Source organism: Salmo trutta, unplaced genomic scaffold, assembly GCF_901001165.1.
Source record: "Salmo trutta unplaced genomic scaffold, fSalTru1.1, whole genome shotgun sequence".
Lineage (NCBI taxonomy): Eukaryota > Metazoa > Chordata > Actinopteri > Salmoniformes > Salmonidae > Salmo > Salmo trutta.
Genome location: NW_021822766.1, coordinates 117616 through 179221, shown reverse-complemented (window position 1 = coordinate 179221; position 61606 = coordinate 117616). Strand labels below are relative to the sequence as shown.

Here is a 61606-nt window from a genome sequence, read left to right as displayed (position 1 = left end):
ACTAGATCTACCAGACCTCCGCTCCCAACGATCTGAGCTACTAGACCCTCGCCTTAACCAACTAGATCTACCAGACCTCCGCTCCCAACGATCTGAGCTACTAGACCCTCGCCTTCACCAGCTAGATCTACCAGACCTCCGCTCCCAACGATCTGAGCTACTAGACCCTCGCCTTCACCAACTAGATCTACCAGACCTCCACTCCCGACGATCTGAGTTACTAGACCCTCGCCTTCACCAACTAGATCTACCAGACCTCCACTCCCGACGATCTGAGCTACTAGACCCTCGCCTTCACCAACTAGATCTACCAGACCTCCACTCCCGACGATCTGAGCTACTAGACCCTCGCCTTCACCAACTAGATCTACCAGACCTCCACTCCCGACGATCTGAGTTACTAGACCCTCGCCTTCACCAACTAGATCTACCAGACCTCCACTCCCGACGATCTGAGCTACTAGACCCTCGCCTTCACCAACTAGATCTACCAGACCTCCACTCCCGACGATCTGAGCTACTAGACCCTCGCCTTCACCAACTAGATCTACCAGACCTCCACTCCCGACGATCTGAGCTACTAGACCCTCGCCTTCACCAACTAGATCTACCAGACCTCCACTCCCGACGATCTGAGCTACTAGACCCTCGCCTTCACCAACTAGATCTACCAGACCTCCACTCCCGACGATCTGAGCTACTAGACCCTCGCCTTCACCAACTAGATCTACCAGACCTCCACTCCCAACGATCTGAGCTACTAGACCCTCGCCTTCACCAGCTAGATCTACCAGACCTCCACTCCCAATGATCTGAGTTACTAGACCCTCGCCTTCACCAACTAGATCTTCCAGACCTCCACCCCCACTAACACTACACCTGCACCACACACACCTTTTTCCAGTCCGGAACGGGTAGCTCCCCTGTACCGACTAGGTGCACCTTTTTGAACACTTTTTACTTCCTTTTTCTCCCTGCCGCCTGAAGAAGCCCAGCAGGCAGAAACGAGTTGTGGCTGGGAACCTCCTAGATCCGTTGTGCAGCTGTAAGGAAGGCAGGATCCGCAATGGACTTCGGGAGGGCCTCTTTTTGGCTACTTTTTTCTTAATTTGTACTTTATTCTCTCCTTAATTTGAATTTTACACAGCTCCCCCACACACACTACACAAGACGGCGATAGACGAGACCCAAAGGAGGAAGACTTCCAGCACTCCAGCGACCTCCACCCCCAACATGAAGAACACAGACACCCCCACACCTACGGCGGACTTCCAGCAACGCTACGAGGGACAACCAGAGGCCCCACCCGGCCCACAATGATCTTTCCTACCCTCCACATCCTACAAGAGAAGACGGACCGAAGGGCCACCCAAAAAAAATAATTGGCGGGCGGCCCCGTCTCACCACCGGAACGTCACATCTTCAACGTCACCACCACGCTCACAGACCATCTGAGACCACTTCACTCCAACAGCCCGACATCACTACCAGATCTTTGGACGGCACAAGCAGAACAAAAGGACCACAGGGCACACTCTCCAGCTGACCCTCTGAGACCACCTCTACCAGACCCAGCACCCACAGAGGGACCAGGCCTACACCAATCTCCCCCTCCGTTCAACACACCAACCAGCAGAACACCACCGCTCTCCACGAGACTGACCCAGCCCAGACACCTCCCGTCTGAGACACCACGACTACTACACGGGCCATCAGTCCCCCCTTGGTACAGGAAGATACCACCACAAGACATCCTACAGCAGGCACTCCCACTATACAGGGAGGCAGAGCAGACCAACAGAACAGGACTGAACAGCTCCTGCACCTCTACGTAGCACCTCCAACCCAGAGGACCACTACCACACCGAGAAGATTGAACACCACCACGCCCTGGGACCTCCGCCACGCTACACAACGGCTTTCAGACACTCCAGGGAATCAAGAAACCCACCTACAGTGGGGAGAACAAGTATTTGATACACTGCCGATTTTGCAGGTTTTCCTACTTACAAAGCATGTAGAGGTCTGTCATTTTTATCATAGGTACACTTCAACTGTGAGAGACAGAATCTAAAACAAAAATCCAGAAAATCACATTGTATGATTTTTAAGTAATTCATTTGCATTTTATTGCATGATATAAGTATTTGATCACCTACCAACCAGTAAGAATTCCGGCTCTCACAGACCTGTTAGTTTTTCTTTAAGAAGCCCTCCTGTTCTCCACTCATTACCTGTATTAACTGCACCTGTTTGAACTCGTTACCTGTATAAAAGACACCTGTCCACACACTCAATCAGACTCCAACCTCTCCACAATGGCCAAGACCAGAGAGCTGTGTAAGGACATCAGGGATAAAATTGTAGACCTGCACAAGGCTGGGAGGGCTACAGGACAATAGGCAAGCAGCTTGGTGAGAAGGCAACAACTGTTGGTGCAATTATTAGAAAATGGAAGAAGTTCAAGATGACGGTCAATCACCCTCGGTCTGGGGCTCCATGCAAGATCTCACCTCGTGGGGCATCAATGATTATGAGGAAGGTGAGGGATCAGCCCAGAACTACACGGCAGGACCTGGTCAATGACCTGAAGAGAGCTGGGACCACAGTCTCAAAGAAAACCATTAGTAACACATTACGCCGTCATGGATTAAAATCCTGCAGCGCACGCAAGGTCCCCCTGCTCAAGCCAGCGCATGTCCAGGCCCGTCTGAAGTTTGCCAATGACCATCTGGATGATCCAGAGGAGGAATGGGAGAAGGTCATGTGGTCTGATGAGACAAAAATATAGCTTTTTGGTCTAAACTCCACTCGCCGTGTTTGGAGGAAGAAGAAGGATGAGTACAACCCCAAGAACACCATCCCAACTGTGAAGCATGGAGGTGGAAACATCATTCTTTAGGGATGCTTTTCTGCAAAGGGGACAGGACGACTGCACCGTATTGAGGGGAGGGTGGATGGGGCCATGTACCGCGAGATCTTGGCCAACAACCTCCTTCCCTCAGTAAGAGCATTGAAGATGGGTCGTGGCTGGGTCTTCCAGCATGACAACAACCGAAACACACAGCCAGGGCAACTAAGGAGTGGCTCCGTAAGAAGCATCTCAAGGTCCTGGAGTGGCCTAGCCAGTCTCCAGACCTGAACCCAATAGAAAGTCTTTGGAGGGAGCTGAAAGTCCGTATTGCCCAGCGACAGCCCCGAAACCTGAAGGATCTGGAGAAGGTCTGTATGGAGGAGTGGGCCAAAATCCCTGCTGCAGTGTGTGCAAACCTGGTCAAGAACTACAGGAAACGTATGATCTCTGTAATTGCAAAGGTTTCTGTACCAAATATTAAGTTCTGCTTTTCTGATGTATCAAATACTTTGTCATGCAATAAAATGCAAATGAATTACTTAAAAATCATACAATGTGATTTTCTGGATTTTTGTTTTAGATTCCGTCTCTCACAGTTGAAGTGTCACAAGTCAAGTCCCAAGTGTCAAATTTTGAAAAAGTGAAAAAAAAATCAAACTTATCACCCCCTTAAAGTGCTTTCTGGACTGTTTTTTGAAATTCTTTTGATTTTTTTTTTGTCAATTACACATGTATAAGAACTGTATGAACATACTTTTGTCATATTTTATTGACATTTTTTTTGCTTGTACATAAGGCATATCAAGTTCATTTGCAATATGATTTCATAGAAAGTCAAAAGTCACCTTTTTTTCTTTTTTTTGCCAAATGCCATAAGAAATGTCAAACTGCAACATGAAAGTATTGAATGTGCCAAATCAGGATGTTTGTCCATTTGCCGTGTACGATCATAGGAAGTCGGTTTCCAAACCCAAAAGTCAGTGAACCATGTCCAAATGGCATTATACTGGCCAAATGATATATATAGCCCTATGTTAAGCCATGGATCAACCTAGATGGTCTATTTGTCATGTATGATGAGGGAGAAGTCGGACTCTGTTGTTTTTGAACGATTTTTTGAAAAACATCCAAAATGACCATTACCATCACGAATTTGACATGCTCAAAAATACTGCAGAAATACAAAATTGACTGGCCCGATGAACTCTGGATGGCCGGGCAGTGACTGTGGTTCCTCTCCATCGCTCGTTGTGGTCACCTGTACTAACCCTTCCTGGTCACCTGTACTAACCCGTCCTGGTCAGCTGTACGAACCCGTCCTGGTCACCTGTACTAACCCGTCCTGGTCACCTGTACTAACCCGTCCTGGTCAGCTGTACTAACCCTTCCTGGTCAGCTGTACTAACCCTTCCTGGTCATCTGTACTAACCCGTCCTGGTCACCTGTACTAACCCGTCCTGGTCACCTGTACTAACCCTTCCTGGTCACCTGTACTAACCCTTCCTGGTCACCTGTACTAACCCTTCCTGGTCACCTGTACTAACCCTTCCTGGTCACCTGTACTAACCCGTCCTGGTCACCTGTACTAACCCGTCCTGGTCACCTGTACTAACCCGTCCTGGTCACCTGTACTAACCCTTCCTGGTCACCTGTTCTAACCCTTCCTGGTCACCTGTACTAACCCTTCCTGGTCAGCTGTACAAACCCGTCCTGGTCACCTGTACTAACCCGTCCTGGTCACCTGTACTAACCCGTCCTGGTCACCTGTACTAACCCTTCCTGGTCAGCTGTACTAACCCGTCCTGGTCAGCTGTACGAACCCGTCCTGGTCAGCTGTACTAACCCTTCCTGGTCACCAGTACTAACCCGTCCTGGTCACCTGTACTAACCCGTCCTGGTCACCTGTACTAACCCGTCCTGGTCACCTGTACTAACCCTTCCTGGTCACCTGTACTAACCCTTCCTGGTCACCTGTACTAACCCGTCCTGGTCACCTGTACTACCTATATACACACGTTACTAGTGACCCATGACCCCAACATATAGTGTACAAAACAAGTAAAAAATAACCCTTGACAGACAACATACACACAACACATAAACAGGCCAAAATGGCTCCATCAAAGCAAATAGAGCTTCTCTGAGTTCTCTCTCAGAACCAAAGAAGTTAGTCCCATGATCAGATCTTATGTGTTGTACTGTCCTCTTCTGCACATAAATCTTCTTATGGCGTTGACACACGAGTCCATGTTAAGAGAGTAAGCAATTCCAATGTGTATTGTTCTAGTGGACAGTAAATATCACTCCATATCTTTAACCTTTCCTCTTCATCTTCTGATATCTGTAGGACCAAAGTAATCCACACCTACAATGATAAATGTTGGGATGTCAGGGAAGATCCTTTCAAGTAGCATATCGGGCATCTTCTGCTCACCAATCTGGCCTCTTTGCCTTCTGCTCACCAATCTGGCCTCTTTGCCTTCTGCTCACCAATCTGGCCTCTGTGCCTTCTGCTCACCAATCTGGCCTCTGTGCCTTCTGCTCAACAATCTGCCTCTTTGCCTTCTGCTCACCAATCTGGCCTCTGTGCCTTCTGCTCACCAATCTGGCCTCTGTGCCTTCTGCTCACCAATCTGGTCTCTTTGCCTTCTGCTCACCAATCTGGCCTCTGTGCCTTCTGCTCAACAATCTGGCCTCTTTGCCTTCTGCTCACCAATCTGGCCTCTTTGCCTTCTGCTCACCAATCTGGCCTCTGTGCCTTCTGCTCACCAATCTGGCCTCTGTGCCTTCTGCTCACCAATCTGGCCTCTTTGCCTTCTGCTCACCAATCTGGCCTCTGTGCCTTCTGCTCACCAATCTGGCCTCTGTGCCTTCTGCTCACCAATCTGGCCTCTTTGCCTTCTGCTCACAACACTCTGAGATGATGTTCCTTGCTGCAGAGTTTACATTGATGATCCAATACCTTTGACGGACAAGTGAGAGCGTGTGATTCCTTCCACCATGTCCTGTTTGTTGATGTGTGGTGGAGGATGAGTGTAGATATGTGAAGGTCTTTGGAGAGAATGACAGGGTGCATAGCTGCCTTACACAGCCGTCCTCCCACTGAGAACTCCATCCACCAACACTGGATCCAACTTAAAAGTGCTACTACCGTTCTTGACTGTAGATGGCGTCCTTGACAAAATCAAGATCTCCTCTGGAAACCTTTGTCTTTGGGTGAAGCGAATGATTGCCTCCTCTGCATTCAACAGTTCGCCCAGACTTACAGCTTGACCACTGCATGTTGTCGTGTAGGCTGGAATCTTGTCTTTCACCATCTGGTTCTGTGAGCGTGTGTTGTCTTGTAGGCTGGAATCTTGTCTTTCATCATCTGGTTCTGTGAGCGTGTGTTGTCGTGTAGGCTGGAATCTTGTCCTTCACCATCTGGTTCTGTGAGCGTGTGTGGTCTTGTAGGATGGAATCTTGTCCTTCACCATCTGGTTCTGTGAGCGTGTGTGGTCTTGTAGGATGGAATCTTGTCCTTCACCCATCTGGTTCTGTGAGTGTGTGTTGTCTTGTAGGATGGAATCTTGTCTTTCACCATCTGGTTCTGTGAGTGTGTTGTCTTGTAGGATGGAATCTTGTCCTTCACCATCTGGTTCTGTGAGTGTGTGTTGTCTTGTAGGGTGGAATCTTGTCTTTCACCATCTGGTTCTGTGAGTGTGTTGTCTTGTAGGATGGAATCTTGTCCTTCACCATCTGGTTCTGTGAGTGTGTGGTCTTGTAGGATGGAATCTTGTCCTTCACCATCTGGTTCTGTGAGTGTGTGTTGTCTTGTAGGATGGAATCTTGTCTTTCATCATCTGGTTCTGTGAGTGTGTGGTCTTGTAGGATGGAATCTTGTCCTTCACCATCTGGTTCTGTGAGTGTGTGTTGTCTTGTAGGATGGAATCTTGTCTTTCATCATCTGGTTCTGTTTGCTGGTGAGATTGAGCTTTAACTGGATTTCTTTCTTTCCTGTACAAGTGACTGGAACACGTTTCACCTTCAGGAACTTCGTGGTCTAATGGTTATGACAACAGGCATGAAACAAGACAAAGCGCGCCAGGTATGACCAACCAGACCACAACATTTACAAGTTTCTCACCACTGAACTGACATATAATAATATAAATATGTAATGCTGTAGTCTCAGCCATTCCCACTGTATGTTGTCAAAGAGCGATCTGGGTTAGAAATCTGTATGACGTCTTTAACCTGAGGTAGGTCCTCTCCACCTGCTCCACTCTGCCACCTAACACTTCAATAAAATCACAAGCGACGAACATTTAGATTTAGTTTTCCCATTTTATTTAAGTCGAAGTGCAACTGTTTAGTGCAATTGTAACATCACATTTGTTGTGGGCTGAGAAACATTGTCCTGACATACAGTACCAGTCAAAAGTTTGGACACCAACTCATTCAAGGATTTTTCTTTATTTTTACTATTTTCTACATTGTAGAATAATAGTGAAGACATCAGAACTATGAAATAAGACATATGGAATCATGTAGTAACCAACAAAATGTTAAACAGATCAAAATATATTTCATATTTGAGATTCTTCAAAGTAGCCACCCTTTGCCTTGATGACAGCTTTGCACACTGTTGGCATTCTCTCAACCGGCTTCACCTGGAATGCTTTCCCACCAGTCTTGAAGGAGTTCCCACATATGCTGAGCACTTTGTGGAATTTCTTTCCTTCTTAATGCATTTTAGCCAATCAGTTGTGTTTTGACAAAGTAGGGGTGGTATACAGAATATAGCCCTATTTGGTAAAAGACCCAGTCCAAATAGTAAAAATAAAAATAAACCCTGGAATGAGTAGGTGGGTCCAAACTTGACTGGTAGTGTACTTCTACACATTACCCTTAAAAAACTAGCTTTTATTTCCTTATATCCCGCTCAATGTCCAGAGCATTTCTTTATTAAACTAGCTTTTATTTCCTTATAATACATATATATTTTTCTAACTGTCCAATAGTTTAAATGATTTGAGCAAGTGGACATCTTCTGCACAGGTAAATCATATACAGTGTGAGGGTTAGAAACAATCTGTATAGAGTCTGGGGGTGGCTATTCTCTTCCTGCTCTGAGCAGTAACATCCCAGTCCAGCCTGAGGAAAACAGGCTGTTTGCTGTCAGTGTGAGGGTTAGAAACAGTCTGTATAGAGTCTGGGGGTGGCTATTCTCTTCCTGCTCTGAGCAGTAACATCACAGTCCAGCCTGAGGAAAAGAGGCTGTTTGCTGAACATAGGTTGAATTGGTATCTGGAACAAACCTAGAAACAGTCCAATCCCAAAAACACTGAAACTCATCAGCCCCCTTTCCCAAAACATTTCCATTCCCTCCATCATTACGTCTGAGGGAGGAGAAGAGAGAGGAGCAAGAACATCTCCATCATTACGTCTGAGGGAGGAGAGAGGAGGAGGGGGGAGGAGAGGAGAAGAGAGGAGGGAGGAGAGAGGAGGAAGGGCGGCGTTGTGAGCAACAACGTTCCAAAAAGCGAACACTGCTTCTTCTAAAGTTCTGTTACCCCACATCACCCCTCATATGGAAGACAGCTGTGAGAATAGTGATTCTTCTATTGCAGTGCATTCTGAAAGTATTCAGACCCCTCAACTTTTTTCACATTTTGTTATGTTACAGCCTTATCCTAAAATGGATAAAATAAAATGAAAAAAATCCTCAAGCTACACACAATACCCCATAATGACAAAGCGAAAACAGGTTTTTGAAATTTTAGCAAATGTATTACAAAACAAAAACAGCTTATTTACATAAAGTATTCAGACCCTTTGCTATGAGACATGAAATTGCGCTCAGGTGCATTCTGTTTCCATTGATCATCCTTGAGATGTTTCCACAACTTGATTGGAGTCCACCTGTGGTAAATTCAATTGATTGGACATGATTTGGAAAGACACACACCTGTTTATATAAGGACCCACAGTTGACAGTGCATGTCAGAGCAAAAACCAAGCCATGAGGTCGAAGGAATTGTCCGTAGAGCTTTGAAACAGGATTGTGTCGAGGCACAGATCTGGGGAAGGGCACCAAAACATTTCTGCAGCATTGAAGGTCCCCAAGAACACAGTGGCCTCCATCATTCTTAAATGGAAGAAGTTTGGAACCACCAACACTCTTCCTAGAGCTGGCCGCCCGACCAAACTGAGCAATCAGGGGAGAAAGACCTTGGTCAGGATGATGACCAAGAACCCAATGGTCACTGACAGAGCTCTAGAGTTCCTCTGTTGAGATGAGAGAACATTCCAGAAGGACAACCATCTCTGCAGCACTCCACCAATCAGGCCTTTATGGTAGAGTGGGAGACGAAATCCACTCAGTAAAAGGCACATGGGGCGGCAGGTAGCCTAGTGGTTAGAGTGTTGGACTAGTAACCCAAAGGTTGCATGATCAAATCCCCGAGCTGACAAAGTAAAAATATGTCGTTTTGCCCCTGAACAAGACAGTTAACCCATTGTTCCTAGGCCGTCATTGAAAATAAGAATTTGTTCTTAATTAACTGACTTGCCAAGTTAAATAAAGGTAAAATAAAAAATAAACCTGACAGTTTGCCAAAAGGCCCCTAAAGGACTCTCAGACCATGAGAAACAAGATTCTCTGGTCTAATGAAACCAAGATTTAACTCTTTGGCCTGAATGCCAAGCGTCACGTCTGGAGGAAACCTGGCACCATCCCTACGGTGAAGCATGGTGGTGGCAGCATCATGCTGTGGGATGTTTTTCAGCGGCAGGGACTGGGAGACTAGTCAGGATCGAGGAAAAGATGAACGGAGCAAAGTACAATGAGATCCTTGATGAAAACCTGCTTCAGAGCACTCAGGACCTCAGACTGGGGGCGAAGGTTCACCTTCCAACAGGACAACGACCCTAAGCACACAGCCAAGACAATGCAGGAGAGTCTTCGGGACAAGTCTCTGAATGTCCTTGTGTGGCCCGGACTTGAACCCGATCGAACATCTCTGGAGATACCTGAAAATAGTTGTGCAGCGACGCTCCCCCTCCAACCTGACAGAGCTTGCGAGGATCTGCAAAGAATGGGAGAAACTCCCCAAATACAGGTGTGCCAAGCTTGTAGCATCAAACCCAAGAAGACTAGAGGCTGTAATCGCTGGCAGAGGTGCTTCAACAAAGTACTGAGTAAAGGGTCTGAATACTTATCTAAATGTGCTATTTCCATTTTTTATATTACAAAATAAAACTGTTTTTGTTTAGTCATTATGGGGTATTGTGTGTAGATTGATGTGGAAAAAACCGATTTAATCAATTTTAGAATGGACTGTACTGCAACAAAATGTGGAAGAACTAAAGTGGTGTGACTTTATTTCTGAATGCCCTGTATGTTCCACTCTGCACCCCATACCAGATGGGTCTGGTTTCCTCTTTAATGGTCCCTACAGATAATGCACCTCATTTCTGTTTCTTTGATTCAATTCACAGCTAGGTAATAATCCAACACTGACAACAAAATGAAAAAATGTAAAGAAATGGCTGCAACGGCACAATTCAACAGTCACTGTAGAGATCTGAAGACGGTGTACCGGTTGTGGGTTGTTGTCTGTTTCATCTCCATGACAACTGTCCCTCTGTTCCCTGGTCTCCATGGCGATCGTCTGAAGCATTCCAAGCTAAGAGATCACCTGATACACAAGTGTCCATCATCGTCTTTGGTCAGTTAAATAAATGTGCAAAACATGATTTTTATTTTTGTAGCGGTCTCTCCTTGTTTGAGCCATAGTGGTTCTTGTTGCTTTGCATGAGGTCAGATCACAGTACAGTGAGGATTCCCTCCTCCCTGCGTACGTCTCTCCGAGGAGGGGGGCTATGTAGAGGTCCCAGAGCTCTGTGAGGACGGCAGGGGCTGAGGGTTAGAGGAGCCTGTCCCTGTCGGGGAGCCAGAGCTGGGCTGGACCTGAGCCTGGAACTGAGCCATCTGCTCTGGGCTGGCCAGGGTTTTCAGGAGGCTGTTCTCCTGCTCCAACTGGGAGTTCCTCTCTACCAGCTCCTTAATCTGTTCCTTCAACACATCTACCTCCTCTCTCACAGCATACATCAGGTGGCTCTTTACCAGGTCCTGAGAGCGAGAGAGCGAGAGAGAGAAAAATGTACAGTTGAAATCGAAGGTTTACATACACCTTACTCAAATACATTTCAACTCAGTTTTTCACAATTCCTGACATTTAATCCCAGTAAAAATTCCCTGTCTTAGGTCAGTTAGGATCACTTTATTTTAAGAATGGGAAATGTCAGAATAATAGTAGAGAGAATGATTTATTTCAGCTTTTATTTCTTTCATCACATTCCCAGTGGGTCAGAAGTTTACATACACTCAATTAGTATTTGGTAGCATTGCCTTTAAATTGTTTAACTTGGGTCAAGCGTTTCGGGTAGCCTTCCACAAGCTTCCCACAATAAATTGGGTGAATTTTGGCCCATTCCTCCTGACAGAGCTGGTGTAACTGAGTCAGGTTTGTAGGCTTTCTTGCTCGCACACACTATTTCAGTTCTGCCCACAAATTTTCTATAGGATTGAGGTCAGGGCTTTGTGATGGCCACTCCAATACCTTGACTATGTTGCCATTTTGCCACAACTGATTTCTTTAGATTTTCCCATGATGTCAAGCAAAGAGGCACTCAGTTTGAAGGTAGGCCTTGAAATACATCCACAGGTACACCTCCAATTGACTTAAATTATGTCAACTAGCCTATCAGAAGCTTCTAAAGCCATAACATAATGTTCTGGAATTTTCTAAGCTGTTTAAAGACACAGTCAACTTAGTTTATGTCAACTTCTGACTTCAACTGTACGTGTTACCTGTCCTTTAGGAGCTCACTGTGTGTGTGTGTTACCTGTCCTTTAGGAGCTCACTGTGTATGAGTGTTACCTGTCCTTTAGGAGCTCACTGTGTGTGTGTATTGTGTTACCTGTCCTTTAGGAGCTCACTGTGTGTGTATTGTGTTACCTGTCCTTTAGGAGCTCACTGTGTGTGTGTGTTACCTGTCCTTTAGGAGCTCACTGTGTATGAGTGTTACCTGTCCTTTAGGAGCTCACTGTGTGTGTGTATTGTGTTACCTGTCCTTTAGGAGCTCACTGTGTGTGTGTGTTACCTGTCCTTTAGGAGCTCACTGTGTGTGGATTGTGTTACCTGTCCTTTAGGAGCTCACTGTGTGTGTGTGTGTGTGTGTTACCTGTCCTTTAGGAGCTCACTGTGTGTGTGTGTGTGTTACCTGTCCTTTAGGAGCTCACTGTGTGTGTGTGTGTGTTACCTGTCCTTTAGGAGCTCACTGTGTGTGTGTGTGTGTGTTACCTGTCCTTTAGGAGCTCACTGTGTGTGTGTGTGTGTGTGTGTTACCTGTCCTTTAGGAGCTCACTGTGTGTGTGTATTGTGTTACCTGTCCTTTAGGAGCTCACTGTGTGTGTATTGTGTTACCTGTCCTTTAGGAGCTCACTGTGTGTGTGTGTACCTGTCCTTTAGGAGCTCACTGTGTGTGTATTGTGTTACCTGTCCTTTAGGAGCTCACTGTGTGTGTATTGTGTTACCTGTCCTTTAGGAGCTCACTGTGTGTGTATTGTGTTACCTGTCCTTTAGGAGCTCACTGTGTGTGTGTGTGTGTTACCTGTCCTTTAGGAGCTCACTGTGTGTGTGTACCTGTCCTTTAGGAGCTCACTGTGTGTGTATTGTGTTACCTGTCCTTTAGGAGCTCACTGTGTGTGTATTGTGTTACCTGTCCTTTCCACCGTATTCAACAGTTCAGAGTCAGAAAGGATGCAGCAGATCTACAGAAAAGTCCCAAAGTCCCAACTTCAGCTGTGATGATAGAATTCCCTGCTATCACAATGCTATTGTTGTGTGCAGGCAGTCCCATAGCAGTTAGTTAGTGGTCTATTGTTGTGACCAGAATGTCCCATAGCAGTTAGTTAGTGGTCTATTGTGTCCAGGATGTCCCATAGCAGTTAGTTAGTGGTCAATTGTGTCCAGGATGTCCCATAGCAGTTCGTTAGTGGTCTATTGTTGTGTCCAGGATGTCCCATAGCAGTTAGTTAGTGGTCTATTGTTGTGTGCAGGCAGTCCCATAGCAGTTAGTTAGTGGTCTATTGTTCTATGCAGGCAGTCCCATAGCAGTTAGTTAGTGGTCTATTGTTCTGTGCAGGCAGTCCCATAGCAGTTAGTTAGTGGTCTATTGTTGTGTGCAGGCAGTCCCATAGCAGTTAGTGGTCTATTGTTGTGTGCAGGCAGTCCCATAGCAGTTAGTTAGTGGTCTATTGTTGTGTACAGGCAGTCCCATAGCAGTTCGTTAGTGGTCTATTGTTGTGTACAGGCAGTCCCATAGCAGTTCGTTAGTGGTCTATTGTTGTGTACAGGCAGTCCCATAGCAGTTAGTTAGTGGTCTATTGTTGTGTCCAGGATGTCCCATAGCAGTTCGTTAGTGGTCTATTGTTGTGTCCAGGATGTCCCATAGCAGTTAGTTAGTGGTCTATTGTTGTGTGCAGGCAGTCCCATAGCAGTTAGTTAGTGGTCTATTGTTGTGTACAGGCAGTCCCATAGCAGTTAGTTAGTGGTCTATTGTTGTGTAGAGGCAGTCCCATAGCAGTTAGTTAGTGGTCTATTGTTGTGTACAGGCAGTCCCATAGCAGTTAGTTAGTGGTCTATTGTTGTGTACAGGCAGTCCCAAAGCAGTTAGTTAGTGGTCTATTGTTGTGTAGAGGCAGTCCCAAAGCAGTTAGTTAGTGGTCTATCCAGTTCCTGCCTTCTAACTGACAAGCTAGAGAACAAAATGTTCTGCATCTGGAGGGAGGAGCTAACAGACAAGTCATTTATACCGGGGCATCTGAGAGCAGACCCCCAGCTGGTCTAGCAACACCTGACAGGGAGCAGACAGGGAGCAGACCCCCGGCTGGCCTAGCAACACCTGACAGGGAGCAGACAGAGAGCAGACCCCCAGCTGGTCTAGCAACACCTGACAGAGAACAGACCCCCAGCTGGTCTAGCAACACCTGACAGGGAGCAGACCCCCAGCTGGTCTAGCAACACCTGACAGGGAACAGACCCCCAGCTGGTCTAGCAACACCTGACAGGGAACAGAGAGCAGACCCCCAGCTGGTCTAGCAACACCTGACAGGGAACAGACCCCCGGCTGGTCTAGCAACACCTGACAGGGAGCAGACCCCCAGCTGGTCTAGCAACACCTGACAGGGAGCAGACCCCCAGCTGGTCTAGCAACACCTGACAGGGAACAGACCCCCGGCTGGCCTAGCAACACCTGACAGGGAGCAGACCCCCAGCTGGTCTAGCAACACCTGACAGGGAACAGACCCCCAGCTGGTCTAGCAACACCTGACAGGGAGCAGACCCCCAGCTGGTCTAGCAACACCTGACAGGGAACAGACCCCCAGCTGGTCTAGCAACACCTGACAGGGAGCAGACCCCCAGCTGGTCTAGCAACACCTGACAGGGAACAGACAGAACCGAATACCAACCGGATCACAGAAAATACAGACGGTTGCAGTCATTCAATCAAAGTGTTTTTATTGAACCGTTTTATTAACACGTTCTCTCTCCCAGAACAGTCAGATGTTCCAAAACTGTAATCAGACCCCAGTCCTCTGAACACCTGTCCTACGCCGTTTAAATAAAGTTGACATTTACATTTCACATTTGAGTCATTTAGATTTGATTATATACATATTAACAATGAGGATATTAACTTACCATTGCTTGTTCGATTTTATTGTCGATGGCCACCAAACTGGCACCAGAAGAGCTGAAACACAAACATTAATTTCCAGCTTTAACAATAAAACATGGATGAATTGAAACATTATGATGCATCATCGCCTGTAAAGATACCACTGGGGTTGACAGATGTTGACCTGGTGGGTATTAATGAAGGAGCATTCTGAACTCTTAATAAACTGATTTCTGCCACGGACGCTTTTCCATCACATTAACGGACTGAATGAAGGAATGGACCACTATTACACTTTAATATATAGCCAGAAGATTATTATTGTTGTGGGGCTTTAGCTACAAGGTTGGGGTTTACTATCAGGTTATTGTTGTGGGGCTTTAGCTACAAGGTTGGGGTTTAACTATCAGGTTATTGTTGTGGGGCTTTAGCTACAAGGTTGGGGTTTAACTATCAGGTTATTGTTGTGGGGCTTTAGCTACAAGGTTGGGGTTTAACTATCAGGTTATTGTTGTGGGGCTTTAGCTACAAGGTTGGGGTTTAACTATCAGGTTATTGTTGTGGGGCTTTAGCTACAAGGTTGGGGTTCACTATCAGGTTATTGTTGTGGGGCTTTAGCTACAAGGTTGGGGTTTAACTATCAGGTTATTGTTGTGGGGCTTTAGCTACAAGGTTGGGGTTTACTATCAGGTTATTGTTGTGGGGCTTTAGCTACAAGGTTGGGGTTTAACTATCAGGTTATTGTTGTGGGGCTTTAGCTACAAGGTTGGGGTTTAACTATCAGGTTATTGTTGTGGGGCTTTAGCTACAAGGTTGGGGTTCACTATCAGGTTATTGTTGTGGGGCTTTAGCTACAAGGTTGGGGTTTAACTATCAGGTTATTGTTGTGGGGCTTTAGCTACAAGGTTGGGGTTTAACTATCAGGTTATTGTTGTGGGGCTTTAGCTACAAGGTTGGGGTTTACTATCAGGTTATTGTTGTGGGGCTTTATCTATAAGGTTGGGGTTTACTATCAGGTTATTGTCGTGGGGCTTTAGCTACAAGGTTGGGGTCTAACTATCAGGTTATTGTCGTGGGGCTTTAGCTACAAGGTTGGGGTTTAACTATCAGGTTATTGTCGTGGGGCTTTAGCTACAAGGTTGGGGTTTAACTATCAGGTTATTGTCGTGGGGCTTTAGCTACAAGGTTGGGGTTTAACTATCAGGTTATTGTTGTGGGGCTTTAGCTACAAGGTTGGGGTTCACTATCAGGTTATTGTTGTGGGGCTTTAGCTACAAGGTTGGGGTTTAACTATCAGGTTATTGTTGTGGGGCTTTAGCTACAAGGTTGGAGTTTACTATCAGGTTATTGTTGTGGGGCTTTAGCTACAAGGTTGGGGTTTACTATCAGGTTATTGTTGTGGGGCTTTAGCTACAAGGTTGGGGTTTACTATCAGGTTATTGTTGTGGGGCTTTAGCTACAAGGTTGGGGTTTAACTATCAGGTTATTGTTGTGGGGCTTTAGCTACAAGGTTGGGGTTTAACTATCAGGTTATTGTTGTGGGGCTTTAGCTACAAGGTTGGGGTTTACTATCAGGTTATTGTTGTGGGGCTTTAGCTACAAGGTTGGGGTTTACTATCAGGTTATTGTTGTGGGGCTTTAGCTACAAGGTTGGGGTTTACTATCAGGTTATTGTTGTGGGGCTTTAGCTACAAGGTTGGGGTTTACTATCAGGTTATTGTTGTGGGGCTTTAGCTACAAGGTTGGGGTTTACTATCAGGTTATTGTTGTGGGGCTTTAGCTACAAGGTTGGGGTTTAACTATCAGGTTATTGTTGTGGGGCTTTAGCTACAAGGTTGGGGTTTACTATCAGGTTATTGTTGTGGGGCTTTAGCTACAAGGTTGGGGTTTAACTATCAGGTTATTGTTGTGGGGCTTTAGCTACAAGGTTGGGGTTTACTATCAGGTTATTGTTGTGGGGCTTTAGCTACAAGGTTTATATAATGTTATGGTTGTAAATGATTTATAGTCAACACGATGCAGAAAGGTTTAACACTGCAGAGCTCATCAAGTTATGAACTCCTCAATACTGCAGGGCAGCCTCAAGACCGCACCACATAAAAGCATATAAACATCCTCATCTCCATACATTGAAATCCAATTCAAACTGCCACGGTCCCATTCAGTCAATGAATATCCATATTCTATTGTCTTTGAGAACGAATGAATGAATGAATAGTTTGATAAATAAGCTAGGAAAACATTTTACCTATTGTCAAGCCTGACTGGAGTTGTCTCTTTTGCAAACACAGATGACAGAAAAGAGATAGATAAATTCCTCAGTTGACAAACACCAACGTCCATCTCCACTGTATAAAACTGGGAATTCATTATTTTTTGTCCATTAACACCAAAAGGTAATACTTCAAATGTAGAAAATGTCCAGTTTAATAAAAGTAAAAAATATCCAAACAGAATTGTCAGAAATTCTGTTGTCTGGACGATACAAGGTGGCAACCTGCTCATGTACCGACGCGGAACAAACAATAAGCACAGAGAGACTGACTAGCTCTGCTAAGCTGGGAATCTGCAGCTCCTGTCCCAACTGCAGAAATGATGCCATTGGCGGAGAGAGCTCATTTTAATAATTTAAGCGGCAACGGCCCCACCTGTGGCCCAGCTTCGTATGTACCTGTCCCGAACACTGCCATTCAAAACACACAGAGAACATAGGAAGCAGCCCGGGACGACGAGTTCTCACTGGGAAACCGTTAGGAAACCGTTGTCCAATACCTCTTGTTTCTTCATTAAAAAGGTTGTCAGCTTCAACATGTCATCTTCATTGTAACTAAACTGCTAAAACAACTGTAGACCATGTATGAGCAGAATGAATGACTAATACAAGGGAAAGTCAGACCTGTTCAGGTACAGTAGACCAGAATGTGAAAATATATGTTTTAAATAATATGGCAGCCGACAGGACCCCTATTGGGTTAGGGTTATAGGGGATCCACTGCAGCGGCAGGTGGGAGTTGTGACTGTACTCTATAGGTGGAACCATAAACAGTCTCCTGTTTGAAAACACTTTTGCATCTTTGCGTAGAAATGCTGACCGTCGTCACAGAACAGATGGATCAGAAATAGAGCAGGGTGAAACGAGGCTAAGGAGTTAGTCACTAACCTACATGTAGCCTTATCAAATGAGACAGTAACAACCTAGATCCAAATATAAAGGGCAGGTCCTGAACAACTGACATGTCCTCACCTTTAACAGACACAATCAATGTTCATCCTCACCTCTATTAAAACAACGGTCAATGTTCATCCTCACCTCTATTAAAACAACGGTCAATGTTCATCCTAACCTCTATTAAAACAACGGTCAATGTTCATCCTAACCTCTATTAAAACAACAATCAATGTTCAGGTACTGATCTATCCTATAGACAGGTCTCTACAGAGCTAGCAGCGACTGATCTATCCTATATAAAAGGTCTCTACAGAGCTAGCAGCGACTGATCTATCCTATATAAAAGGTCTCTACAGAGCTAGCAGTGACTGATCTATCCTATAGACAGGTCTCTACAGAGCTAGCAGTGACTGATCTATCCTATAGACAGGGCTCTACAGAGCTAGCAGCGACTGATCTATCCTATAGACAGGTCTCTACAGAGCTAGCAGCGACTGATCTATCCTATATAAAAGGTCTCTACAGAGCTAGCAGCGACTGATCTATCCTATAGACAGGTCTCTACAGAGCTAGCAGTGACTGATCTATCCTATATAAAAGGTCTCTACAGAGCTAGCAGCGACTGATCTATCCTATAGACAGGTCTCTACAGAGCTAGCAGTGACTGATCTATCCTATAGACAGGTCTCTACAGAGCTAGCAGCGACTGATCTATCCTATAGACAGGTCTCTACAGAGCTAGCAGCTCTTAAAACAACAGCCAATGTTCAGCGACTGATCTATCCTATATAGACAGGTCTCTACAGAGCTAGCAGCGACTGATCTATCCTATAGACAGGTCTCTACAGAGCTAGCAGCTCTTAAAACAGTCAATGTTCAGCGACTGATCTATCCTATAGACAGGTCTCTACAGAGCTAGCAGTGACTGATCTATCCTATATAAAAGGTCTCTATAGAGCTAGCAGTGACTGATCTATCCTATAGAAAGGTCTCTACAGAGCTAGCAGTGACTGATCTATCCTATAGACAGGTCTCTACAGAGCTAGCAGTGACTGATCTATCCTATAGACAGGTCTCTACAGAGCTAGCAGTGACTGATCTATCCTATAGACAGGGCTCTACAGAGCTAGCAGCTCTTAAAACAGTCAATGTTCAGCGACTGATCTATCCTATAGACAGGTCTCTACATAGCTAGCAGTGACTGATCTATCCTATAGACAGGTCTCTACAGAGCTAGCAGTGACTGATCTATCCTATAGACAGGTCTCTACAGAGCTAGCAGTGACTGATCTATCCTATATAAAAGGTCTCTACAGAGCTAGCAGCGACTGATCTATCCTATAGACAGGTCTCTACAGAGCTAGCAGTGACTGATCTATCCTATAGACAGGTCTCTACAGAGCTAGCAGCTCTGTACTCTAACTGGCAGCTCCTTTGTAACTCTGGATCAGCTTCTGTGCTGTTGGTTCAGCTGGCGATCTGATTGGTTGAGTGAATTCATGGGAACATTTTGTACTCAGTTGTACAATCAGAAGAGGATCCCTCCATGGTTTGATCTCATGCAAATATGAACACTTGTGCTGAGCGATGAACCAACATTTCAGTCATTATCGGCCGACGTCGGCTCAATTATTTTAATTGCATTTCTTAGTTTATTTTCTTCTGTGAACTCGATAGAGATAAATCAGATCCAGCATGAACTGTGTGATGATTCTCTCTGTCTGTCTCTCTGTCTCTGTTCTACCAGGTCTGTCTCTCTGTCTGTCTCTGTCTCTCTGTCTGTCGAGGTACGTCAGACCAATCCCTGCCTGCGCCTGCAGCCACCCTGTCTCTTCTCATCAGCTCTCTCGAATGCGTGCACACACACACGCACCTGAGAGCACGACACACAAGAGCACACACACACACCTCCCTGAGAGCACGACACACAAGAGCACACACACCTACCTGACAGCACGACACACAAGAGCACACACACACCTCCCTGAGAGCACGACACACAAGAGCACACACACACCTCCCTGAGAGCACGACACACAAGAGCACACACACACCTCCCTGAGAGCACGACACACAAGAGCACACACACACCTACCTGAGAGCACGACACACCTGAGTAAGACACACACACCAAAAAAATCACAGCACAGAGCACAGAGCACGGTCTCAGCTCACGTATACAATGTACTGACCCTGATGTACTGTTATGCTACTGCTCCCACACGATGCCCCCATACCTAACCCCCATACCTAAACCCAATACCTAACCCCCCCATACCTAACACCCCCATACCTAACCCCCCCATACCTAAACCCCCCATACCTAAACCCCCCATACCTAAACCCCATCTCCCCCATACCTAACCCCCATACCTAACCCCCCCATACCTAAACCCCATCTCCCCCATACCTAACCCCCCCATACCTAACCCCCATACCGAACACCCCCATACCTAACCCCCCCACACCTAACCCCCATACCTAAACCCCATCTCCCCCATACCTAACCCCCCCATACCTATCCCCATCTCCCCCATACCTAACCCCACATACCTAACCCCCCCATACCTAAACCCCATCTCCCCATACCTAACCCCCATACCTAACCCCCCCATACCTAAACCCCATCTCCCCCCATACCTAAACCCCATCTCCCCATACCTAACCCCCATACCTAACCCCCCATACCTAACCCCCCCATACCTAACCCTCTCCCCATACCTAACCCCCCTACCTAACCCCCCATCTCCCCCATACCTAACCCCCATCTCCCCCATACCTAACCCCCATCTCCCCCATACCTAACCCCCATCTCCCCATACCTAACCCCCCCATACCTAACCCCCCCACACCTAACCCCCATCTCCCCCATACCTAACCCCATCTCCCCCATACCTAACCCCCCCATACCTAACCCTCTCCCCCATACCTAACCCCCATACCTAACCCCCATCTCCCCATACCTAACCCCATCTCCCCCATACCTAACCCCCCCCATACCTAACCCCCATACCTAACCCCCCCTACCTAACCCCATCTCCCCCATACCTAACCCCCCCTACCTAACCCCATCTCCCCCATACCTAACCCCCCCATACCTAAACCCATCTCCCCCATACCTAACCCCCCCATACCTAACCCCATCTCCCCCATACCTAACCCCCCCATACCTAACCCCATCTCCCTCATACCTAACCCCCCCATACCTAACCCCATCTCCCCCATACCTAACCCCCCCATACCTAACCCCCATACCTAACCCCATCTCCCCCATACCTAACCCCCCCATACCTAACCCCATCTCCCCCATACCTAACCCCCCCATACCTAAACCCATCTCCCCCATACCTAACCCCCCCATACCTAACCCCATCTCCCCCATACCTAACCCCCCCATACCTAACCCCATACCTAAACCCATCTCCCCCATACCTAACCCCCCCATACCTAAACCCCATACCTAACCCCCATCTCCCCATACCTAACCCCATCTCCCCCATACCTAACCCCCCCATACCTAACCCCCATACCTAACCCCCCCTACCTAACCCCATCTCCCCCATACCTAACCCCCCCCTACCTAACCCCATCTCCCCCATACCTAACCCCCCCATACCTAAACCCATCTCCCCCATACCTAACCCCCCCATACCTAACCCCATCTCCCCCATACCTAACCCCCCCATACCTAACCCCATCTCCCCCATACCTAACCCCCCCATACCTAACCCCATCTCCCCCATACCTAACCCCCCCATACCTAACCCCCATACCTAACCCCATCTCCCCCATACCTAACCCCCCCATACCTAACCCCATCTCCCCCATACCTAACCCCCCCATACCTAACCCCCCCCATACCTAAACCCATCTCCCCCATACCTAACCCCCCCATACCTAACCCCATCTCCCCCATACCTAACCCCCCCATACCTAACCCCCATACCTAAACCCATCTCCCCCATACCTAACCCCCCCATACCTAAACCCATCTCCCCCATACCTAACCCCCCCATACCTAACCCCATCTCCCCCATACCTAACCCCCCCATACCTAACCCCCCATACCTAACCCCCATACCTAACCCCCATACCTAAACCCATCTCCCCCCATACCTAACCCCCCCATACCTAACCCCATCTCCCCTATTTCACTGATCATCCCCATAGCCAACCTCTTTGGCCGCCTTTTCTTCCAGTTCTCTGCTGCCAATGACTGGAACAAATTGCAAAAATCTCTGAAGCTGGAGACTCATATCTCCCTCACTAACTTTAAGCATCAGCTGTCAGAGCAGCTAACCGATCGCTGCAGCTGTACACAGCCCATCTGTAAACAGCCCATCCAACTACCTCATCCCATCCTTATATTCCCCTCACTAACTTTAAGCATCAGCTGTCAGAGCAGCGAACCGATCGCTGCAGCTGTACACAGCCCATCTAACCAACTACCTACCTCATTCCCATATTTGTTTTTCTGCTCTTTTGCACACCAGTATTTCTACTTGCACATCCTCATTTGCACATCTATCACTCCAGTGCAAATTGTTAAATTGTAATTACTTCGCTGCTTTTGGCCCATTTATTGCCTTACCCCCTTACTTCATTTGCACACACTGTATACAGATTTTCCTATTGGGTTATTGACTGTACGTTGGTTTATCCCATGTGTAACTCTGTCGTTTTTGTCGCACTGCTTTGCTTTATCTTGGCCGGGTCGCAGGTGTAAATGAGAACTTGTTCTCAACTGGCCTACCTGGTTAAATAAAGGTGAAATAAAAAATAAATAAAATACTGCTTTAAAGCACATTTCTGCAGCGTTAGTAAAGATGTGATCAATACATGTGGATGATTTAATTCCTGTGCTGTTTGTAACTACCCTGCTAGGTTGACTGATAACCTGAACCAGGTTGCAGGTTCTGGTTACAGTTTGACGTTTTTTCCTGAGTGGGCAGCTTGAAGATAGCCAGTCAATATTTAAAATCACCCAGAAAATATATTTCTCTGTTGATATTACATACATTATCAAGCATTTCACACGTTATCCAGATACTGACTGTTAGCACTTGGTGGTCTATAGCAGTTTCCCAGCAGAATGGGCTTTAGGTGAGGCAGATGAACCTGCAGCCATATTACTTCAACAGTATTTAACATTAGATCGTTTCTAAGCTTTACAGGAAGGTGGTTCTGAATATAGACCGCAACACCGCCTCCGTTAGCATTGTTAACAATTTCTGCAAGCTAGTTTTTGCTACCATGTGGGTTTTAGCTTGCTTGAGCCTGCTAACTGAGGAGTGTTAATTCACCTGTTTCCATACACGTTTCATTTTTTTTAAAGTATCTTACAAAGGAGTTGTTTAATCTAACTGCTTAGCTATGTATCTGTACATGGAATTGCAATTTTTTTCGTCTAATCTTTACAGGAAAATGCCACAGGCACTATCTGATTTGTCATTTCACTGCAGCTAATGTAGAAGGAAAAGCTGTGTACATTTGCAAATACTGTGCCAAATCATGTGAAGAATGCAACAAAGATGCAGAATCATCTGGCCAAGTACATAAAGTTCCCTCAGCACTCACAACAAGCAACCTCTGACAAAAGTCCCTCTACTTCTATTTGAGGTGAAAATGATGAATCAGACACCTTATCGATAGCAACAGCTCACGTTCGTCCTGCAATCAGAAGTGTTTTTGACTCAATGGAGGAACGTAGTCAGAGAAATGCTGATGAAGGTCTTGCTCGAGCTGTGTATGCAACTGGTTCACCTCTGATGCTCACAGGCAATGTGTACTGGAAGAGATTTCTGAATGTTCTTCGCCCAGCATTCACCTCTCCAACCAGACATGCTTTATCTACTCATTTGCTGGATGCAGAGTTCAAGTGATGGTCAAGCAAATCATAGAGAAAGCAGACTGTATTGCAATCATCTCTGATGGGCGGTCGAATGTTTGTGGGCATGGAATAATTAACTACATCATCTCCACCCCTCAACCAGTATTCTACAAGAGCACAGACACAAGGGACAACAGACACACCAGTCTCTACATTGCAGATGAGCTGAAAGCAGTCATTAATAACCTTGAACCACAGAAGGTATTTGCACTGGTGACAGACAATGCTGCAAACATGAAGGCTGCTTGGTCTAAAGTGGAGGAGTCCTACCCTCACATCACACCCATTGGCTGTGCTGCTCATGCATTGAATCTGCTCCTCAAGGACATCATGACACTAAAAACAATGGAAACACTCTGCAAGAGAGCAAAATAAATGGTTAGGTATGTTGGGGTGTGTTTTGTATTTTGGGAGAGAGTGGTAAGCAGCCTGAAACCTGTAGCAGTAGCCATTGCACAGATTGAGGGAGACAACGCCATCCTGTCTGATGTTCAGACTCTGCTTGCAGATGTAAGAGAAGAAATCCGTACTGCCCTGCCCACTTCACTGTTGCTCCAAGCAGAGGAAACTGCAGTTCTGAAATACATCAAAAAGCATGAAGACTTCTGCCTGAAGCCCATACACGCCACAGCGTACATGTTGGACCCCAAGTATGCTGGCAAGAGCATCCTGTCTGGTGCAGAGATCAACAAGGCCTATGGTGTCATCACTACCGTGTCTCGCCACCTCGGCCTGGATGAGGGAAAGGTTCTTGGCAGTCTGGCGAAGTACACTTCCAAGCAAGGGCTTTGGGATGGAGATGCAATATGGCAGTTGTGCCAACAGATCTCATCAGCCACCTGGTGGAAGAAGGGACTTTGTGGATCTGAGGCTCTTTCCCCATCATCCTCCAAATCCCACCAACATCAGCCGCTTCAGAGCGCAACTGGGCCTTGTTTGGGAACACACTCGCACACCAAAGGATGCAACAGGCTGACCAATACAAGGGTTGAAAAACTGGTGGCCAACTCGTTGTCAGGCTTTTACGAGCCATCCTCAACAAGGTTGGAAAGAGACAGTGAAGATGAGGCCTCAGTCTGATGTTCAAGAGGGGGACATTGAGGAGGTCCAGGGAGAAGACATGGCAGCCTGAGAGGAAGACAACCAAAGCTTTAGTTTCTGGACTATCATTTTACAGATGTATGTTGAAAACGTTTTTGGGAGATGCGATGGATCATTGGGGATCATTCAATATTCCCTTTCTGTTGTTGTTCAGTGAAATCATCCCATGTGAAGAGTCAACTCATTTAATTAAAGTTACATTCATAACTAAATAGTTAGTTTTTTTTCCTATTGGAAAGATTTAATTCGCAATTATGTCTACGTATGATAAGGTAATAGGTTTGTTTGTCTCCATATGACATGGTAAATATATCCAATGCAAAAAAACATTACATTTAAAACGGTATTAATATGAATTCCCATATATTCCCACAGAAAGTTTCCACCTCTGAATATTCCCCAAAATGTACAACCCTAAACAGCAACACAATTAGACCCAACCAAATCATGAGAAAACAAAAAGATAATTACTTGACACATTAGAAAGACAAAATAGTGGTGTAAACATTTAAATGACATTGGGATCACTAACGTTTAGGAAAAAATCCCTAACCGAAAAGTTTAGATTTGTTTTTTTACAACATTTTAAATCACAGTGCAGTTATCACAAAACTACCACTAACAGGTCCCAAACATTATTATTTTTATAAATACCGAACGCAACAACGCTGTAACGTTAGGAGATATGCATCTTTCAAATGATTTGGCATGGATATAAAGCACTCTGCACAGCATCATCGTTAACAGTTGGAAAAATGTCAGAGCGAGACAGGGAAGAGACAGCAGCCCAGTCCTGTATGGCAATACTTTGAGTTGGATGAGAAGGTGGTGAAATAAATAGTCATTTTGTGAGGTGGAATTAAGCTACAGTGGCAGGACAAAGGCAATGCTTAACCATCTGAAAGAGGCAGCACCATGAGACCCAACCCGTTGCTGGCAGCAGTGGAATAAGGGACGCAGTGAGAAAATCACAGTACTGATTCCAGAAATGATTGCAGTTGATATGCAGACACTGTCAATGGTAGAGGATGTCCGCTTCAATACCCATATGACATATGTAGAACCAGACTACTAGATACCATGTGGAAAAACAGAGACGGCCTAAATTATACAATGATCGCTCTGCAAATACAAAGCGCAAGCTCTCAAACACCATACGAGGCTGACGTTAACAAATTGTTGGACGTCTATGAACACGCTGTAATACATCACTGCAACGAGCCGTCACATTGATGAGAAGTGGGACATGGAAGATCCATGGACTGACAACATGGAGGAGGACACACCAGAGAACCACGGCATTAACTACCATTGTTGCTGAGTGGGTGAGGGACAGCAGTAAAGTGAGCACGGTTTGTTAGGTAGCCAGGACCTCGGCAGACCGAACCGCTCCGTCTGGTAGGAAGCCAGGACCTCGGCAGACCGAACCGCTCCGTCTGGTAGGAAGCCAGGACCTCGGCAGACCGAACCGCTCCGTCTGGTAGGAAGCCAGGACCTCGGCAGACCGAACCGCTCCGTCTGGTAGGAAGCCAGGACCTCGGCAGACCGAACCGCTCCGTCTGGTAGGAAGCCAGGACCTCGGCAGACCGAACCGCTCCGTCTGGTAGGAAGCCAGGACCTCGGCAGACCGAACCGCTCCGTCTGGTAGGAAGCCAGGACCTCGGCAGACCGAACCGCTCCGTCTGGTAGGAAGCCAGGACCTCGGCAGACCGAACCGCTCCGTCTGGTAGGAAGCCAGGACCTCGGCAGACCGAACCGCTCCGTCTGGTAGGAAGCCAGGACCTCGGCAGACCGAACCGCTCCGTCTGGTAGGAAGCCAGGACCTCGGCAGACCGAACCGCTCCGTCTGGTAGGAAGCCAGGACCTCGGCAGACCGAACCGCTCCGTCTGGTAGGAAGCCAGGACCTCGGCAGACCGAACCGCTCCGTCTGGTAGGAAGCCAGGACCTCGGCAGACCGAACCGCTCCGTCTGGTAGGAAGCCAGGACCTCGGCAGACCGAACCGCTCCGTCTGGTAGGAAGCCAGGACCTCGGCAGACCGAACCGCTCCGTCTGGTAGGAAGCCAGGACCTCGGCAGACCGAACCGCTCCGTCTGGTAGGTAGCCAGGACCTCGGCAGACCGAACCGCTCCGTCTGGTAGGTAGCCAGGACCTCGGCAGACCGAACCGCTCCGTCTGGTAGGTAGCCAGGACCTCGGCAGACCGAACCGCTCCGTCTGGTAGGTAGCCAGGACCTCGGCAGACCGAACCGCTCCGTCTGGTAGGTAGCCAGGACCTCGGCAGACCGAACCGCTCCGTCTGGTAGGTAGCCAGGACCTCGGCAGACCGAACCGCTCCGTCTGGTAGGAAGCCAGGACCTCGGCAGACCGAACCGCTCCGTCTGGTAGAAAGCCAGGACCTCGGTAGACCGAACCGCTCCGTCTGGTAGGAAGCCAGGACCTCGGTAGACCGAACCGCTCCGTCTGGTAGGAAGCCAGGACCTCGGTAGACCGAACCGCTCCGTCTGGTAGGAAGCCAGGACCTCGATAGACCGAACCGCTCCGTCTGGTAGGTAGCCAGGACCTCGGTAGACCGAACCGCTCCGTCTGGTAGGTAGCCAGGATCTCGGTAGACCGAACTGCTCCGTCTGGTAGGTAGCCAGAACCGTGGTAGACCTAACTGCTCCGTCTGGTAGGTAGCCAGGACCTCGGTAGACCGAACTGCTCCGTCTGGTAGGTAGCCAGGACCGTGGTAGACTGAACTGCATTGCCCCCGAGCGGTCATACCAATGGTTTACCTACAGTACCAGTCAAAAGTCTGGAAACACCTACTCATTCAAGGGTTTTTCTTTATTTTGACTACTTTCTACATTGCAGAATAATAGTGAAGAAATCAAAACTATGAAATAACACATAAGGAATCAAGTAGCATACCCCAAAAAGTTTTAAACAAATCAAAACATATTTTAGATTCTTCAAAGCAGCCACCCTTTGCCAAGTGTGTGCAAAGCTGTCATCAAGGCATTCTCTCAACCAGGTTCATGAAGTAGTCACCTGGAATGCATTTCAAATAACCGTGTGCCTTGTTAAAAATTTATTTGTGAAATTTCTTTCCTTCTTAATGCATTTGATCCAATCAGTTGTGTGGTGTTGTGTGTGTGTGTGTGTGTGTGTGTGTGTGTGTGTGTGTGTGTGTGTGTGTGTGTGTGTGTGTGTGTGTAGCCCAAATAAATGCTTCACAGAGTTTAAGTAACAGACATCTCAACATGAACTGTTCAGAGGAGACTGCGTGAATCAGGCCTTCATGGTCAAATTGCTGCAAAGAAACCACTACTAAAATGACACCAATAAGAAGAAGAGACTTGCTTTAGCCAAGAAACACGAGCAACCGACATTAGACCGGTGGAAATCTATCCTTTGGTCTGGTGAGTCCAAATTAGATTTTTGGTTTAATTCTTTTGGTCTTTGTGAGATGCAGAGTAGGTGAACGGATGATCTCCGCATGTGCAGTTTCCACCGTGAAGCATGGAGGAGGTGGTGTGATGGTGCTTTGCTGGTGACACCGTTAGCTTGGCTACCACAGCATTCTGCAGCAATACGCCATCCCATCTGGTTTGGGCTTAGTGGGACTATCATTTGTTTTTCAACAGGACAATGACCCAACACACCCCCAGGCTGTGTAAGGGCTATTTGACCAAGGAGGAGAGTGATGGAGTGCTGCATCAGATGACCTGGCCTCCACAATCACCCAACCTCAACTCAATTGAGATGGTTTGGGATGAGTCGGACCGCAGAGTGAAAGAAAAGCAGCCAACAAGTACTCAGCATATGTGGGAACTCCTTCAAGACTGTTGGAAAAGCAAACCTCATGAAGCTGATTAAAAGAAAGCCAAGAGTGTGCAAAGCTGACATCAAGGCAAAGGGTGGCTACTTTGAAGAATCTCAAATATATTTTGATTTGTTTAACACTTTTTTGGTTACTATACACACACACACACACAGTACCAGTCTAAACTTTTGACTGGTACTGTGTGTGTGTGTGTGTGTGTGTGTGTGTGTGTGTGTGTGTGTGTGTGTGTGTGTATGTGTATGTATGTATGTATGTATGTATATGAGGTTGGAATAATACTATGAAATTGTGAAAATTATGATAATGCCCTTTTAGCGTAAGAGCTGTTTGAAAAGACAGCCTGAAATTTCAGCCTGTTTTGGTAGGATGGAGTTTTGGCTTGGCTGGTGCCGTCACCAGGCGATATATTAGTTAATAGACCAATAAGAAAGAGAGTTCCAAACCTCTCTGCCAATAACAGCTAGTTCTCAGTAGTTTTCCCCTCCCCACTCAGACCAGTCAGTCCTGGCAAAGTTCTTGCTTGAGAAATTGCTGAAACTTTTGCTAAGAAGCTATTTGTTTCTTTTTAGCATTTTAAATTTAAAACTATCACAGTAAGGTAGGCCTACTTAATTGTTACCCAGAAACGGCTGCATTGGACCTTTAAATCAGTCTATGACGTCATACTGAAAAACAGCTGCATTGGACCTTTAAAGCAGTCTGATGTCATATAGACTCAGCTATGTTCAACAGTTCTAATTCCAACACAGAGGCCATCCATCCATCCTTACCTGTCCTCCTCTCCATCTGCAGACTGTGTCCTCAGGCTTGCAGCAGCGGCCACTAAGGCACTGGCATCTCCAGCCATGCCCCCTCCTGCAGCCCCCAGCCGGGGCAGCGTCAGCAGGGACTGGTGTTTGAACAGCAGCCTCTGGGCATCCTCCAGCTGGGATGCCGTTAAGGTGGGGATGCTTCCCCCGTACAGAGCCCCGCTTTGGGCCAGGCTGGTGTGGCTGAGGGGCACCCCGTGAGTCAGGAGGGGCTGGAGGTCAGCTCGTAGTGTGGTCACGAAAGGGGCGGAGGGGTGCTGGGGGTGAGGGTGCAGCTGCTGAGCTGGGAGGTTCTGGAGCTGACTCAGAAGGGGTTGAGGGACAACGGCCGGGCCAGGCATGGACACCCCAAGAGAGCCAGGGTGTGGGGGGAGGACCTGGGACTGGAGAGGAGCCGTAGGCTGGATGAAGTCTGGAGGCCGGCTGCCTGTCTGGCTCACGAGCCCCGCTGGGAGCTGGGGCGTGGGGTAGCCTGTCTGGGCATGCTCCATATCATAGGGCATCTGCTGGGGCATGGCCTGACTCCGAGCACCCTGGGCATTCACCTGGGGGGTTGCTGGTAGAGTACCATGGGGGACCATGCTGGTCTGCTGCAACAGGAGAGGGTTAGGGTCCTGAGGGACCATGTGGGCCTGCAGAGAGTTCTGGACAGTCTCAGGGCTGGTGTAGTCCTGGTGCTGGTATGGCTGCAAGGTCTGGGGTGCCACTGCTCCCATCTCTGTGCCTCCGTATTGGACAACACCGGCCACCACACTTCCATTCCCTGCTTGGCTCTCTGGGCCGGCAGCGATGGGTGCAGGAGCTGGGTCAGAAGTGGGCCCGGCAGGGGGAACCTCCTTCTCATAGTACTCTGTACACATCCATCTTCCCTTGCGGAACGGCTCTGAGTTAGAGTCCAGCTTCACCACTCTGAAGCGAGACCCCGGTGTGGCTTGAGTCTGTTGTGTCTGGGTGCTGGAGGTCACAGGCTGTGCCACTGCTACTGACACCCCAATCTGAGTGCTATTGGTGGGCCCTGTGCCTCCAGGGAGAGCCCCTACTCCACTGGATGTCCCTTGACGGCCTCCACTACTGTCAAAGATTATAGGGCCCGCAGAGGGAGGGACACCACTACCACTGACTATGGATGACACATCCATGCCTGGCCCAGCAGTGATGGTAACACAGACCTGGGCGGTGGTATTCTCCACCATACCCTGCCCCATCTGGGTCTGGCTGGGCCCAGCCATTTCAGAGGAACTCCCCCCTGCCACTGAGACAGTAAAGGCTTCTGGCACCACATTCTCTTGCAGATGATGCACAGTCCCATTCTCCATGTTACCAGGCTGTGGAGGGTCCTGAGGCTGCAGGGGTTCACACGGAGGGTCCTGGGGTAGGGAGTGAGGGTTCAGGGGTTCGTTAGGGGACGCTGCGCCTGGGGTCTCCACCCCATGGGGGCTGTTCAGGGTCTCGTCCGAGGAGCTCCTCTCGGGGACGCCGGTGTCCCGAGATACGGACGCTTCCTGCATTTCAGAGGAGGACAGGTCCTCTGTGTGGGATTCATCCATGTCATCATAACTCTCTGTGTCGTCCGCTGTGCTGTTGTTGGTGCTAACAGACACCTGGGCTGGGGTCACGCTAGTTATCTGGAAGCCACTCTTCTTCTTTACCTGAGACCCGGACTGGGGGAGGTTAAGGCTCAGGGGGTGGTGGTGCGGCCCAGGGGAGGAGGACCCAGCCTGGCTAGTTGACTGATAATCATCAGTGGGAATTACATTACTGCTACCTGCAGCAGACCCAGATGCCCCGCCACTACCGGTGGTGTTACTGCCTCTTCTATTGTGGAAAGACATCTTCCTAGACCCAGACGAATCTCCTGAAAAGTCCTGTTGGTGCATTTTGTGACCAACACGAAGCCAGTAACAGGGCAAAGAAGTGGCTAGCTGTGTAGCTACTAATGTTAGATGGTTGTTATAGCCAGGCATAAATAACGTTATCTAGTAACGTTCATGTACTCAGAGGTTAGCGAGCTAATAGTTACCTAATAGTTAGCCAACGGTGGCTAACGTAAGCAAGGTGACAGTCCCACAATAAATCACAACAAAGCAGGGACGATGTTCATTTCTGTTTTCAGTAGTTGAGCACTTCACTCTGCGTCTGATAAACTGTCGATAATGAAGTGAATGAGAATTACTGATGTTAGTTCAGACATGACCAGAACAACCAAGCTAACTGTTTTATAGCTAGCTGAAATGTCAACTACGAAGAGGCGCTTATACAAACGTTTAAACAACGCCAAACATATCTTAAATATAATATCAATATCTCACTGGAAGAAATTATTTGACGGAAATATTATAACGTTAGTGCCAAATTCAGCGACAAAAGCTGTCGTAAGAGATCACCTCCATCGATGGCATCACCAGACGTTGAGTCTCCTAGACTCTGGTTTGTTGTTGGGAAATTCAGTCAGACAGCCATCACTGGATAAACATCCTCTTAGCACATAAACTTGTTTTAATCCATCTCGATGGTTTCTAGTCAGCGTTGTTGTATCCTCATCATTCTCTCGCTTGGCCCCTTTAACCCAGGCGCAGGACAACGCTAGCTCCTAGCTCGCTCCCTCCCTGACGACGAGGAGAGTGGAGGCAAACATAGCTACTGCGCATGCCCTCAACTAGCTGTCGAAGTGGCGCTCGGTTCCGGTACCAGTCAGTCCCTGTAATGACCTCTACATAAATAGCTTTACGAGATGTAACTCTGTGCTTCCCACTCACATAAATTGACAAATGTTCATATAATAAACACATTTAGCAGACGCTTTTATCCAAATGATGTTTGACATGCGTGCAGAAATCTTATGTATGTGGACCTGGGAATCAAACCCATTACCCTGGCGTTTACAAGCACCATGCTCTACCAACTGCGCTACAAAGGAATCCAAGACTTGTTGGTTAGTGTTAGACTGCAGGTAAGCAGCAGCAGTGAACGTTATATACTTTACAAAAATATAAATGCAACAATTTCAAATATTTTACTCTGCAACAATTCATAAGAAAATCAGTCAATTGAAATAAATTCATTAAGCCCTAATCTATGGATTTCACATGACTGGGAATACAGACATGCATCTGTTGGTCACCTTAAATAAAAAGGTAGGGGCGTGGAATAGAAAACCAGTCAGTATCTGGTGTGACCACCATTTGCCTTATGCAGCGCGACATTTCCTTCTCATAGAGTTGATCAGGCTGTTGATTCTGGCCTGTGGAATGTTGTCCCACTCCTCTTCAATGGCTGTGCGAAGTTGCTGGATATTGGCAGAAACTAACATTCTGTCGTTCACGTCGATCCAGAGCATCCCAAACATGCTCAATGGGTGACATTTCTGGTGAGTATGCAAGCCATGGAAGAACTAGGACATTTTCAGCTTCCAGGAATTGTGTACAGATCCTTGCGACACGGGGCCGTGCATTATCATGCTGAAAAATGAGGTGATGGCGGCGGATGAATGGCACGACAATGGGTCTCAGGATAAAATGCAGTTGTGTTCGTTGTCCTAGCATACCTGCCCATACCATAACCCCACCTCCACCATGGGGCCCATACCATAACCCCACCATGTTCACAACGTTGACGTCAGAAAACCGCTCACCCACACAACGCCACACGCTGTCTGCAATTTGCCCAGTACAGTTGAAACCGGGATTCCTCCTTGGAGAGCACACTTCACCAGCATGCCAGTGGCCATTGAAGGTGAGCATTTGCCCACTTAAGTCGGTTATAACGCCAAACTGCAGTCAGGTCAAGACCCTGGTGCAGACGACGAGCACGCAGATGAGCTTCCCCGAGACAGTTTGACAATTTGTGCAGAATTTCTTCGGTTGTGCAAACCCAGTTTCATCAGCTGTCCGGGTGGCTGGTCTCAGATGAACCCAGTTTCATCAGCTGTCCGGGTGGCTGGTCTCAGATGAACCCAGTTTCATCAGCTGTCCGGGTGGCTGGTCTCAGATGAACCCAGAGTTTCATCAGCTGTCCGGGCGGCTGGTCTCAGATGAACCCAGAGTTTCATCAGCTGTCCGGGTGGCTGGTCTCAGACGATCCCGCAGGCGAAGAAGCCAGATGTGGAGGTCCTGGGCTGGCGTGGTTACATGTAGCCTGCGGTTGCGAGGCCGGTTGGACCTACTGCCAAATTATTCTAAAACAACGTTGGTGGTGGCTTGTGGTAGAGAAATTAACATTCAGCTCTGGTGGACATTCCTGCAGATGCGCACGCTCCCTCAGAACTTGAGACATCTGTGGCATTATGTTGTGTGACAAAACTGCACATTTTAGAGTGGCCTTTTATTGTCCCCGGCACAAGGTGCACCTGTGTAATGATCATGCTGTTTAATCAGCTTCTTGATATACCACACCTGTCAGGCGGATGGATTATCTTGGCAAAGGGATGTAAATACATTTGTTCACAAAATGAGAGAAATGAGCTTTTTGTGCATATGGAACATTTCTGGGATCTTTTATTTCAGCTCCTGAAACATGGGACCAACACTTTACCTGTTGCGTTTTAATGTTTGTTCAGTATAGTAATTTGGTTCAAAGGATAGCGGGGAGACAAAGCCATCTACACCAGTATGATGCGTGCTAAAAGACAGCCCCACGTGCACAGAACTAAATGTTTGCCTCATGCATCATACCTGGATGATCACCCACATGACGCTGATCCACCTTAGAGGCATGTTCCCTCTGCCCCTCCCCAGCCTGATCTCTGCCCCTCCCCAGCCTGATCTCTGCCCCTCCCCAGCCTGATCTCTGCCCCTCCCCAGCCTGATCTCTGCCCCCTCCCCAGCCTGATCTCTGCCCCCTCCCCAGCCTGATCTCTGCCCCCTCCCCAGCCTGATCTCTGCCCCCTCCCCAGCCTGATCTCTGCCCCCTCCCCAGCCTGATCTCTGCCCCCTCCCCAGCCTGCTCTCTGCCCCCTCCCCAGCCTGATCTCTGCCCCCTCCCCAGCCTGATCTCTGCCCCCTCCCCAGCCTGATCTCTGCCCCCTCCCCAGCCTGATCTCTGCCCCCTCCCCAGCCTGATCTCTGTCCCTCCCCAGCCTGATCTCCGTCCCTCCCCAGCCTGATCTCCGTCCCTCCCCAGCCTGATCTCCGTCCCTCCCCAGCCTGATCTCCGCCGCTCCCCAGCCTGATCTCCGCCGCTCCCCAGCCTGATCTCCGCCGCTCCCCAGCCTGATCTCCGCCGCTCCCCAGCCTGATCTCCGCCGCTCCCCAGCCTGATCTCCGCCGCTCCCCAGCCTGATCTCCGCCGCTCCCCAGCCTGATCTCCGCCGCTCCCCAGCCTGATCTCCGCCCCTCCCCAGCCTGATCTCCGCCCCTCCCCAGCCTGATCTCCGCCCCTCCCAGCCTGATCTCTGCCCCTCCCCAGCCTCAGGTAACAAGCTATAGCAATATAGCTGAATGATAAATAAGCAACGACAGGAGGTATGGTGTTGGACAGTCAAACCATCAGGGAATTGAAAGAAGAGGCAGGGCTGAGAACTGGACTAGAGCCCTATGCAGTACACTAGACTAGAGCCCTATGCAGTACACTAGACTAGACTAGAGCCCTATGCAGTACACTAGACTAGACTAGAGCCCTATGCAGTACACTAGACTAGAGCCCTATGCAGTACACTAGACTAGAGCCCTATGCAGCACACTAGACTAGAGCCCTATGCAGCACACTAGACTGGACTAGAGCCCTATGCAGCACACTAGACTGGACTAGAGCCCTATGCAGTACACTAGACTAGAGCCCTATGCAGTACACTAGACTAGAGCCCTATGCAGTACACTAGACTAGAGCCCTATGCAGTACACTAGACTAGAGCCCTATGCAGTACACTAGACTAGAGCCCTATGCAGTACACTAGACTAGAGCCCTATGCAGTACACTAGACTAGAGCCCTATGCAGTACACTAGACTAGAGCCCTATGCAGTACACTAGACTAGAGCCCTATGCAGTACACTAGACTAGAGCCCTATGCAGTACACTAGACTAGAGCCCTATGCAGTACACTAGACTAGAGCCCTATGCAGTACACTAGACTAGAGCCCTATGCAGTACACTAGACTAGAGCCCTATGCAGTACACTAGACTAGAGCCCTATGCAGTACACTAGACTAGAGCCCTATGCAGTACACTAGACTAGAGCCCTATGCAGTACACTAGACTAGAGCCCTATGCAGTACACTAGACTAGAGCCCTATGCAGCACACTAGACTGGACTAGAGCCCTATGCAGCACACTAGACTGGACTAGAGCCCTATGCAGTACACTAGACTGGACTAGAGCCCTATGCAGTCCACTAGACTGGACTAGAGCCCTATGCAGTCCACTAGACTGGACTAGAGCCCTATGCAGTACACTAGGGTAGGGAAAGAAGACGCAGGGCTAGGAGCTGTCAAAGCTCTCCCAGCATATCAACATCACCACATATCGTAAACATGTCGTATACAGCTGGAGGGAAGGGTGGAGGGAATGGAAGGTGAGGTTTAGGGTGGAGGGAATGGAAGGGTTAGGGTGGAGGAGAGGGAATGGGAGGTAAGGGTTAGGGTGGAGGAGAGTTAGGGTGGAGGGGAGGGAATGGAAGGTGAAAGTTAGGGTGGAGGGGAGGGTGGTTAGGGAAGGGTTAGGGTAGAGGGTCAAATAAAATAAGTTATTGGTAACAAACATATTTATCAGATATTATTGTGCGTGTAATGAAATGCTTGTGTTCCTAACTCCAACAGTGCAGTATTATCTAGGGTGAAGGGGAGTGTTTGGCTACGAAAAGCTGAGCTATGGAAAACATACACTGAAGCATGACGCCAAAGGGTATCCAACAGGAAAACAGCGTACCCAGTCAAATATAAACTAGCTAACCCTAACCTTATATAAACTAGCTAACCCTAACCTTATATAAACTAGCTAACCCTAACCTTATATAACCTAGCTAACCCTAATCTTATATAAACTAGCTAACCCTAACCTTATATAAACTAGCTAACCCTAACCTTATATAAACTAGCTAACCCTAACCTTATATAAACTAGCTAACCCTAACCTCATTAACTAGCTAACCCTAACCTTATATAAACTAGCTAACCCTAACCTCATTAACTAGCTAACCCTAACCTCATTAACTAGCTAACCCTAACCTCATTAACTAGCTAACCCTAACCTTATATAACCTAGCTAACCCTAACCTTATATAACCTAGCTAACCCTAACCTTATATAAACTAGCTAACCTTATATAAACTAGCTAACCCTAACCTTATATAACCTAGCTAACCCTAACCTTATATAACCTAGCTAACCCTAACCTTATATAACCTAGCTAACCCTAACCTTATATAACCTAGCTAACCCTAACCTTATATAAACTAGCTAACCCTAACCTTATATAAACTAGCTAACCCTAACCTTATATAAACTAGCTAACCCTAACCTTATAATAAATCATATAGGCTTGAAGCAGATTAAGCGATAAAACATTAAAGGCTAGCTTGAATAGGTAGGTCTTTAGTTGTGTTATATAAACTAGCTAACCCTAACCTTATATAACCTAGCTAACCCTAACCTTATATAACCTAGCTAACCCTAACCTTATAATAAAACATATAGGCTTGAAGCAGATTAAGCGATCAAACATTAAAAGCTAGCTTGAATAGGTAGGTCTTTAGTTGTGTTTTAAACAATGAAATGTAAGCTGCCTCCTTGACATGTGCAGGTAGAGTTTTCCAGAGCTGAGGGGCCATGAGAGAAACAGGGGTTGGAACCCAAATTACTTTGCAATCGTTTTGTTCTGAACAGAAGCATTATTTAGTCTGTTCAGTTTCACTGTGCCAACCAGCAAAATAAAGTTCTGAACTGGTTCAAACCCCCAAAAGGTTTAGGTTGATATCGTTCCTTTCTAAACCTCCAAAATAATTTTTTCAAAGGAATATCTTTTTTACGTTTACACTACCGGTCAAAAGTTTTAGAACACCTACTCATTCAAGGGTTTTTCTTTATTTTTACTATTTTCTACATTGTAGAATAATAGTGAAGACATCAAAACTAATAAATAACACATATGGAATCATGTAGTAACCAAAAAAGTGTTAAACAAATCAAAATTTGAATTTGAGATTCTTCAAATAGCCACCCTTTGCCTTGATGACAGCTTTGCACACTCTTGGCATTCTCTCAACCAGCTTCACCTGGAATGCTTTTCCAACAGTCCTGATGGAGTTCCTACATATGCTGAGCACTTGTAGGCTGCTTTTCCTTCACTCTGCAGTTCGATTCATCCCAAACCATCTCAATTTGGTTGAGGTCGGGGGATTGTGGAGGCCAGGTCATCTGATGCAGCCCTCCATCCCTCTCCTTCTGTCAGGTGGTGGGTGTAGCTGGTGCATAAAGTCAGGCGCAGGAGAGCAGAGGTGAGTGAACAACGCACTTTACTTAAGGCAATAAGCACAAAGTAACAATCCCAATGTGCAAACAAATAACGGTATTCACAAAACACGGGTTAAACAGCACCCGGAAACATACCGACCTAACAATAAACAATCACACACAAAGACATGGGGGAAACAGAGGGTTAAATACACAACATAATGAGGGAAATGAGAACCAGGTGTGTGGTAAAACAAGACATGTTGGGGAGGTACTCAGATCCAGACTCATTGTGGTGAAGAAACTAACGTTGTGGGCGTGGCGTAGCGTTTGGCCGGAGCATGGAGTTTGACTAGCCAGGCAATGCGGATTAAGCAGCTGGCTGTGGAGCATTGGAAAGGTCTCCAGTAAGAGCTTACATTTTGCAGGTGGGGAGAGAGCGTGAAGGAGGATGCTTGGCGCACTGGGAATCTTATGACATGTCATATCTGAATTAGGCCCAATTATACCTACTGAGAAGCGGCTTCTATCCAGGAACTTTCAATATCTTTGAACTTCCGACCAGAGTTGGCTAGCTAACAAGCTTGTGTGTGCAAAGCGGCACCAGAATTAAAATATAGCGCGTTTGACCTTTTTGCAGTTCATAAATCCAATATGAAACATAACTAGAGTATCCTTAATTAGTATTGAAAGTGAATCCATTCTTTTGTAATAAAATTTTAAAAACTCCATAATTTCTGAATCAGGCTTGTAATGTCAGTAGGCTACAGTAGCCTACTGTACACGCCCACAAACACTGGCCAAGACGTTCAGCTACCAGGCAGACACTGGAATACGTTTTGTGACCGAGGGGGCTTTACATAGGCGCTTTGTTGCATTTTTGTGGGACTGGGGAAAAAAATGCCCGGAATGTAAAATAAAGTTATTAACTAGTGCCCATGCTTTAAAAGAGCGGTTCTGTTCCAGAACAGTATAGATCACTTTTGTTCCCGGTTCTGATTCCGTTTCTCTAAAAATGTCAAATTTTCCAGTTTTGTTCCCTGAACCGGTTTTGTTCCCTGAACCGGTTCCAACCCCCTTCAGCCATGCAGCACAGGTTTGTGGCCAGGCTGTTTGAGTCTGATGGCCGTAGTGTGCGTGCTGGGGAATCGTTGGCAAGAAGTTGGCATATGTATTTAGGTGTAACACCCTTGAGGGCATTAAAGGTGAGCAGCAGAATCTTACATTTGATCTGTATTGAATAAGAAGCCAATGGAGGTTGAATAACACCAGTCTTTAATGAGGTCAACCTCTCCTTGTTCCTGTTTGAAATGTTAAGACCACCATCATTCCTGTTCCCAAAAACTCTTAAGGCTTCAAGCCACATTGACTACGGCCCTGTAGCCCTCACAGTGCCAATTCCACCATGACATTCAGGGTCTATTGACTACGGCCCTGTAGCCCTCACAGTGCCAATTCCACCATGACATTCAGGGTCTCTATTGACTACGGCCCTGTAGCCCTCACAGTACCAATTCCACCATGACATTCAGTGTCTATTGACTACGGCCCTGTAGCCCTCACAGTACCAATTCCACCATGACATTCAGGGTCTATTGACTACGGCCCTGTAGCCCTCACAGTACCAATTCCACCATGACATTCAGGGTCTCTATTGACTACTGCCCTGTAGCCCTCACAGTACCAATTCCACCATGACATTCAGGGTCTATTGACTACTGCCCTGTAGCCCTCACAGTGCCAATTCCACCATGACATTCAGGGTCTATTGACTACTGCCCTGTAGCCCTCACAGTACCAATTCCACCATGACATTCAGGGTCTATTGACTACTGCCCTGTAGCCCTCACATTGCCAATTCCACCATGACATTCAGGGTCTATTGACTACTGCCCTGTAGCCCTCACAGTACCAATTCCACCATGACATTCAGGGTCTATTGACTACGGCCCTGTAGCCCTCACAGTACCAATTCCACCATGACATTCAGGGTCTATTGACTACGGCCCTGTAGCCCTCACAGTACCAATTCCACCATGACATTCAGGGTCTCTATTGACTACTGCCCTGTAGCCCTCACAGTACCAATTCCACCATGACATTCAGGGTCTATTGACTACTGCCCTGTAGCCCTCACAGTGCCAATTCCACCATGACATTCAGGGTCTATTGACTACTGCGATGTAGCCCTCACATTGCCAATTCCACCATGACATTCAGGGTCTATTGACTACTGCCCTGTAGCCCTCACAGTACCAATTCCACCATGACATTCAGGGTCTATTGACTACGGCCCTGTAGCCCTCACAGTACCAATTCCACCATGACATTCAGGGTCTATTGACTACTGCCCTGTAGCCCTCACAGTGCCAATTCCACCATGACATTCAGGGTCTATTGACTACTGCCCTGTAGCCCTCACAGTACCAATTCCACCATGATATTCAGGGTCTATTGACTACTGCCCTGTAGCCCTCACAGTACCAATTCCACCATGATATGCAGGGTCTCTATTGAGTGCTTACGTAAGTATTATTAAATGGAACTAATAAAGACATCTAAACTGTAAAAATGTATTTGCTTTTAATCTGGCATGAACACAACCAGTCATGAAACTTTCATCTGATTTCAAACCAATCACTTGAAAAAGTCGGCCTCGGCTCCCTGTGTTCATCCAAACTGCATGTATACTCGTGCCATTTGATGAATGGAGAAAGACATCTGTTACAAATCACCAGTGTGCCCAATTACGTTCAGCGATTGCCATTGGTTAGGCCTACAATCATTGATGCATCCTGATGACAAATGTAGCCTCTCTTTTCATTCCACCTTTATTGAACCAGGTAGGCTAGTTGAGAACAAGTCCTTTATTTAACCAGGTAGGCTAGTTGAGAACAAGTCCTTTATTTAACCAGGTAGGCTAGTTGAGAACAAGTCCTCATTTGCAACTGCGACCTGGCCAAGATAAAGCAAAGCAGTTCGACACATACAACAGAGTTACACATGGAATAAACAAACATACAGTCAATAATACAGTAGAAAAACAATCTATATACAGCATGTGTAAATGAGGTAAGATAAGGGAGGTAAGGCAATAAATAGGCCATGGAGGCGAAGTAATTACAATATAGCAATTAAACACTGGAATGGTAGATGTGCAGAAGATGAATGTGCAAGTAGAGATACTGGGGTGCAAAGGAGCAAGATAAATAAATAAATACAGTATGGGGATGAGGTAGTTGGGTGGGCTGTTTACAGATGGGCTATGTACAGGTGCAGTGATCTGTGAGCTGTTCAGACAGCTGGTGCTTAAAGCTAGTGAGGGAGATATGGGTCTCCAGCTTCAGAGATTTTTGCAGTTTGTTCCAGTCATTGGCAGCAGAGAACTGGAAGGAAAGACGACCGAAGGAGGAATTGGCTTTGGGGGTGACCAGTGAGATATACCTGCTGGAGCGCGTGCTACGAGTGGGTGCTGCTATGGTGACCAGTGAGCTGAGATAAGGCGGGGCTTTACCTAGCAGAGACTTGTAGATGACCTGGAGCCAGTGGGTTTGGTGACGAGTATGAAGCGAGTGCCAGCCACCGAGAGCGTACAGGTCGCTGAAAGTGTCCTGGGAAAAACAGGATGGTCACCCTAACACAAGGTCCATTTATTAGACTGGGCTACAATGTGCATTACCAGTTTATTAGACTGGGCTACAATGTGCATTACCAGTTTATTAGACTGGGCTACAATGTGCATTACCAGTTTATTAGACTGGGCTACAATGTGCATTACCAGTTTATTAGACTGGGCTACAATCTGCATTACCAGTTTATTAGACTGGGCTACAATGTGCATTACCAGTTTATTAGACTGGGCTACAATGTGCATTACCAGTTTATTAGACTGGGCTACAATGTGCATTACCAGATTATTAGACTGGGCTACAATGTGCATTACCAGATTATTAGACTGGGCTACAATGTGCATTACCAGTTTATTAGACTGGGCTACAATGTGCATTACCAGTTTATTAGACTGGGCTACAATGTGCATTACCAGTTTATTAGACTGGGCTACAATGTGCATTACCAGTTTATTAGACTGGGCTACAATGTGCATTACCAGTTTATTAGACTGGGCTACAATGTGCATTACCATGAACTGTAAATAGGCCTACTAGTAGCCACGGATGCAGCGGTTAAAAAACATTGGTGGGTAAACTGACTGCCGGTCAAAAAAACTAATAAAAAAGCAATGCTCCCAATACTTTACTTTAAAAGCATTTTTTCTGAAAAAAGGTGAGTAAACGGCGTTTACCCCCCACTAGGACGACACACCTGAACAGGTAGCCTACCCTCTCAGCCGGGCAATTTAACACACCTGAACAGGTAGCCTACCTTGTCAGCCGGGCAATTTAACACACCTGAACAGGTAGCCTACCTTCTCAGCCGGGCAATTTAACACACCTGAACAGGTAGCCTACCCTCTCAGCCGGGCAATTTAACACACCTGAACAGGTAGCCTACCCTCTCAGCCGGGCAATTTAACACACCTGAACAGGTAGCCTACCTTCTCAGCCGGGCAATTTAACACACCTGAACAGGTAGCCTACCTTCTCAGCCGGGCAATTTAACACACCTGAACAGGTAGCCTACCTTCTCAGCCGGGCAATTTAACACACCTGAACAGGTAGCCTACCTTCTCAGCCGGGCAATTTAACACACCTGAACAGGTAGCCTACCCTCTCAGCTGGGCAATTTAACACACACAGAACAGGTAGCCTACCCTCTCAGCCGAGGCAATTTAACACACCTGAACAGGTAGCCTACCCTCTCAGCCGGGGCAATTTAACACACGCAGAACAGGTAGCCTACCCTCTCAGCCGGGGCAATTTAACACACAGAACAGGTAGCCTGCCCTCTCAGCCGAGGCAATTTAACACACCTGAACACACGCAGAACAGGTAGCCTACCCTCTCAGCCGGGGCAATTTAACACACGCAGAACAGGTAGCCTACCCTCTCAGCCGAGGCAATTTAACACACACAGAACAGGTAGCCTACCCTCTCAGCCGAGGCAATTTAACACACCTGAACAGGTAGCCTACCCTCTCAGCCGAGGCAATTTAACACACCTGAACACACGCAGAACAGGTAGCCTACCCTCTCAGCCGGGGCAATTTAACACACCTGAACACACGAAGAACAGGTAGCCTACCCTCTCAGCCGGGGCAATTTAACACACCTGAACACACGCAGAACAGGTAGCCTACCCTCTCAGCCGGGGCAATTTAACACACCTGAACACACGCAGAACAGGTAGTCTACCCTCTCAGCCGGGGCAATTTAACACACAGAACAGGTAGCCTACCCTCTCAGCCGGGGCAATTTAACACACAGAACAGGTAGTCTACCCTCTTAGCCGGGGCAATTCGCATACCGCCCCCAACAGATCCATAGACGAGGCAATCTCAATTGCAGAACACCTATGTGAGAATGCTGTTCATTGACTACAGCTCAGTGTTCAACACCAATGTATCCTCCAAGCTCGTCACTAAGCTAAGGATCCTGGGACGAAACACCTCCCTCTGCAACTGGATCCTGGACTTCCGGACAGGCCGACCCCAGGTGGTGAGGGTAGGCAACGTCACGTCGGTCACGCTGACACTCAACACAGGGGAAACACTGGGGCGGTTGGCCTGGTAGCAGATGTGAAGGACTGAGAACGTGGGCAGTTGGCCTGGTAGCAGATGTGAAGGACTGAGGACGTGGGCAGTTGGCCTGGTAGCAGATGTGAAGGACTGAGGACGTGGGCAGTTGGCCTGGTAGCAGATGTGAAGGACTGAGGACGTGGGCGGTTGGCCTGGTAGCAGATGTGAAGGACTGAGGACGTGGGCAGTTGGCCTGGTAGCAGATGAAGGACTGAGGACGTGGGCAGTTGGCCTGGTAGCAGATGAAGGACTGAGGACGTGGGCAGTTGGCCTGGTAGCAGATGTGAAGGACTGAGGACGTGGGCAGTTGGCCTGGTAGTAGATGTGAAGGACTGAGGACGTGGGCAGTTGGCCTGGTAGTAGATGTGAAGGACTGAGGACGTGGGCAGTTGGCCTGGTAGTAGATGTGAAGGACTGAGGACGTGGGAGTATGGCCTGGTAGCAGATGTGAAGGACTGAGGACGTGGGCGGTTGGCCTGGTAGCAGATGAAGGACTGAGGACGTGGGCAGTTGGCCTGGTAGCAGATGAAGGACTGAGGACGTGGGCAGTTGGCCTGGTAGCAGATGTGAAGGACTGAGGACGTGGGCAGTTGGCCTGGTAGCAGATGTGAAGGACTGAGGACGTGGGCAGTTGGCCTGGTAGCAGATGTGAAGGACTGAGGACGTGGGCAGTTGGCCTGGTAGCAGATGTGAAGGACTGAGGACGTGGGCAGTTGGCCTGGTAGCAGATGAAGGACTGAGGACGTGGGCAGTTGGCCTGGTAGTAGATGTGAAGGACTGAGGACGTGGGCAGTTGGCCTGGTAGTAGATGTGAAGGACTGAGGACGTGGGCGGTTGGCCTGGTAGCAGATGAAGGACTGAGGACGTGGGCAGTTGGCCTGGTAGCAGATGTGAAGGACTGAGGACGTGGGCAGTTGGCCTGGTAGCAGATGTGAAGGACTGAGGACGTGGGCAGTTGGCCTGGTAGCAGATGAAGGACTGAGGACGAGGGCAGTTGGCCTGGTAGCAGATGTGAAGGACTGAGGACGTGGGCAGTTGGCCTGGTAGTAGATGTGAAGGACTGAGGACGTGGGCGGTTGGCCTGGTAGCAGATGTGAAGGACTGAGGACGTGGGCGGTTGGCCTGGTAGCAGATGTGAAGGACTGAGGACGTGGGCTGTTGGCCTGGTAGTAGATGTGAAGGACTGAGGACGTGGGCAGTTGGCCTGGTAGTAGATGTGAAGGACTGAGGACGTGGGCAGTTCTAGTTATATTACACATCATAAGGGCTCCCACAGTCCCTGCAAAATGTTTACCTCAGAATTGCTCTCAAAGGGATGGTGTTTTTGATGGTGACTACCTGCTGCTTCAGAGGACCGAAGACTGGAACAAGAACACTTTTCTTTACCATATATTTGTCTTTATATAAGAACATATTGTTAAATAGCAAGAAATTATTTAAGCGGTTTTAAGATTGCTAGCATCATCAACTGTACTTCTTTACCTCAGCCTGCCTAGTTAGCTAGCCAGCTACAGTAGCCAGACAACTTTTCCCCCTCATCAAACTACACACAATACCCCATAATGACAAAGCAAAAACAGGTTTTTAGAAAAAGTATTACAAATAAAAATTGAAATATCACATTTACAAGTCCGGGCTCTGGCTGGGCCACTCAATGACATTGAGACTTGTCCTGAAGCCACTCCTGCATTGTCTTGGCTGTGTGCTTAGGGTCATTGTCCTGTTGGAAGGTGAACATTCACCCCAGTCTGAGGTACTGAGCGCTCTGAGCAGGTTTTCATCAAGGATCTCTGTATTTTGCTCCGTTCATCTTTCCCTTGATCCTCCCAGTCCCTGCTGCTGAAAAACATCCCCACAACACAATGCTGCCACCACCATGCTTCACCGTAGGGATGGTGCCAGGTTTCCTCCAGACATGATGCTTGACATTCAGGCCAAAGAGTTCAATATTGGTTTCATCAAACCAGAGAATCTTGTTTCTCATGGTCTGAGTCCTTAAGGTGCCTTTTGGCAAACTCCAAGTGGGCTTCCGTCTGGCCACTCTACCAGAAAGGCCTGATTGGTGGAGTGCTGCAGAGATGGTTGTCCTTCTGCAAGGTTCTCCCATCTCCACAGAGGAACTCTAGAGCTCTGTCAGTGACCATCTGGTTTTTAGTCACCTCCCTGACCGAGGTCCTTCTCCCCCGACTGCTCAGTTTGCCGGGCGGCCAGCTCTAGGAAGAGTCTTGGTGGTTCCAAACTTCTTCCATTTAAGAAACGATGGAGGCCACTGTGTTCTTGGGGACCTTCAATGCTACAGAGATGTTTTGGTCCCTTCCCCAGATCTGTGTCTCGACACAATCCTGTCTCGGAGCTTTACGGACAATTCCTTCGACCTCATGGCTTGGTTTTTGCTCTGACATGCACTGTCAACTGTGGGACCTTATATAGACAGGTGTGTGCCTTTCTAAATCATGTCCAATCAATTGAATTTACCACAGATGGACTCCAATCAAGTTGTGGAAACATCTCAAGGATGATCAATGGAAACAGGATGCACCGGAGCTCAATTTCAAGTCTCATAGCAATGTTTTTTTTTATACATTTGCAAACATTTCTAAAAACCTGTTTTCGCTTTGTCATTATGGCATATTTTGTGTAGATTGCTGAGGAACTATTTTTATTTAATCCATTTTAGAATAAAACTTAACAAAACGTGGAAAAAGTCAAGGGGTCTGAATATTTCCCGAAAGCACTGTACGTCACTACTAAATCTAAGGGTAGAGCTCAAGCCCCTTGGACGCTGCCATAACGTTACATTAGAAGTGCCATCCAAGAAGGCGCAAGGTCATTGGCCACAGATAGAATGACCTCATATCACGTTATATTAAGTTCTAGACCTCCGCTACATCTGGTAATGAATGGTATGGCTGTTGAACAAGTTGAGGAGATTAAATTACTTGGCATTACCTTAGATCGTAAACATATAGATTCAATAGTTGTAAAGATGGGGAGAGGTCTGGCCGTAATAAAGAGATGCTCTGCTTTTTTGATACCACACTCCACAAAGCAAGTTCTGCAGGCTCTAGTTTTGTCTAATCTTGATTATTGTCCAGTTGTGTGCTGCAAGGAAAGACCTAGTTAAGCTGCAGCTGGCCAAGAACAGAGCGGCACATCTTGCTCTTAATTGTAATCAGAGGGCTGATATTAATACTATGCATGCCAGTCTCTCTTGGCTAAGAGTTAAGGAGAGACTGACTGCATCACTTCTTTTTATAAGAAACAATGTGTTAAAAATCTCAAATTGTTTGCATAGTTAATTTACACACAACTCTGACACACACACACACTTATCCCACCAGGGGGATAAGTGTGTGTTTTTCAGTCCACAAATCCAGAACAAATTCAAGAAAGCATACAGTATTATATAGAGCCATTATTGCATGGAACTTCCTTCCATCTCATATTGCTCAAATAAACAGCAAACCTGGTTTCAAAAAACAGATAAAGCAACACCTCACGACACAACGCCTCTCCCCTATTGGACCTAGATAGTCTGTCATACATTGACTCGCCCTCTGCTGTTTTCAATCAAGATCTCAGCGATCACTGCCTCATTGCCTGCATCCATAATGGGTCTGCGACCAAGCGACCTCCACTCATCACTGTCAAACGCTCCCTGAAACATTCCTGCGAGCAGGCCTTTCTAATCGACCTGGCCGGGGTATCCTGGAATGACATTGACCTCATCCTGCCAGTAGATGATGCCTGGCTATTCTTTAAAAGTGCCTTCCTCACCATCTTAAATAAGCATGCCCCACTCAAAATGTAGAACTAGGAATAGATATAGTCCTTGGTTCACTCCAGACCTGACTGCCCTTGACCAGCACAAAACATCCTGTGGCGTTCTGCATTTGCATAGAACTGCCCCCGTGATATGCAACTTTTCAGGGAAGTTAGGAACAAATATACACAGGCAGTTAGAAAAGCTAAGGCTAGCTTTTTCAAACAGAAATTTGCATCCTGTAGTACTAACTCAAAAAAGTTCTGGGACACTATAAAGTCCATGGAGAATAAGAGCACCTCCTCCCAGCTGCCCACTGCTCTGAGGCTAGGAAACACTGTCACCACCGATAAATCCACTATAATTGAAAATTTCAATAAGCATTTCTCTACGGCTGGCCATGCTTTCCACCTGGCTATCCCTACCCCGGTCAACTGCCCGGCACCCTCCACAGCAACCCGCCAAAGCCCCCACCATTTCTCCTTCACCCAAATCCAGGTAGCTGGTGTTCTGAAAGAGCTACAAAATCTGGACCCATACAAAATCAGCCGGGCTAGACAATCTGGACCCTCTCTTTCTAAAATTATCTGCCGAAATTGTTGCAACCCCTATTACTAGTCTGTTCAACCTCTTTCGTATCGTAACCCTAACCCAAAGATTGGAAAGCTGCCGAGGTCATCCCCCTCTTCAAAGGGGGTGACACTCTAGACCCAAACTGCTACAGACCTATATCCTACCCTGTCTTTCTAAGGTCTTCGAAAGCCAAGTTAACAAACAGATTACCGACCATTTCGAATCCCACCGTACCTTCTCCGCTATGCAATCTGCTTCCAGAGCTGGTCATGGGTGCACCTCAGCTACGCTCAAGGTCCTAAACGACATCATAACCGCCATCGATAAGAGACATTACTGTGCAGCCGTATTCGTCGACCTGGCCAAGGCTTTCGACTCTGTCAAACCCCACATTCTTATTGGCAGACTCAACAGCCTTGGTTTCTCAAATGACTGCCTCGCCTGGTTCATTAACTACTTCTCAGACAGAGTTCAGTGTGTCAAATCAGAGGGCCTGTTGTCCGGACCTCTGGCAGTCTTTATGGGTGTGCCACAGGGTTCAATTCTCGGGCCGACTCTTTTCTCTGTATACATCAATGATATGTTGTTCTTGCTGCTGGTGATTCTCTGATCCACCTCTACGCAGACGACACCATTCTGTATACCTCTGGCCCCTCTTTGGACACATAACTAACCTCCAGACGAGCTTCAATGCCATACAACTCTCCTTCCGTGGCCTCCAACTGCTCTTAAATACAAGTAAAACTAAATGCATGCTCTTCAACCGATCGCTGCCTGCACCTGCCCGCCCGTCCAGCATCACTACTCTGGACGGCTCTGACTTAGAATACATGGACAACCACAAATACCTGGGTGTCTGGTTAGACTGTAAACTCTCCTTCCAGACTCACATTAAGCATCTCCAATCCAAAATTAAATCTAGAATCGGCTTCCTATATTGCAACAAAGCCTCCTTCACTCATGCTGCCAAACATACCCTCGTAAAACTGACCATCATACCGATCCTCGACTTCGGTGATGTCATCTATAAAATAGCCTCCAACACTACTCAACAAACTGGATGCAGTCTATCACAGTGCCATCCATTTTGTCACCAAAGCCCCATACACTACCCACCATTGCGACCTGTACGCTCTCGTTGGTTGGCCCTCGCTTCATACTCGTCGCCAAACCCACTGGCTCCAGGTCATCTACAAGTCTCTGCTAGGTAAAGCCCCGCCTTATCTCAGCTCACTGGTCACCATAGCAGCACCCACACGTAGCACGCGCTCCAGCAGGTATATCAGCCAATTCCTCCTTCGGTCGTCTTTCCTTCCAGTTCTCTGCTGCCAATGACTGGAACGAACTGCAAAAATCTCTGAGACTCATATCTCCCTCACTAGCACCAGCTGTCAGAGCAGATCACTGCACCTGTACATAGCCCATCTGTAAACAGCCCATCTATCTACCTCATCCCCATACTGTATTTATTTGTCTTGCTCCTTTGCACCCCAGTATCTCTACTTGCACATTCATCTTCTGCACATCTACCATTCCAGTGTTTAATTGCTATATTGTAATTACTTCGCCACCGTGGCCTATTTATTGCCTTAACTTACCTCATTTGTACTCACTGTATATAGACTTTTGTTTTATTTTTTTTCTACTGTATTGACTATGTTTTGATTATTCCATGCGTTACTCTGCGTTGTGTGTCGAATTGCTATGCTTTATCTTTGCCAGGTCGCAATTGTAAATGAGAACTTGTTCTCAACTAGCCTATATGGTTAAATAAAGGGGAAATAAAATAATGTAGGCTACGTATGCCTTTCTAAAAAAATGTGTCGTTTTGTCCATGAGCTGTTCTTGTCTATTGATGTTCTGTATTATGTAATTCTGTATTGTTTCATGTTTTGTGTGAACCCCAGGAAGAGTAGCTTCTGCAACAGCTAATGGGGATCCCCTGTATATAGTCTCACTATCGTTATTTTACTACTGCTCTTTAATTACTTGTTACTTTTATCACTTATTCTTATACATAATTTTTTTAAACTGCATTGTTGGTTAGGGGCTCGTAAGTAAGCATTTCACTGTAAGGTCTACTACACCTGTTGTACTCAGCATTTCACTGTAAGGTCTACACCTGTTGTACTCAGCATTTCACTGTAAGGTCTACTACACCTGTTGTATTCAGCATTTCACTGTAAGGTCTACACCTGTTGTACTCAGCATTTCACTGTGAGGTCTACTACACCTGTTGTACTCAGCATTTCACTGTAAGGTCTACACCTGTTGTACTCAGCATTTCACTGTGAGGTCTACTACACCTGTTGTACTCAGCATTTCACTGTAAGGTCTACACCTGTTGTACTCAGCATTTCACTGTAAGGTCTACACCTGTTGTACTCAGCATTTCACTGTGAGGTCTACTACACCTGTTGTATTCAGCATTTCACTGTGAGGTCTACTACACCTGTTGTATTCAGCATTTCACTGTAAGGTCTACACCTGTTGTATTCAGCATTTCACTGTGAGGTCTACTACACCTGTTGTACTCAGCATTTCACTGTAAGGTCTACTACACCTGTTGTATTCAGCATTTCACTGTAAGGTCTACTACACCTGTTGTACTCAGCATTTCACTAAGGTCTACACCTGTTGTATTCAGCATTTCACTGCGAGGTCTACTACACCTGTTGTATTCAGCATTTCACTGCAAGGTCTACACCTGTTGTACTCAGCATTTCACTGTAAGGTCTACTACACCTGTTGTATTCAGCATTTCACTGTGAGGTCTACTACACCTGTTGTATTCAGCATTTCACTGTGAGGTCTACTACACCTGTTGTATTCAGCATTTCACTGTGAGGTCTACTACACCTGTTGTATTCAGCATTTCACTGTGAGGTCTACTACACCTGTTGTATTCAGCATTTCACTGTGAGGTCTACTACACCTGTTGTATTCAGCATTTCACTGTGAGGTCTACTACACCTGTTGTATTCAGCATTTCACTGTGAGGTCTACTACACCTGTTGTATTCAGCATTTCACTGTGAGGTCTACTACACCTGTTGTATTCAGCATTTCACTGTGAGGTCTACTACACCTGTTGTATTCAGCATTTCACTGTGAGGTCTACTACACCTGTTGTATTCAGCATTTCACTGTGAGGTCTACTACACCTGTTGTATTCAGCATTTCACTGTGAGGTCTACTACACCTGTTGTATTCAGCATTTCACTGTGAGGTCTACTACACCTGTTGTATTCAGCATTTCACTGTGAGGTCTACTACACCTGTTGTATTCAGCATTTCACTGTGAGGTCTACTACACCTGTTGTATTCAGTATTTCACTGTGAGGTCTACACCTGTTGTATTCAGCATTTCCCTGTCAGGTCTACACCTGTTGTATCTGGCCCATGTGACTAATACCATTTGATTTAGATTTTACCATGTCCGTCCTAGCTCGTTCATCAAAGTCTTCATCGTAATTTCGGATCGTCTTCATTGTAATTTCGGATCGTCTTCATTGTAATTTCGGATCGTCTTCATTGTAATTTCGGATCGTCTTCATCGTAATTTCGGATCGTCTTCATCGTAATTTCGGATCGTCTTCATCGTAATTTCGGATCGTCTTCATCGTAATTTCGGATCGTCTTCATCGTAATTTCGGATCGTCTTCATCGTAATTTCGGATCGCCTCTTATCCACTCGTCGTCCCCTTAAGCCATAGTTTGTACATCTCAATTGTCAGTAGAAACCACATTTGTTTAACCTGTTTAGGATAGGGGGCAGTATTTTCACGGCCGGATAAAAAAAACGTACCCGATTTAATCTGGTTATTACTCCTGCCCAGAAACTAGAATATGCATATAATTATTTGGATAGAGAACACCCTAAAGTTTCTAAAACTGTTTGAATGGTGTCTGAGTATAACACAACTCATATGGCAGGCCAAAACCTGAAAAGATTCTATATGGGAAGTGCCCTGTCTGACCATTTCTTGTCCTTCTATAGCCTCTTTATCGAAAATAGAGGATCTCTGCTGTAACGTGACATTTTCTAAGGCTCCCATAGGCTCGCAGAAGGCGCCAGAACAGGGAATGATGACTCTGCAGTCCCTGGGCGAAAAACAGTAGGGGTTTTGGAAAGTGGTCGTTCTGAGAACAATGACACTGGCGTGCGCATGCATGTGAAGACTCCATTTTCTATTTTCAGTGTTTGAACGAAAACAAGGTCTCCCGGTTGGAATATTATCGCTATTTTACAAGAAAAATCACAGAAAAATTTATTTTAAACAGCGTTTGACATGCTTCGAAGTACGGTAATGGAATATTTTGAATTTTTTTGTCACGATATGCGCCGGCGCGTCACCCTTCGCATAGTGTCTTCAACGCACGAACAAAACACAGCTATTTGGATATAACTATGGATTATTTGGAACCAAAACAACATTGGGTGTTGAAGTAGAAGTCCTGGGAGTGCATTCTGACGAAGAACAGCAAAGGTAATCCAATTTTTCTTATAGTAAATCTGAGTTTGGTGAGTGCCAAACTTGGTGGGTGTCAAAATAGCTAGCCATGATGGCCGGGCTATCTACTCAGAATATTGCAAAAATGTGCTTTCACCGAAAAGCTATTTTAAAATCGGACACCGCGATTGCATAAAGGAGTTCTGTATCTATAATTCTTAAAATAATTATGTTTTTTTGTGAACGTTTATTGTGAGTAATTTAGTAAATTCACCGGAAGTTTGCGGTGGGTATGCTAGTTCTGAACGTCACATGCTAATGTAAAAAGCTGGTTTTTGATATAAATATGAACTTGATTGAACAAAACATGCATGTATTGTATAACAATGTCCTAGGAGTGTCATCTGATGAGGATCATCAAAGGTTAGTGCTGCATTTAGCTGTAGTTTTGGTTTTTGTGACATTATATGCTAGCTTGAAAAATGGGTGTGTGATTATTTCTGGCTGGGTACTCTGCTGACATAATCTAATGTTTTGCTTTCGCTGTAAAGCCTTTTTGAAATCGGACAATATGGTTGGATTAACGAGAGTCTTGTCTTTCAAATGGTGTAAAATAGTCATATGTTTGAAAATTGGAAGTTTTGGGATTTTTGAGGTGTTTGTAATTCGCGCCACGCTCTATCATTGGATATTGGCGAGGCGTTCCGCTAGCGGAACATCTAGATGTAAGATTAAGCAAGTCAGCCATATCAGCCATGTTTTTTGAAAGGCAGTAAATGAGGCTTGTTAGGTTCTAATTATTCAGAGTAAATAATTTACGGACACTAGAGAAGCTTAACCAAGTTTAATTCTTCCCAAAGGGTCGTTACAGCTGTAATTCAGACAAAAACATGTTCCCACCACCACTAGTATATACACTCCACTTTAGACACCCCTCCTTCTCTCCAATCCTTCCATCTTATGGTTCCACAGGAAGAGGGTAACAGGATACTAAACCCTTATTACTCCCTTCATGGGATCTGGCCTGACCTCTTGAACTCAACCCCTCCTTCGCCTAATCCACAAGATGCCCATCCGCTTCCCCTATAGCAATCCTGTGATCGTTTCCCGTCCACCCAACACATTCCAAAGCCATCTGTCTTTCTACAGAGACCCATTACCTTCTGACATAAACCCAGTCTCTTTTTATACACTATGCGTCTGATCTATGATGTCTTTAATATCTCAAAGTTCAAAGTTTACCCTGAATCCAACAGGCTGAATGAACTGTTTCGCTGCCAGACAAGGCTCCGCTGATAGCCAGGTGTAGCAGTGGTAAGGTGTTGGGACAGATTTATGTGTTCCCTAACAGTTTGTGGGCCCTGCTTGTCACCATTATAGTGCAATTAATGTATTGTTTAGTGTTGCGCAGTGGCTTTGCTGGCATGCATCTAAAAACCGTCTCCCCCTTTGCCCCACCAAGATTTACAGGCTAAAATTGTCGATCACTGAAAGCCCTGACGCCCTACTTTGGTGAAGCCCAATAGATAAAGTATGTTAAACTCTGGTTGACATTTGAGAAAGAAAGAAATGGTAGTTATGCTGAGCTTATAAAAATGTACCTCAATTTACCTCCAAATGACTTTAGGACCATCAACTGTCCGAGCTCGTCACTGGTTCTCGTCCACCAGAACCAGTGAGTTCAGATCAGTCTGATTATCTGCTCGGACTCAGAGGGGGACCAGCTTGAGGTAGGCTATACCGTCCTAAAGTGTTGAAAAGTACATCTCTCCCATTTATAACACTGCACTAATCCATCACAATGTTCTCCCAGTAAAGTGTAACCTGTGTGTTTGCTTGTTGACGTCAGTCTCCTAACCTTTAACTCTGCTCCTGTTCTCCAGGACCTAGGGGTTCTGCCCAAAACCCAGACCCACCTGATGTTCTCCAGGACCTAGGGGTTCTGCCCAACACCCAGACCCACCTGATGTTCTCCAGGATCTAGGGGTTCTGCCCAACACCCAGACATGGATCCACCTGATGTTCTCCAGGACCTAGGGGTTCTGCCCAACACCCAGACCCACCTGATGTTCTCCAGGATCTAGGGGTTCTGCCCAACACCCAGACCCACCTGATGTTCTCCAGGATCTAGGGGTTCTGCCCAACACCCAGACCCACCTGATGTTCTCCAGGATCTAGGGGTTCTGCCCAACACCCAGACCCACCTGATGTTCTCCAGGATCTAGGGGTTCTGCCCAACACCCAGACCCACCTGATGTTCTCCAGGACCTAGGGGTTCTGCCCAACACCCAGACATGGATACACCTGATGTTCTCCAGGGTCTAGGGGTTCTGCCCAACACCCAGACATGGATCCACCTGATGTCCTCCATTACCTGTTCTCCAGGACCTAGAAGTTCTGTCGTTCTGCCCCTGAGCAAGGCACTGTTCCCCGGGCGCCGTGGACGTCGATTAAGGCAGCCCCCCGCACCTCTGATTCAGAGGGGTTTAATGCAGAAGACACATTTCAGTTGACTAGGTATCCCCCTTACCCCTCCCAGGGCCATACAAACTCACACTGTGGGTCTAATACATTACAGACCCAGCGGCAGGACGCGGCGCCTCCAGAGAACAGGACGCGGCGCCTCCAGAGAACAGGACGCGGCGCCTCCAGAGAACAGGACGCGGCGCCTCCAGAGAACAGGACGCGGCGCCTCCAGAGAACAGGACGCGGCGCCTCCAGAGAACAGGACGCGGCGTCTCTAGAGAACAGGAAGTAACAGGACGTAGCGTCTCTGGAGAACAGGAAACAACAGACTCATTTAAGAGCAGAAAATAGATGCCTGTCGTTGGCGTCTAGCTCCCTCATTGAGTCAAACTAAAAGCTTGAAAGGACTACATGCATTTCGCTACACCTGCAATAACATCTGCTAAACACGAGCATGTGACAAATAAAATTTGATTTGAAAAAGGACAAAGATGGTCCAAGAACTATCGATTTCCTGGGTTATATTCCCACAGTAGAACAAGTCATTTATTTCCATGTTGAAAAAAGAAGAGTACAAATAAAACGCCCGAGGTAGTTGATGTTTAGATGAAAACATAAACGACTGTCGGGAAATAAGTCACCAACATCAGAGACAAGGTGAAAGGTCAAGGGGACAGTCTTGATTTAAGGGTTAAAGGCTCTGCATGGTCAATCCGATATGGCCGTACAGCAATTACTACGATACGGCCTCTACAGAAGTCAGGGCATTCATGCTTCAGAGCTGTTGTGAAGGAAGTGATTTTGCATTTATACAGGAAGTCCCGCCCCCAACTACAGTCATCCAATCATGTCAAAACGGAGCTATACAGAGCTCCACATGGTTACAAAATTTGTGAGGCGCACGGCGATGCGGTACGGAGCTTGATTTGGCCTCTGCAAGCCTCCGGAAGTCATTTCTGGATCAAGCATAAATCTGCTTTTGGGGTGACAGTCTTGATGGCAGGGTTGGGGTGCCAGTCTTGATGGCAGGGTTAGGGTGACAGTCTTGATGGCAGGGTGACAGTCTTGATGGCAGGGTGCCAGTCTTGATGGCAGGGTGCCAGTCTTGATTGAAGGGTTGGGGTGCCAGTCTTGATTGAAGGGTTGGGGTGCCAGTCTTGATTGAAGGGTTGGGGTGCCAGTCTTGATTGAAGGGTTGGGGTGCCAGTCTTGATTGAAGGGTTGGGGTGCCAGTCTTGATTGAAGGGTTGGGGTGCCAGTCTTGATTGAAGGGTTGGGGTGCCAGTCTTGATTGAAGGGTTGGGGTGCCAGTCTTGATTGAAGGGTTGGGGTGCCAGTCTTGATTGAAGGGTTGGGGTGCCAGTCTTGATTGAAGGGTTGGGGTGCCAGTCTTGATTGAAGGGTTGGGGTGCCAGTCTTGATTGAAGGGTTGGGGTGACAGTCTTGATTGAAGGGTTGGGGTGACTTCAGGGGTCTTGGGTCTCCCAGACTTCATCATCGTAGTTGGGGATGGAGGTCTGGGAGTGGTCTCCAGGGTAACCATCTCCATCATTAGCATTCACAGCCAAGTCCATTGGGGTTCCCTGGAGGTGTTGTGACTGTGAGCAGGCTGGTCCACTGTGTGTGTTCTCCTCCATGCTCTGGTCTTCTCCCACTTGTTGGGCTACAGGCTGCTCAGCCACAGTCCCCAGGACCTCAGGGTTAGAGTTCAGCTGAGTTATGACATCAGGGTTTGAGGCTGCACCTGGCATCTCCTCAGGATGGACATCTTCACTATTCAAAATGTCCACCTCTGAAGGTCCCTGACAGACTGGTGGTTTCTGGGTACCTTCGAGCGATGACCTCACCTGGTCATCTTTTTCATCTGGACCAACCACAGAGGTAGCTGGGAGTAGAGTCCTCAAATCATCTGCTCTTACTTCCTGTGTCTGGGGGTCAAGGTCACCTGTGGTCACTGTTCTGCCCCGAGTTCCATCCTGGTCCTGAGTTTCACCCTCCAGTACAAAGAAGTTGTTTCGGACAATGTAGCGAACACACTGCAGGAGCACGTTCCTCTCATGGCGGATGTCTGGGGCCAGTAACTGTAGAGGTCAGGGGTCATAGAACCATTCAGCAGGTAGAAAAAATGATAACTACACATGCTAACTACACATGCTAACTACATTCACAATACAGACTTGAAAATGTTTAGCTTTTATCTCAACACTTTGTAAAATCAGTTGTGCCTTGTTGCCTCTTTCCCGGTGTCTTACCATCTCAAGCAGAGTGGCGCGGCGCTGTTGGGGGGTGTCCATGTTGTTTCGTCCTCCTCTCGCTCCTCTCGCTCCTCTTCCTCTCCCCCGACCAGGTCTATGAGGACCAGACCCAGGCTGTGGTTCCCGGGGGGGCTCAGGGTAGGGTCTCTTAGCCCCAGATGAAGCACTGTTCTGGGGCTTGGCTGGCAGAGCCTTCAGCATTGCCTGGTTCTCCTTCAGCAGCTGACTGGTCCTCTGGATGGGCAGGACTGAAACACCACTAAGTTTACATCTCAATGTGTTGAGTAATGAAATATAATGAAAGTAAAAATATTAAAACTAAAATGACAAGTAACAAGTGAAGCTTTAGACGTCATAGCATTTTAAAAGCTGTTTTTAGGTCTTTCAGATTCAACAACAGGTCTGTAGTAAAACAGTGGAATCATTGGCGACGTCTTCTGTTTGTTGCCTCCACACACACACACACACACACACAAACCAGGCCTCCCTCCATACGGGGGGGGGGGAAACCAGGCCTCCCTCCATACGGGGGGGGGGGGAAACCAGGCCTCCCTCCATACGGGGGGGGGGGGGAAACCGGGCCCCCCTCCATCCGGGGGGGGGGGGGAAACCAGGCCTCCCTCCATACGGGGGGGGGGGGGGAAACCAGGCCTCCCTCCATACGGGGGGGGGGGAACCAGGCCTCCCTCCATACGGGGGGGGGAAACCAGGCCTCCCTCCATACGGAGGGGGGGAAACCAGGCCTCCCTCCATACGGGGGGGGGGAGAACCAGGCCTCCCGCCATACGGGGGGGGGGGGGGAGAACCAGGCCTCCCTCCATACGGGGGGGGGAGAACCAGGCCTCCCTCCATACGGGGGGGGCGGAGAACCAGGCCTCCCTCCATACGGGGGGGGGGGGAGAACCAGGCCTCCCTCCATACGGGGGGGGGGGGGGGGGAAACCAGGCCTCCCTCCATACGGGGGGGGGGAACCAGGCCTCCCTCCATACGGGGGGGGGGGGGGGGGGGGGGAACCAGGCCTCCCTCCATACGGGGGGGGGGGGGGGAGAACCAGGCCTCCCTCCATACGGGGGGGGGGGGGGGAGAACCAGGCCTCCCTCCATACGGGGGGGGAAACCAGGCCTCCCTCCATACGGGGGGGGGGGGGGGGGGGAAACCAGGCCTCCCTCCATACGGGGGGGGGGGGGAACCCAGGCCTCCCTCCATACGGGGGGGGGGGGGGGGAAACCAGGCCTCCCTCCATACGGGGGGGGGGGGAAACCAGGCCTCCCCCCATACGGGGGGGGGGGGAACCCAGGCCCCCCCCATACGGGGGGGGGGGGAAACCAGGCCTCCCTCCATATGGGGGGGGGGGGGAAACCAGGCCTCCCTCCATACGGGGGGGGGAAACCAGGCCTCCCTCCATACGGGGGGGGGGAAACCAGGCGTCCCTCCATACGGGGGGGGGGGAGAACCAGGCCTCCCTCCATACGGGGGGGCGGAGAACCAGGCCTCCCTCCATACGGGGGGGGGGAGAACCAGGCCTCCCTCCATACGGGGGGGGGGGGAAACCAGGCCTCCCTCCATACGGGGGGGAAACCAGGCCTCCCTCCATACGGGGGGGAAACCAGGCCTCCCTCCATACGGGGGGGAAACCAGGCCTCCCTCCATACGGGGGGGAAACCAGGCCTCCCTCCATACGGGGGGGAAACCAGGCCTCCACACACACACACACACACACACAGAAAACAGGCCCCCATACGGGGGGGAAACAGGCCTCCATACGGGGGGGAAAACAGGCCTCCATACGGGGGGGAAAACAGGCCTCCATACGGGGGGGGAAAACAGGCCTCCATACGGGGGGGAAAACAGGCCTCCATACGGGGGGGAAAACAGGCCTCCATACGGGGGGAAAACAGGCCTCCATACGGGGGGGAAAACAGGCCTCCATACGGGGGGGAAAACAGGCCTCCATACGGGGGGGAAAACAGGCCTCCATACGGGGGGGAAAACAGGCCTCCATACGGGGGGAAAACAGGCCTCCATACGGGGAAAACAGAGAGCTGACATTTAAAGCTCACCTTGTGGTTCCTGGTCGCTGTCGCTGTCGCTCATGGAGCCGTAGCTGGCCATCAGAGATCCCAGTCCTGATGTCATTTGTTTAGGGGCCACAGTCACCCCACCTCCACTGACTGGCTCCTCTGTATCAGAGTCTACAGAGGTCAGAGTAAGGGTCAGAGTCAACAGGGGTTGTGTATACAGGAACAGACATTAGGACCTTTAAAAAGCTTGTCTCTGGCAGGTTCCTGGACCACTGACTGACCTGGGTCGCTGTTGGCAAGAGCCCCCAGGGGGTCTCCCTCCCTGGGGTACTGAGTGAGGGGTGGAGGCCTCTCCTTGGGGGTTTGAGTGGGGTGTGGTGGTCTCTCTGACTGATGAGGACCTGGTCTGGCCCCTCTGCCCCTCTGGAACCTTCCACCACGCTGTCCACGACCTCTACCCCTCATCCTCCTGGCAACAGGACACACAGCATGTTGTAGCATGGCCTTAATAGTTCAGCTCATATCGGTCCCAACTATTCAGTGGAGGAAACTGGTGCATCAGTACAATATCACCCTGTTGTATTTGTAACCTAACTTGTACCAACCAATAAAAATAAATTACATGTAGGAAGAAGAAAGTACACAAACCCAAACTGAGCAGTTTCCAGCACCGCTCCAGTCTCCTCCCTGGCATCCATCACTTTCCTCCTCTTCTCCACGTTCACCAGGGTTGGGTAGTTCCTGTACAGACAGAGACAAAGCTCTGATGTGTGCTTTCTGATAGTGTCAAGAGACCTTGAAATTACTAAAAGGTGCCTTCCCTGTAGCTCAGTTGGCAGAGCATGGTGTTGTAAATGTAATGTAAGGTATCCCGCAAGGGTTGATTTTGGGACCCATCCTCTTTATATTAATAATATTGGTATATCTGCAAAAACCTGTAACATTCATCTATATGCTGATGACACTTATGTACGCCGCCGGCCAGGCCGGGCCGTTAGAGCCGCCGGCCAGGCCGGGCCGTTAGAGCCGCCGGCCAGGCCCGGCCGTTAGAGCCGCCGGCCAGGCCGGGCCGTTAGAGCCGCCGGCCAGGCCGGGCCGTTAGAGCCGCTGGCCAGGCTGATAGAGCTGCTGACCAGACCCTATAATATTTGGCTACATTGAATGTTCTCTCTTACCTACTCCATGTAGCTAACATATTCTGTTAGAGCCGCTGGCCAGGCTGATAGAGCTGCTGACCAGACCCTATAATATTTGGCTACATTGAATGTTCTCTCTTACCTACTCCATGTAGCTAACATATTCTGTTAGAGCCGCTGGCCAGGCTGATAGAGCTGCTGACCAGACCCTAACCCCTAACCCTAACCCCTAACCCTCTAACCCCTAACCCTTAACCCCTAACCCTTAACCCCTAACCCTAACCCCTAACCCTCTAACCCCTAACCCTAACCCTAACCCCAACCCTAACCCTCTAACCCCTAACCCTCTAACCCCTAACCCTCTAACCCTAACCCTAACCCCTAACCCCAAACCCCTAACCCTAACCCTCTAACCCTAACCCTTAACCCCTAACCCTAACCCCTAACCCTAACCCTCTAACCCTAACCCCTAACCCTAACCCCTAACCCTCTAACCCCTAACCCTAACCCCAACCCTAACCCTCTAACCCCTAACCCCTAACCCTCTAACCCTAACCCCTAACCCCTAACCCTCTAACCCTAACCCCTAACCCTAACCCTCTAACCCTAAACCCTAACCCCTAACCCTAACCCCTAACCCTCTAACCCCTAACCCTAACCCCAACCCTAACCCTCTAACCCCTAACCCTCTAACCCCTAACCCTCTAACCCCTAACCCTAACCCCTAACCCTCTAACCCTAACCCTCTAACCCTAACCCCTAACCCCAACCCTAAACCCCAACCCTAAACCCCTAACCCTAACCCTCTAACCCTAACCCTTAACCCCTAACCCTAACCCTCTAACCCTAACCCTAAACCCTAACCCCTAACCCTAAACCCTAACCCCAACCCTAACCCTCTAACCCCTAACCCTCTAACCCCTAACCCTCTAACCCTAACCCCTAACCCTCTAACCCTAACCCCTAACCCCAACCCCCTAACCCTAAACCCTTAACCCCTAACCCTAACCCTAAACCCTAACCCCTAACCCTCTAACCCCTAACCCTCTAACCCCTAACCCTAACCCCTAACCCTCTAACCCTCTAACCCTCTAACCCTAACCCTTAACCCCTAACCCTTAACCCCTAACCCTTAACCCCTAACCCTAACCCTAAACCCTAACCCCTAACCCTCTAACCCTAACCCCCTAACCCCTAACCCCTAACCCTAACCCTAACCCTCTAACCCTAACCCCTAACCCTAACCCCTAACCCTAACCCCTAACCCTAACCCTCTAACCCTAACCCTCAACCCCTAACCCTTAACCCTAACCCTCTAACCCTAACCCTCTAACCCTAACCCCAACCCTAACCCTCTAACCCTAACCCTAACCCCTAACCCTAACCTACTCCATGTAGCTAACATATTCTTGCTTCGTGTTTTCCTCTGATTTAGAAGTTACTGTTGCACAAAAAACATGCAGATTTAGTTCTACACCATCA

The 61606-nt window shown here is 47.8% G+C and overlaps 3 protein-coding genes across 6 annotated transcripts in view; all 3 read right to left on the bottom strand.

Annotated features, from left to right (window-relative positions):
- Positions 1–10269: 10269 nt before the first annotated feature.
- Positions 10270–32018, bottom strand: LOC115184231 (TSC22 domain family protein 1). 3 transcript variants are annotated; one of them, XM_029745260.1, is made up of 4 exons: positions 31765–32018; positions 29342–31524; positions 14608–14659; positions 10270–10970 (listed from the first exon to the last, which is right to left on the bottom strand). In XM_029745260.1, the coding sequence occupies exons 2-4, from the start codon at positions 31342–31344 to the stop codon at positions 10719–10721; spliced, it is 2307 nt and encodes a 768-aa protein (XP_029601120.1). In that variant the 5' UTR covers positions 31345–31524; positions 31765–32018; the 3' UTR covers positions 10270–10718. The 3 variants fall into 3 exon arrangements, with proteins under 3 accessions (XP_029601120.1, XP_029601119.1, XP_029601121.1); XM_029745259.1 differs by having other exon boundaries at positions 29342–32018; XM_029745261.1 differs by lacking the exons at positions 29342–31524; positions 31765–32018 and adding an exon at positions 16833–19148.
- A 2064-nt stretch (positions 32019–34082) lies between these two features.
- Positions 34083–43184, bottom strand: LOC115184235 (heterogeneous nuclear ribonucleoprotein A1-like). Its single transcript, XM_029745264.1, has 2 exons — positions 43161–43184; positions 34083–34811 (listed from the first exon to the last, which is right to left on the bottom strand). Exons 1-2 carry the CDS (start codon positions 43182–43184, stop codon positions 34083–34085), a joined length of 753 nt encoding a protein of 250 aa, XP_029601124.1.
- Positions 43185–55216: 12032 nt separating this feature from the next.
- Positions 55217–61606, bottom strand: part of nufip1 (nuclear FMR1 interacting protein 1) — a 26343-nt gene continuing 19953 nt past the window's right edge. For both annotated transcript variants that reach the window (XM_029745257.1, XM_029745258.1), the window contains exons 6-10: positions 59637–59729; positions 59270–59457; positions 59028–59159; positions 56965–57215; positions 55217–56793 (exon numbers count right to left, since the gene is read on the bottom strand). In XM_029745257.1, coding sequence (XP_029601117.1) covers positions 56179–56793; positions 56965–57215; positions 59028–59159; positions 59270–59457; positions 59637–59729 — 1279 coding nt within the window. In that variant the 3' untranslated portion in view covers positions 55217–56178. The remainder of the gene's footprint in view (positions 56794–56964; positions 57216–59027; positions 59160–59269; positions 59458–59636; positions 59730–61606) is intronic.

Excerpts from the sequence above, each read along its gene's own strand:
- LOC115184231 (XM_029745259.1), bottom strand. The coding sequence starts at position 31,344 with ATGCCTGGCTATAACAACCATCTAACATTAGTAGCTACACAGCTAGCC. Across the intron at positions 14,660-29,341 it reads GCAGATGGAGAGGAGGACAG|CTCTTCTGGTGCCAGTTTGG; the intron begins GTAAGGATGGAT and ends TTTGTGTTTCAG. Across the intron at positions 10,971-14,607 it reads ATAAAATCGAACAAGCAATG|GACCTGGTAAAGAGCCACCT; the intron begins GTAAGTTAATAT and ends TCTCGCTCTCAG.
- LOC115184235 (XM_029745264.1), bottom strand. The coding sequence starts at position 43,184 with ATGCGAATTGCCCCGGCTAAGAGG. Across the intron at positions 34,812-43,160 it reads GAATTGCCCCGGCTAAGAGG|CTATATTGCTATAGCTTGTT; the intron begins GTAGACTACCTG and ends TTTATCATTCAG.